Source organism: Arachis ipaensis, chromosome B9, assembly GCF_059453495.1.
Source record: "Arachis ipaensis isolate K30076 ecotype BB chromosome B9, ASM5945349v1, whole genome shotgun sequence".
In the NCBI taxonomy this organism is placed as follows: Eukaryota; Viridiplantae; Streptophyta; class Magnoliopsida; order Fabales; family Fabaceae; genus Arachis; species Arachis ipaensis.
The window spans coordinates 136,766,636-136,838,724 of record NC_142444.1 but is presented as its reverse complement, the minus strand read 5'-3'; the positions used below and the strand labels follow the sequence as shown (position 1 = coordinate 136,838,724).

At 34.3% G+C, this 72,089-nt stretch overlaps 4 protein-coding genes, 1 non-coding gene and 1 pseudogene across 5 annotated transcripts; 1 reads left to right on the top strand and 5 right to left on the bottom strand.

Annotated features, from left to right (window-relative positions):
- Positions 1 to 16,718: 16,718 nt before the first annotated feature.
- Positions 16,719 to 16,826, bottom strand: LOC148546487 (small nucleolar RNA R71). Its single transcript, XR_015901567.1, has one exon. It is a non-coding gene; the product is annotated as a small nucleolar RNA R71 (small nucleolar RNA).
- A 21,389-nt stretch (positions 16,827 to 38,215) lies between these two features.
- LOC148546486 (uncharacterized) lies at positions 38,216 to 39,099 on the bottom strand. The gene is made up of 2 exons (XM_088499224.1): positions 38,949 to 39,099; positions 38,216 to 38,703 (listed from the first exon to the last, which is right to left on the bottom strand). The coding sequence occupies exons 1-2, from the start codon at positions 39,097 to 39,099 to the stop codon at positions 38,216 to 38,218; spliced, it is 639 nt and encodes a 212-aa protein (XP_088355350.1).
- A 33-nt stretch (positions 39,100 to 39,132) lies between these two features.
- LOC107619777 (uncharacterized) lies at positions 39,133 to 40,660 on the bottom strand. Its single transcript, XM_088499223.1, has 5 exons — positions 40,613 to 40,660; positions 40,339 to 40,520; positions 40,198 to 40,255; positions 39,758 to 40,040; positions 39,133 to 39,521 (listed from the first exon to the last, which is right to left on the bottom strand). The coding sequence occupies exons 1-5, from the start codon at positions 40,658 to 40,660 to the stop codon at positions 39,133 to 39,135; spliced, it is 960 nt and encodes a 319-aa protein (XP_088355349.1).
- Positions 40,661 to 55,564: 14,904 nt separating this feature from the next.
- On the bottom strand, positions 55,565 to 56,320 carry LOC148546485 (uncharacterized). The gene is made up of 4 exons (XM_088498353.1): positions 56,270 to 56,320; positions 56,047 to 56,143; positions 55,840 to 55,926; positions 55,565 to 55,734 (listed from the first exon to the last, which is right to left on the bottom strand). Exons 1-4 carry the CDS (start codon positions 56,318 to 56,320, stop codon positions 55,565 to 55,567), a joined length of 405 nt encoding a protein of 134 aa, XP_088354479.1.
- Positions 56,321 to 56,406: 86 nt separating this feature from the next.
- On the bottom strand, positions 56,407 to 58,094 carry LOC148546484 (replication protein A 70 kDa DNA-binding subunit C-like). Its single transcript, XM_088498126.1, has 8 exons — positions 57,908 to 58,094; positions 57,725 to 57,821; positions 57,507 to 57,628; positions 57,333 to 57,417; positions 57,105 to 57,237; positions 56,815 to 56,969; positions 56,567 to 56,696; positions 56,407 to 56,475 (listed from the first exon to the last, which is right to left on the bottom strand). Exons 1-8 carry the CDS (start codon positions 58,092 to 58,094, stop codon positions 56,407 to 56,409), a joined length of 978 nt encoding a protein of 325 aa, XP_088354252.1.
- Positions 58,095 to 72,072: 13,978 nt separating this feature from the next.
- Positions 72,073 to 72,089, top strand: part of LOC107616066 (3-ketoacyl-CoA synthase 20 pseudogene) — a 3,256-nt pseudogene continuing 3,239 nt past the window's right edge.

Below are 72,089 nucleotides of genomic sequence, written 5' to 3'. Positions count from 1 at the left end.
GAGTCATAATTTTTGTATAAATAATAAAATAATACCATCGGGGAGCGGGGCCATCCTTTTTTCTTCACCATACCTAATTACCTACCCAGCACAGTGACCTAACTAGCTACCAACTCTTAGTAACTAGTAAATATAATAAGAACAACAACGAATAGTATTTAGTTTAATTTGTTAGGTTATTCATTATTTTTGTTAATTATTGACAGTAATGTTTTAATTAGACTTTGGTATTTAATTAATTTTTTGAAAAAAAAGGGACAAATTGGTTAAAAGTAGGAATGAAATTATAAAAATAGAGTTAATTATTAGAAAAGAACTAGAGGTACATTAGGTAAATTTGTCTATGTGTGTCTCTAATTTTATTTAATTTTTAATTTTGTCAACCACTTTGATAATATATCTACTTTATAATTGCAAATAAATAATATATATGAGTCATTGTTGGGTCATAACTTATGCATTTAAAATATATAGTATTTTTTTCTTTACTTAGAGATCTCGAGTTCAAATTTCATTCTTAACTTTAAAAATAAAAACTTTATACACAATGACCTTGATGTTAAAGAAGGTAAGAGACGAAAGGCCTAAAATTTTTTTTTTTTTGCAGGCAAAAATATTGGTCCCAAGTCCTAATCCCACCATTCCCAATTCTATTATTCCATGCCAAATGAGTCGACCATACATGTAATTCCTTACTATTATATGTTCTATCAATGTGCCTTCTTTTTAGATATCTTTGCTTCAACAGTGGAGCAACCACAATTGTATAAAAATTTAAGCAAAGAATAATAATACTTGACCAAAAAAAAAAAAGCAAAGAATAATAATAAAATGTATAATAAAAATATTACATATTTTCAAAAAATCAGTAATTAAATTAAGTATCATCTATTTTGTATATGAATATTAAATTATTTAATTAATTTTTAATTTATATTTTATAGTTTAAAATATATTTTATATGAATAATTAATTTAATAACTAATTTTTACGTATACCTGACATAATTAAAATAATAATATGTAAAAAGATAATATGGTTTATCATTTTAATTAAGTTGACAAGAAAGGAAAAATGTTTATTAGTAGCACTATATGTTCTTTGATGGTTCTTACACTTTTTTCGTACACGGTAATTATGTGTGGAAAAATGTTTTTGTCAAATGAGTGGTGAGTTTGATACTTTGATCTTTGATCATATCATAAAAAAGATAAGTTTCGATGCTTTTCTGTTTCAGTTGTCTCTATTACTACTATAATCTATCAAATATTTAATCATCCTGGTTAAGATCAAATTGTCTGAAAATAAAATTTAATGATCAATTATAAGCTATACTTTCACATTAAATAAGCCAATTATCTTAACTTTGTCGTGTAATTTGCGATGAAAAATAAATATTACCATATAGGCATATATAACTATGTTAAGTTAATTTTAAAATTAACTACTAGTATAAAATATATATTAAAATATTAAATAAATAAATACACATTAAAAATAAGTTAAATATCACGTATATTTATATATAAATAGATATATAATGACTGATTTAATTTAGTGATTAATTTTTATATACATAAAAGTACTCTTTTCATTTTATTGTATCTTTTGATTCCAGATTTATTTAATAATAAAATTAATTTTTGGAATAAATTACATGTTTTTCGTATTTTTTTGACTTTTTTATAATTCAAATAATAGTTGATTGTAATTAGCTAGTACTCTAATTAATTATCTAACAGAATTGAATTAGAATAAACAGTTTAAATAGCAATCCACTCACACCATCCACGAAAGAATTTGATTAATGTTAGAAGAAAATAAAGGTAAATATCAACAGGAAGCAAATTAAGAATTTAAAATGACATTCATAAAATTAAAAAGAGAAACTAACACAAAAAGACGAAAAAAGATATAATAGTAATATAGAAATTGAGGACAAATTAGTTTAAGAGGGCATGAATTTGTAAAAATTTAATCTCATCAGATGTTTATTCTGATTTAAAAATTGAGATTTACATTCTGACTTGTCACTTAATAAAAGTATTCTCATTAGATTATTCTTTTTCATCCGCACAACACACTCCATCGATAAAGTCATTGTTGGTGGTCATCTATCCCTTTTTGTCGCTCAACTCGCACATTTTTTTCCAAAACTAAAATAACTAGTTTTTACTCTATCCACTTTACTCTATTTTTTATTAATATTTAAATTCCTACTAAAATAACTAGCTTTTACAAAATATAACATACATAATTTTGATTACAAACAAAAATTAAGAGTTTACCATATTTTCTATTAATTTTTAAATAAATTTTTAAGCTCATTACAAACATATTTGTAAGTTAAAAATATTATGTACATGCAAAAAAAATTAAATATTAAGATAATTACTATGTATTAAAATAATACGTAACAACAGAATTATGTTATATTTTGGCGAAGACTAAAAATTAATTTTATAAAAAAAGAATTAAATAAAAATTTATACATAATTTGTTAAAAAAATTAAGAGGGGAATTACAGATTTTTTATTTATATAAATTAAATAAATATTTTATTTACTGAAATAAATAATTTTTAAAATTATTACAAAAATACGTCACCTACTTCTATCTCGTTTACAATAATAATATTTTTAAAATTGTTTATTTTTTTATTGTATAAAATTGTCTATCTTTTTTATTATTTAAAATATTTCATTTCTAATAGTTTGTTCCAATTTAAATTATTAATATTTTTTATTATTTTTAAAGAAATATATTTTTATATTTACAAATATATATATATCCCATTTCTGTAAAGGAGATATATAAAAATTAAAAAATATACATATCTCGTTTACAGTATAAACAAGAACATTAAAAATTATTACTGTAAACGAAATAAAAGTAGACGACATATTTCATAATAATTTTTAAAATTATTTATTTCAGTAAATAAAATATTTATTTAATTTATATAAATAAAAAATCCAGGGCATTGCCCTTCTTCCCTTACACAAAATTTTGTCTTTGTTTATACATATTAATTTATATATTTTTAATTAAATATTTAAACTTAATATAATAGAATAATTAAATATGTAATAAACAAATAATTTAATTATTTTATAGTAGTATAATAAAAATTTTTATGAAAATCAAATAATATTTTTATATACAATAACTAATTTTTTTTTATATACATTGCATTATTATTGTTGTGAGACTGTTCAAACAAAAGAGAAAAAAAATAACTAGACTTTGTCACTTTAATTATCAAATATGAGAAATTATAATATATTTTTGTTTAGAAATCAATGGACTTGATTATTATATTAGCATTGTGTAAAGTTAACCAATTAAGCTATTAGGTCTCTATGTGTATTCCATTATTCTCTAAATACACACACTTATTAACTAGCATTGTGTAAAGTTAACCAATTAAATTGTTAGATCTCTATCTGTGTTCCATTATTTCTTAAATACACACACCTACTAGTTTTATAGAGACATATATATGTTGTATATTATTATGAATATGATAAAAAAAATTAGCTGGCTAAGATAGCAGTGAGTTGGTGCGGATAACTAAATTAAAGCATACGTAATTTGATTCTACTTTAATTTGCTTAAATATTTCTACTTCTAAGAGCAACATACATATATTTCTACTTTCTAGTTAAAGTGGTTTGTACACTCTCATTATTATTATTATTATTATTATTATTATTATTATTATTATTATTATTATTATTATTATAGTGAAAACAACATGGTAGATAGTGAGATAGAAATAAAATTGATAAATAATAAAATTAAAGTATGAATGACTATACACCCATCTATATATCTTTTGAGATAGAATAAATTATATGTTTTTGGTATTTTCTCGACTTTTTTATAATCCAACTAATAGTGGGTTGTATGTTGATACCTAATTAATTATCTAACAAAATTGAATTAGAATAAACGATTTAGATATATTTAATATTTTAAAAATTAAAGTGTTTTATTTGTCTTTATCTCTTTCACTTAACTGGAAATTCATCTCCTCTTTCCTCTAGATAGCAATCCACTCACACCACCCACGAGAGAATTTGATTAATGTTAGAGGCAAAGATAAACATCAACAGGAAACAAATTAAGAATTTAAAATGACATTTATGAAATTAAAAAGAGAAACTAACATAAAAAGACGAAAGAAGATATGATAGTAGTATAGAAATTGAGGAAAAATTAGTTTAAAAGGGCACAAATTTTTAAAAATTTAATCTCATCAGCTGTTTAATGGTTGAGATTTGCATTCTGACTTGTCACTTAATAAAAGCATTCTCATTAGATTATCCTTTTTCACCCGTAGAACACACTCCACCGATGAGGTCATTGTTGGTGGTCATATATCCCTTTTTGTCACTCAACTCACACTCTTTCAAAACAGAACTCCGATCCATGCATCAACGTCCCTGTGTTAATTGTAACACCCTACTACGCAGAGTTTTACGCTTAAGTCGTAGAACAAAGGTAGTGTGGTGTTACGGACCTCTAAGCAGTAAAATAAATACATAATAGAGAGGAGGATAACATACTAGGAGTCTTGAAACAAAATGGATAAGCAAAAATCGCAAAATGAAAAGCGCAACGCTCAACGAAACGGATTAATTGCATGCTAAGAAACCTAATAGGAATAAAATAAAGATAAGCAAAACAATAAAGGAAAGTCAAGGAAATAGCATAACTAGCCCCTGACTCAGCCTGCAAAGCTAAAGCTGACCGGAGGATATATATACATATAAACATACATAAGTATCCCCAAAATACACCAAAATACCAAGTAAACTCCTATCTCTCCCTTAACCTCTAAGAGGAGCAGCATACACAAGTTACTTGGAGAGTAAGCTAGATACATATGTACATATATACAAATAGAAAACCAAAATACACCCAATTGGCTACTTCGCATCCCATGATCCAGACGCCTAGCGAGGAGCCTCTCGACCTGCATCTAAAAAACAACAATACAATATGGAATGAGAACCGGAGGTTCTCAGCATGGTAAAAGTACCACGCGTATAATAAATAAGGTCCTGAGAATGCCATAGGCAATCTTAGAACTCCGTTATTCAATTAACCAACTTAAGTACTAAACAAAAGCCATAAACAAGGGTAAGTATTCTAAATCTACCTAACTTTATATGGGGCCCATCTGTCTGTTATCCAGCCAACTCGACAAGTCCAAAAACCTTAGACTGTCCTCTGTCGCGCATCCCCAAGAGTCTATGCATAGAGTTCACATTTAATCATCATATAATCACTCCATGGGGGATATCCATACCCGGAAATTTATACGTGCCCGGTCACCCTTACGACGTAGGGTCAACAGAGTATCGAGATTCAACTTGGAACACGTGGTGGCGAGCCACGATTTTTTCCCAGAAAAACTCGTATCTCAGATATCATTATTCATAAGCCAGTTCATATTCATAATCATTCTTTAATTAGTCATTAAAGACATTGCAGTTCAACCTCATTCATTAACAACTCCCTTTTTACACTTCTCCTTATTTTTACCATTTTCTTCACTCTCAAGTTACCTCAAACTCCCTAACTCTTGCTATTTACTAACTTACTAGTAGGGTCTAGGATTAACAAGGCAAAAATAGGGGATTTTAGAGTTTAAAACCATGTTTAGAATAGAAAAATAAAGGTGCTGAAAAACAGGGCGTGTGCGTACGCACACACCTCGAAAAAGAAAGCAAGACGTGTGCGTACGCACGTATGCGTGCGGGCGCCACCAACAGAAGACTCCCCCTGGCGTGTGCGTGCGCACAAGAGTGTGCGTACGCACACTTTATGAAAAATTCTAGGTGTGCGGGTGCACAGAGCATGTGTACGCACAGGTAGATTTTTGCTTCTATTGGGTGCGCGCGCACAGCTCTGTGTGTGGGCACACATCAGGAAATCTGGTTCTGTTGCAATCTTTAAAATTTCAGTTTTTCGCACCAACTTTCTGGCATCCATAACTTCCTCTACAAAATTTGGTTTTTCGCAAACTTTATATCAATTTCAAGCTTATAAAACACTCTTTAATTTTAAACAAACCTCATCATTATTCAAAATTTGTAGAGCAAGAAATGGACTACCAAAGTTCATCAAAATTCATATTTTACCAAAAATACCCTAAACCCCATTTTTACCAATTCTCATTTTCTACTCACAAAACCTGCAAATTTACAATACCACAAGTATTATTCCATCATCATCAACTACTAGCTCATTAATGTCCACACCATTCCATAACATCTACACAATAATCCCAACATATCAACATATATCACAACCCATTATAAGCAAGTCCAAAAGCATGACATTAATAAGCTCAATACCTCATAATTCTAATTTAAGCTCATCAACTATTTATTCCAACAATATTACAAACTACTCATTAAGTACAATTAACAATTCAACTTATCCTGTGGTTCCTCTAATCTAAGTTTTCATAACACCGTAAATATTAAACGTGTGAAACTTAAACCATACCTTGGTCGATCACTTAGTTCACCCAAGGCAGCCTCACAACACAAATCACAGCCCCTCCAAGCTTAATTAAAACAGCCCCAAACCAAGCCTTGATCACTAATAAGTCTTGAAGTACTCCCAACTCAATTCCAATGCATATATATGACTCAATTCACCCCTAATTCACATATATATCCAAATTCATATTTTTCATAAATAAATCAAAAATTGGCTAGGGTTTTAGGTTGTTCTTATCGTACCCATTGATGATTGGAGTGCAACCCAACAAGTATCCAATTTTAGTTTGCACCTAAACTACCAAAATTATCAAAATCACACAGAACCTCAATAATTTTCGTGTAGAAAAAAGGTACAGAGAACTCGGAATGAATTGGTGAGAAACATACCACTTTGTTCATATAGAATTGAAGAGGACTCCGAGACGAATGCGTGGCCGCAAACGGCTTGTCAATCGGAGCTCCGGATCGAAAGTTATGATGAATTGAAAATTGATAAGGGTTTAGGTTTTGGTGGCTTTGCTTTCTTCAATCCCTCTTCCCGGCGCTGGAAGGGAAACAAATAATAGGAAAATGGCTGAAATGATGATTATATATATTGGGCCTACGGGCCCGGTTTGACCCAATCTTGGGCCGAATTCTTTGAAATTAGTGTCGAAATTCTCGTTTCGAAGAGCTCTATCTTATTTTGATATTAGTTTTTAAATTTTAGCTTTCCTAATAAAAATTTTATTTATTAACTAATTATTTACCGATTTTAGCGGGGTTTACATCCTACCCACCTAATTAGGAATTTTGCCCTCAAAATTCAGATTCAGTTATCTGAAAAGAGGTGTGGGTAGTCCTTCGGCATATATAGAGTTTCTTGAAACTGACCTCGTCACTCGAAACGTCCACCTCCTTTCATTTAAGCTGGCTTAGCTTGTAAGACATGAATTTGTTTTAGAGGCATGCTTCAGAAGTTATGACATATGGAGTATGTTGAAATAGGTTCGAAAGGTACGACAAAAACTATTTGGCATGCCACTGACCATCAATACTCTTTAAAATTTGAGATGGGCTAACTTGGCGGGATTTAACTTCTTAGTTTTTTATTGCTCTTCCGCTTCTAGTTCGTTGAAGTAATATTCAGAGATAGGTATCTTCTTCCTTCCAACTTGAGAAGTCTTCTTCTTAGATCTGCCTATCTCTTTTGTTGGCTTCCACAATGAGAATCTTTACTCAAATTTTCGTAACTTTTCCTTTGTTGTCTCGGCTATCAAATTCAGGAATCAAGACGTTCGATGTTCCAGTTTCCAATTAATTCAAGGGTGTTTAGCATACTGTAGAGCCTCACCTTCTCCCTGATGTATAGTCTCGTTGATATTCCTAATAAGTAGTTTGCTTCGATGGGCAAAACGGACTTGATCATTTGATCCACGAGTTCCTAATAGTATCACTTTTTGTCCTAGACCTTGGCAATCTATTACGAAATCGATAGCTATTCCCTTTTACCTTTAGTTATACCCTTGATATCCAATTTAAAGTTCCAACTTACCTAGCCTTCCTTCCTCCGAAATTTATATCCAAGCATTTCCCCAGAATCTTTTCACTCATGCCGTCCATTACCATTTCACGATGTTGTATTTATACGTATCCTAAACCCTTCTGGTAATGTATCACACTAATTTTGAGTTGTTAAATAAGTTCGAGTATCCTGATTACTGGAATTGGGGTTAATCCTTCTCTGAGTTCGAAAGCTCTCTTCATATTTGAGTTTCCATATAACTGGTGTATTTCTAGTGCGGTAAACTAATCATAGGCTTTGTGGTCGGCAAGAATTTAAAGCTCTAAAACTCTTTTTAACGGCACACACTTACATGCTTCATCTTTCTTGTCCAAAAGTCTTGCTCTTAAGGAATCAACATCTCAACAGTTGCAGCTATAATCTATACATGATACTAATATAGGCTCGAGTTAATTTTCAAAAGGATATTAAGCTCGAAAATGAATGAGCAATACAATGGTGTTCGTAATAAATCAGAAAGAAAATCTTGTATATGGTTAATCAGGATTATACCGAAATGATGAATTGCACAAGGAAAGGAACCTAGGTGCATCTCATTGCATTCATTTAGTCATGAGCGATACGATCGGCGAGGATTAAGGCTCTAGATTTCCTAGGAATATCACTGATTCATTTTCATGTTCCAAAGTCTTGCTCTAAAGGATTGACACTCTAATAATTGCATCTAAGAGTTATGTGTGACGCAAAATCCAATACGAGTTTATTTTTCAAGGAAAAGTTATGTTCAAAGGAACGAACGAGTAGCACGAACGGTGTTCACAAGAATTCAAAAGAAAGTCTTACATACAGTTAACCGGAGTTGTACAGAACTAATGGGATGCACAAGAAGAGAAACCTAGTCGCATTTCAGGAAAGAAGTTCGAATCAAAGCTTAAATAGAAAGAATAAGGCATGTCGGATTGTATAGGTTCTAGCTGGCTTGAAAGGAATGCGAGTTCCCACAAGGGAGCAATTTCACGCACCGCAGATCACCAGAACTCAAGAATTATGTGATTATATTAGGATGAGTTCAGGCTGAATTCAAAAGAGACAAGCTTTGTACGAGTAAGGAACAAGATCGGAAGAACATTGAGTTGGGCTTTTACAGAAGAAGGTTCAGGATAGGACTTTCAATGTAGGCTATAAGAGAAAGGTTAGATTGAGTCGTCAAGATTAGTTGGCATGCTCTCGCAAAGAAACACTTAGTTGGATGATCCTCTCTTCCAGTACTCTCTTTAACTCGGTCTTGAACTCTACTGATTCTAATAATGTCTTCACTTGTGGTGTAATCAACACTGATCCGATTTTTGACACTACATCTATAGCAAACTCATGCTCTCCCTAAAGTAGAAATTCTGGTACATCTTCAAGAACGGTCTTGGAAACTCTCTCGTATAGAAATTTGGTCTCACCTCTACTTGTCTCTCGATTAATTAACAACTAAAGGTTGAACTCGCTCTATTCCTTTTCCTTGAAATCTTAATGTTACTGGATTTCAAACGGTGACTCCGCATAGCTCTCAACGGTTCCAATTCCTTAGGTATAATTCACCCGACTTCCACTTTGTCATTCTGATTCTTATCTTCCAAGAACCTAGCCACTCATCTAAGTTAGCTAAGTACCGCTCCATCTCAACAACTAGTAGTCTTCGACTAACCATCGACTCGGACTCCACGATCATCAAAACTTATCGTGCTTCACAAATGGATCATACATATATTAATGATACACAAGGTAGTTAAAAACTCAACTGCTAGCTTATGGTTACCTCGGGTATGAAGATCGGATTTGACTGCATTCCGGCGTTTCTTGTGTGGACAATCTCGAGCTATATGCCCCGGCTTCCCGCACTTGTAACACACGCCTAGTCCGGCTCTATACGGCTCATCTAGAGTAGTCTCTCCATAGCCTTCCTATAACATTGCTAACTTCATGGAGTAACGTTCTGCGATTTGACTTTTCATAACCAATACAAGGAAATTCTTTAACCTTTGCGGACTCACGCAGTTGAAGATGTCTCTTCTAAGCCCTTTCTCATACTGTACACACTTCCACGCCTCATAGTCGGCTGGATTTCCCTGACAAACTCTTGAGAGATGACACAAGTTGTCGAATTCACGGGTATAATCAGCAACAGACATATTTTCTTGCTTCAATTGCATTAACTCCAATTCTTTTGCAATGCGAATCGCATGTAAGAAATATTTTTCGTAAAATTTTGTCTTGAATCTACTCCAAGGAATATCTGTTAACTCCATCTGCAAGGCATGATATAACTCCTACCACCATTCCTGAGTATTTCCCCAACATGTAAGTCACTATTTCCACCGACTATACTTCCGGTATGTGCTGAGTGTATAAAAATCTCTCCACATCTCGAAACCACTGATCAGCCTCTAATGCATTGGCATTTCCGTTAAACCGGGGTGGACCACTCTTGAGGAAATCAGTAAGGATCATGGACCTATAATATTGACCTATGTTGCTCGTACCAGCACCCAAGCTTCCATCTCGGGGTCCGCATCGGTTCGGTCCTAGGATTTTCCTTCCAGTTACCTCGCTCGGATCCGTGAGTCAACATTTAGTCCCTGTTCACACCAAATAATTGATATTAAGGTGATCAGCTTTGATATCTCAATTTTAATGCTTAAGAGTCCCAAATGCATGCTCACGAACATTCATGCTACATATATCAGTTAGATATCCTAAATAGCATGTATAGACACCCAAAGTATGCCCAGAAGCATAGACAGCCCGTCCCTCAGGCTCTATAGGAACGAACTGCTCTGATACCATAATGTAACACCCTACTACGCAGAGTTTTACGCTTAAGTCATAGAACAGAGGTAGTGTGGTGTTACGGATCTCTAAGCAGCAAAATAAATACATAATAGAGAGGATGATAATATATTAGGAGCTTTAAATCAAAATGGGTAAGCAAAAATCGTAAAATGAAAAGCGCAGCGCTCAATGGAATGGATTAATTGCGTGCTAAGAAACCTAATAGGAACAAGATAAAGATAAGCAAAAGAATAAAGGAAAGCTAAGGAAACAGCATAACTAGCCCCTGACTCAGCCTGCAAAGCTAAGGCTGGCCGGAGGATATATATATATACATATAAACATACATAAGTATCCCCAAAATACACCAAAATACCAAGTAAACTCCTATCTCTCCCTCAACCTCTAAGAGGAGCAGCATACACAAGTTACTTGGAGAGTAAGCTAGATACATATGTACATATATACAAATAGAAAACCAAAATACACCCAATGGACTACTTCACTTCCCAGGATCCATACGCCTAGCGAGGAGCCTCTCGACCTGCATCTGAAAAGCAACAATACAATATGGAATGAGAACCGGAGGTTCTCAGCATGGTAAAAGTGCCACGCGTATAATAAATAAGGTCTTGAGAATGACATAGGTAATCCTAGAACTCCGTTATTCAATTAACCAACTTAAGTACTAAACAGAAGCCATAAACAAGGGTAGGTATTCTAAATCTACCTAACTTACTCAAGTTCAATCCTAACCTAACACCAAACAGTGTCTCCATTTCCTCCATCATTCATAAAGCAACAGAAACAAGCAACCAAACAAGTTCACGCACATGTAACGAGCAGATAGTACAAGTAGCAGGTATAACAGGTAGCAGATGATATATATATCAATTAAGCAAACTCAGGAAATGCATAGAAATCAATCAAACAAATGCAATATGATGCATGCCTGTCCTATGGCTGATGGGGCCCATCTGTCGGTTATCCAGCCAACCCGACAAGTCCGAAAACCATAGACTGTCCCCCGTCGCGCATCCCCAAGAGTTTATGCATAGAGTTCATATTCAATCATCATATAATCACTCCATGGGGCCTATCCATACCTGGAAATTTATACGTGCCCGGTCACCCTTACGACGTAGGGTTAACAGAGTATCTAGATTCAACCTGGAACACGTGGTGGCGAGCCACGCTTTTTACCCAAGGAAACTCGTATCTCAGATTTCATTATTCATAAGCCAGTTCATATTCATAATCATTCTTTAATCTTTCATTAGATCCATTGCAGTTCAACCTCATTCATTAACAACTCCCTTTTTACACTTTTCCTCATTTTTACCTTTTTCTTCACTCCCAAGTTACCTCAAACTCCCTAACTCTTGCTATTTACTAACTTACTAATAGGGTCTAGGATTAACAAGGCAAAAATAGGGATTTTAGAGTTTAAAACCATGATTAGAATAGAAAAATAAAGGTTTTGAAAAATAGGGCGTGTGCGTATGCACACACCTGTGCGTGCACACAGCTCAAAAAAGAAAGCAGGACGTGTGCGTACGCACGTATGCGTGCGGGCGCACACATCACTTGGTGTGCGAGCGCCCAACCTATGCTGGTGCCACCAACAAAAGACTTGCCCTGGCGTGTGCGTGCACACAAGAGTGTGCGTACGCACACTTTATGAAAAATACCAGGTGTGCAGGTGATGAGCGGATAATTTATACACTTTTTGGCATTATTTTTAGTATGTTTTTAGCAGAATCTAGTTACTTTTAGGGATGTTTTCATTAGTTTTTATGTTAAATTCACATTTTTGGACTTTACTATGAGTTTGTGTATTTTTCTGTGATTTCAGGTATTTTCTGGCTGAAATTGAGGGACTTGAGCAAAAATCAGATTCAGAGGTTGAAGAAGGACTGCTGATGCTGTTGGATTCTGACCTCCTTGCACTCAAAGTGGATTTTCTGAATCTACAGAACTCAAAATGGCGCGATTTCAATTGCGTTGGAAAGTAGACATCCAGGGCTTTCGAGAAATATATAATAGTCTATACTTTGGCCGAGTTTAGATGATGCAAATAGGCGTTGAACGCTAGTTCTACGCTACAGTTTGGAGTTAAACGCCAGAAACACGTCACAAGCCAGAGTTGAACGCCAGAAATACGTTACAAACTGGTGTTCAACTCCAAGAATGACCTCTCCACGTGTAAACTTCAAGCTCAGCCCAAGCACACACCAAGTGGGCCCCGGAAGTGGATTTATGCATCAAATACTTACTTCTGTAAACCCTAGTAACTAGTTTAGTATAAATAGGACTTCTTACTATTGTATTTGACATCCTGGATTGTATTTTTGATCCGGTGATCACGTTTTGGGGGTTGGCCATTTGGCCATGCCTGGACCTTTCACTTATGTATTTTTAACGGTAGAGTTTCTACACTCCATAGATTAAGGTGTGGAGCACTGCTGTTCCTCATGAATTAATGCAAAGTACTACTATTTTTCTATTCAATTCAACTTATTCTGCTTCTAAGATATTCATTCGTACTTCAACATGAATGTGATGAACGTGACAATCATCATCATTCCTTATGAACGCGTGCCTGACAACCCCTTCCGTTCTACCTTAGATTGAATGAGTATCTCTTGGATCTCTTAATCAGAATCTTCGTGGTATAAGCTAGATTGATGGCGGCATTCATGAGAGTCTAGAAAGTCTAAACCTTGTCTGTGGTATTCCGAGTAGGACTCTGGGATTGAATGACTGTGACGAACTTCAAACTCGCGAGTGCTGGGCGTAGTGACAGACGCAAAAGGAGGGTGAATCCTATTCCAGTATGATCGAGAACCTCAGATGATTAGCCGTGCTGTGACAGAGCATTTGGACCATTTTCACAAGAGGATAGGATGCAGCCATTGACCACGGTGATGCCTCCAGACGATTAGCCATGCAGTGACAGCGCATCGGACCATTTTCCAGAGAGGATGAAAAGTAGCCATTGACAATGGTGATGTCCTTACATAAAGCCAGCCATGGAAAGGAGTAGGACTGATTGGATGAAGACAGCAGGAAAGCAGAAGTTCAGAGGAACGAACGAATCTCTATACGCTTATCTGAAATTCCCACTAATGAATTACATAAGTATTTCTATCTTTATCTTCTATTTAATTATTATTCATTTTCGAGAACTCCATAACTATTTGATATCCGCCTGACTGAGATTTACAAGGTGACCATAGCTTGCTTCATACTAACAATCTCCGTGGGATCGACCCTTACTCACGTAAGGTTTTATTACTTGGATGACCCAGTGCACTTGCTGGTTAGTTGTATCGAAGTTGTGAATGAAAAACAATTTATTAAGACGTGCGTACAGAGTTTTTGGCGCCATTGCCTGAGATCACAATTTCATGCACCAAGTTTTTGGTGCCGTTGCCGGGGATTGTTCGAGTTTGGACAACTGACGGTTCATCGTGTTGCTCAGATTAGGTAATTTTCTTCTTATTTTATTTTCAGAAAAATTTTTTTCAAAAAAATCTTTCAAAAATTTCTCATCTGTTTTCGAAAATAAATAAATAAATAAATAAATAAATGTTTTCAAAAAAAATAAAATATATTTTTTCTTCAGAATTTTTAAGAATGAATTCTAGTGTTTCATGAAGCATGTTGAAGCCTGACTGGCTATAAAGCCATGTCTAAATTCATTTGGAATGGGGCTCCCAACCCAATATTATCAAGAGCAAGCTAGTTGTTTCTAATTCACCTGCTGTTGTTCCAGATCCACCTGATTTACATGCTAAAGCTTGACTGGCTATTAAGCCATGTCTAACCCTCAGATTGGAGCTTTAGACTAAGAATGCAAGATTCCTAGAATTCATATTAATAATTTTGGAATCCTTATTTTTCTTTTTCAAATAATTTTCGAAAAATCCAAAAAAAAAATTAAAAAAAATTAATAAAATCATAAAAATCGAAAATATTTTGTGTTTCTTGTTTGAGTCTTGAGTCAGATTTTAAGTTTGGTGTCAATTGCATGTTCATGCATTTTTCAAAAAATTCATGCATTCATAGTGTTCTTCATGATCTTCAAGTTGTTCTTGGTAAATCTTCTTGTTTGATCTTGATGTTTTCTTGTTTTGTGTCTTTTCTTGTTTTTCATATGCATTCTTGCATCCATAGTGTCTGAACATGAAAGATTTCTAAGTTTGGTGTCTTGTATGTTTTCTTTGCATAAAAAATTTTTCAAAAATATGTTCTTGATGTTCATCATGATCTTCAAAGTGTTCTTGGTGTTCATCTTGACATTCATAGCATTCTTGCATACATTCATTGTTTTGATCCATAACTTTCATGCATTGCATTATTTTTCATGTTTTTCTCTCTCATCATTAAAAATTCAAAAATAAAAAAAATATCTTTCCCTTTTTCTCTCTTAAAATTTCAAAAATTTGGATTGACTTTTTCAAAACTTTTTAAAATTTAGTTGTTTCTTATGAGTCAAATCAATTTTTCAATTTAAAAATCTTATCTTTTTCAAAATCTTTTTCAAAAATCAAATCTTTTTCAATTTTCTTATTTATTTTTGAAAATTTTAAAAATATTTTTCAAAAAATCTTTTCCTTATCTTTATCACATAATTTTCGAAAATAACATCATCAATTAATGTTTTGATTCAAAAATTTCAAGTTTGTTACTTGCTTGTTAAGAAAGATTCAAACTTTAAATTCTAGAATCATATCTTGTGATTTCTTGTGAATCAAGTCATTAATTGTGATTTTAAAAATCAAATCTTTTTCAAAACTAATTTCAATCATATCTTTTCAAAAATATCTTTTTATCTTATCTTTTTCAAAATCATATCTTTTTCAAAAATTTGATTTTAAAATATCTTTTCTAACTTCTTATCTTCTTATCTTTTTAAAATTGATTTTCAAATTTGTTTCAACTAACTAACTAACTTTTTGTTTGTTTCTTATCTTTTTCAAAACTACCTAACTAACCCTCTCTCTCTAATTTTCGAAAACATCTCCCTCTTTTTCAAAAATTCTTTTTAATTAACTAATTGTTTCAAAATTCAATTTTAATTTATTTCTTCTCCTAATTTTCGAAAATCACTAACCCCTTTTCAAAAATAATTTTCGAAAATCCTTCTCTCTCATCTCCTTCTATTTATTTATTCATCTACTAACATCTCTCCCTCACTCACCAAAAATACGAACCCCCTCTCTCTCTCTGAGTTCAGATTTTCTCTTCTTCTTTTCTTCTACTCACACAGGGACCTCTATACTGTGGTAAAAAGGATCCCTATTATTATTATTTTTCTGTTCCCTCTTTTTCATATGAGAAGGAGCAAGGACAAGAATATTCTTGTTGAAGCAGATCCAGAACCTGAAAGGACTCTGAAGAGGAAACTAAGAGAAGCTAAATTACAACAATCCAGCAAGCACCTTTCAGAAATTTTCGAACAAGAAGAGGAGATGGCAGCCGAAAATAATAATAATGCAAGGAGGATGCTTGGTGACTTTACTGCACCTAATTCTAATTTACATGGAAGAAGCATCTCCATCCCTACCATTGGAGCAAACAATTTTGAGCTGAAACCTCAATTAGTTTCTCTGATGCAGCAGAACTGCAAGTTCCATGGACTTCCATCTGAAGATCCTTTTCAGTTCTTAACTGAATTTTTGCAGATCTGTGAGACTGTTAAGACTAAGGGAGTAGATCTTGAAGTCTACAGGCTCATGTTTTTCCCTTTTGCTGTAAGAGACAGAGCTAGAGTATGGTCGGACTCTCAACCCAAAGATAGCCGGAACTCTTGGGATAAGCTGGTCACGGCTTTCTTAGCCAAGTTCTTTCCTCCTCAAAAGCTGAGCAAGCTTAGAGTGGATGTTCAAACCTTCAGACAGAAAGAAGGTGAATCTCTCTATGAAGCTTGGGAGAGATACAAGCAACTGACCAAAAAGTGTCCTTCTGACATGCTTTCAGAATGGACCATCCTGGATATATTCTATGATGGTCTGTCTGAATTAGCTAAGATGTCATTGGATACTTCTGCAGGTGGATCCATTCACCTAAAGAAAACGCCTGCAGAAGCTCAAGAACTCATTGACATGGTTGCCAATAACCAGTTCATGTACACTTTTGAGAGGAATCCTGTGAGCAATGGGACGCCTCAGAAGAAGGGAGTTCTTGAAATTCGTACTCTGAATGCCATATTGGCTCAGAAAAAAATATTGACTCAGCAAGTCAATATGATTTCTCAGAGTCTGAATGGAATGCAAGCTGCATCCAACAGTACTCAAGAGGCATCTTCTGAAGAAGAAGCTTATGATCCTGAGAACCCTGCAATAGCAGAGGTAAATTACATGGGTGAACCATATGAAAACACCTATAATCCCTCATGGAGAAATCACCCAAATCTCTCATGGAAGGATCAACAAAAGCCTCAACAAGGCTTTAGTAATGGTGGAAGAAATAGGTTTAACAATAGTAAACCTTTTCCATCATCCACTCAGCAACAGACAGAGAACTCTGAACAGAATACCTCTAATTTAGCAAACTTAGTCTCTGATCTATCTAAGGCCACTGTGAGTTTCATGAATGAAACAAGGTCCTCCATTAGAAATTTGGAAGCACAAGTGGGCCAGCTGAGTAAAAGGATCACTAAAATCCCTTCTAGTACTCTCCCAAGCAATACAGAAGAGAATCCATAAGGAGAGTGCAAGGCCATTGAATTAATTACCATGGCCGAACCTGTAAGGGAGGTTGAGGACGTGAATCCTAGTGAGGAAGACCTCCTGGGACGTCCAGTGATCAATAAGGAGTTTCCCTCTGAGGAACCAGAGGAATCTGAGGCTCATCTAGAGACCATAGAGATTCCATTAAAACTCCTTATGCCATTCATGAGCTCTGATGAGTATTCCTCTTCTGAAGAGAATGAGGATGTTACTAAGGAGCAAGTTACCAAGTACCTTGGTGCAATCATGAAGCTGAATGCCAAATTATTTGGTATTGAGACTTGGGAAGATGAACCTCCCTTGTTCACCAATGAACTAAGTGATCTGGATCAACTGACATTGCCTCAGAAGAAACAGGATCCTGGAAAGTTCTTAATACCTTGTACCATAGGCACCATGATCTTTGAAAAGGCTCTGTGTGACCTTGGTTCAGGGATAAACCTCATGCCCCTCTCTGTAATAGAGAAACTGGGAATCTTTGGGGTGCAAGCTGCTAAAATCTCATTAGAGATAGCAGACAATTCCAGAAAACAGGCTTATGGACAAGTAGAGGACATATTAGTAAAGGTTGAAGGCCTTTACATCCCTATTGATTTCATAGTCCTAGATACTGGGAAGGATGAGGATGAATCCATCATCCTTGGAAGACCCTTCCTAGCCACAGCAAGAGCTGTAATTAATGTTGACAGAGGCGAACTAGTCCTTCAATTGAATGAGGACTCCCTTGTGTTTAAAACTCAAGGTCATCCTTCTGTAAACATGGAAAAGAGGCACAGTAAGCTTCTCTCAAAACAGAGTCAACCAGAGCCTCCACAGTCAAACTCTAAGTTTGGTGTTGGGAGGCCACAACCAAACTCTAAGTTTGGTGTTGGGAAGTCTCAACAATGCTCTGAATATCTGTGAGGCTCCATGAGAGCCCACTGTCAAGCTATTGACATTAAAGAAGCGCTTGTTGGGAGGCAACCCAATTTTTATTTAATTATTATTTTATTAGTTATATGTCTTCGTAGGTTCATGATCATGTGGAATCACAAAAACAACTGAAAAAATTGAAGAAAAAATCAAAAACAACATTAAAAAACAGCACACCCTGGAGGAGGAGTTCACTGGCGTTCAAATTCCAGTAAGGAGCATCTGTCTGGCGTTCAACGCCAGAATAGAGCATGTTTCTGGCGTTGAACGCCAGAAACAAGCAGCATCCTGGCGTCCAGACGCCAGAAATGCACAGTGAAGAAGAGCTGACGCTGAACGCCAGAAACAAGCATTTGGCTGGCGTTCAACGCCAGAAATATGCTGCATCTGGGCGTTGAACGCTCAGAACAAGCATCAATTCGGCGTTTAAACGCCAGAATTGCATGCAAATGCATTTTACATGCCTTATTGGTGCAGGGATGCAATTCCTTGATACCTCAGGATCTGTGAATCTCACAGGATCCCCACCCACCTCACCCTCTCTCTCTCCATTCATGGTCATCCCTTCTGTTTTCCATTCACCACTCACATCCATACACACATCCCTCCATCTCCTCCATATCTTCTTCTTCTTCTTCTATTCTTTCTTCTTTTGCTCGAGGGCGAGCAACATTCTAAGTTTGGTGTGGTAAAAGCATAAGTTTTTTGTTTTTCCATTACCATTGATGGCACCTAAGATCGGAGAAACCTCTAGAAAAGGGGAAGGGAAGACAAAGGCTTCCACCTCCGAGTCATGGGAGATGGAAAGATTCATCTCAAGGGTCTATAGCTCAGTGGTAGAACATGTGGCTGCAAATCAAGTGATCCCTGAGATATCTCAGGGGATACATTTCCCCCCACACAATTATTGGGAGCAACTAAGGATAGGAGCATCAAAGAGCAATGAGGGAGGAGCAACAAAGACAAGGAAGAAACATAGAAGAGCTCAAGGACATCATTGGTTCCTCAAGGAGAAAACGCCACCATCACTAAGGTGGACTCATTCCTTGTTCTTAAATTTTCTATTTTTTGTTTTCTTAAGTTAAATGTTTATCTATGTTTGTGTCTTTATTACATGATCATTAGTGTCTAAGTGTCTATGCCTTAAAGTAGTGAATATGAATCCATCACCTCTCTTAAATGAAAAATGTTTTTAATTCAAAAGAACAAGAAGTACATGAGTTTCGAATTTATCCTTGAACTTAGCCTAATTATATTGATGTGGTGACAATGCTTCTTATTTTCTGAATGAATGCTTGAACAGTGCATATGTCTTTTGAAGTTGTTGTTTAAGAATGTTAAATATGTTGGCTCTTGAAAGAATGATGACAAGGAGACATGTTATTTGATAATCTGAAAAATCATAAAAATGATTCTTGAAGAAAGAAAAAGCAGTAAAAAACAAAGCCTGCAGAAAAAAAAATGGCGAAAAAAAATAAAAAAAAAGAGAGAGAGAAAAAGCAAGCAGAAAAAGCCAAAAGCTCTTAAAACCAAAAGGCAAGAGCAAAAAGCCAATAACCCTTAAAACCAAAAGGTAAGGGTAAATAAAAAGGATCCCAAGGCTTTGAGCATCAGTGGATAGGAGGGCCTAAAGGAATAAAATCCTGGCCTAAGCGGCTAAATCAAGCTGTCCCTAACCATGTGCTTGTGGCGTGAAGGTGTCAAGTGAAAACTTGAGACTGAGCGGTTAAAGTCAAGGTCCAAAGCAAAAGAAGAGTGTGCTTAAGAACCCTGGACGCCTCTAATTGGGGACTTTAGCAAAGCTGAGTCACAATCTGAAAAGGTTCACCCAGTTTTGTGTCTGTGGCATTTATGTATCCGGTGGTAATACTGGAAACAAAGTGCTTAGGGCCACGGCCAAGACTCATAAAGTAGCTGTGTTCAAGAATCAACATACTGAACTAGGAGAATCAATAACACTATCTGAACTCTGAGTTCCTATAGATGCCAATCATTCTGAACTTCAATGGATGAAGTGAGATGCCAAAACTATTCAAAAGGCAAAAAGCTATAAGTCCCGCTCATCTGATTGGAGCTATGTTTCATTGATAGTTTGGAATTTATAGTATATTCTCTTCTTTTTATCCTATTTGATTTTTAGTTGCTTGGGGACAAGCAACAATTTAAGTTTGGTGTTGTGATGAGCGGATAATTTATACGCTTTTTGGCATTGTTTTTAGTATGTTTTTAGCAGAATCTAGTTACTTTTAGGGATGTTTTCATTTTTATGTTAAATTCACATTTTTGGAATTTACTATGAGTTTGTATGTTTTTCTGTGATTTCAGGTATTTTCTGGCTGAAATTGAGGGACTTGAGCAAAAATCAGATTCAGAGGTTGAAGAAGGACTGTTGATGCTGTTGGATTCTGACCTTCCTGTACTCAAAGTGGATTTTCTGGAGCTACAGAACTCAAAATGGCACGATTTCAATTGCGTTGGAAAGTAGACATCCAGGGCTTTCCAGAAATATATAATAGTCTATACTTTGGCCGAGTTTAGATGACGCAAATAGGCGTTGAACGCTAGTTCTATGCTGCAGTTTGGAGTTAAACGCCAGAAATACGTTACAAACTGGTGTTCAACTCCAAGAATGACCTCTCCACGTGTAAACTTCAAGCTCAGCCCAAGCACACACCAAGTGGGCCCCGGAAGTGGATTTATGCATCAAATACTTACTTCTGTAAACCCTAGTAACTAGTTTAGTATAAATAGGACTTCTTACTATTGTATTTGACATCCTGGATTGTATTTTTGATCTGGTGATCACGTTTTGGGGGCTGGCCATTTGGCCATGCCTGGACCTTTCACTTATGTATTTTTAACAGTAGAGTTTCTACACTCCATAGATTAAGGTGTGGAGCTCTGCTGTTCCTCATGAATTAATGCAAAGTACTACTGTTTTTCTATTCAATTCAACTTATTCTGCTTCTAAGATATTCATTCGCACTTCAACATGAATGTGATGAACGTGACAATCATCATCATTCCCTATGAACGTGTGCCTGACAACCCCTTCCATTCTACCTTAGATTGAATGAGTATCTCTTGGATCTCTTAATCAGAATCTTCGTGGTATAAGCTAGATTGATGGCGGCATTCATGAGAATCCAGAAAGTCTAAACCTTGTCTGTGGTATTCCGAGTAGGACTCTGGGATTGAATGACTGTGACGAACTTCAAACTCGCGAGTGCTGGGCGTAGTGACAGACGTAAAAGGAGGGTGAATCCTATTCCAGTATGATCGAGAACCTCAGATGATTAGCCGTGCTGTGACAGAGCATTTGGACCATTTTCACAAGAGGATAGGATGCAGCCATTGACCATGGTGATGCCTCCAGACGATTAGCCATGCAGTGACAGCGCATCGGACCATTTTCCAGAGAGGATGAAAAGTAGCCATTGACAATGGTGATGTCCTTACATAAAGCCAGCCATGGAAAGGAGTAGGACTGATTGGATGAAGACAGCAGGAAAACAGAAGTTCAGAGGAATGAACACATCTCTATACACTTATCTGAAATTCCCACCAATGAATTACGTAAGTATTTCTATCTTTATCTTTTATTTAATTTTTATTCATTTTCGAGAACTCCATAACTATTTGATATCCGCCTGACTGAGATTTACAAGGTGACCATAGCTTGCTTCATACCAACAATCTCCGTGGGATCGACCCTTACTCACGTAAGGTTTTATTACTTGGACGACCCAGTGCACTTGCTGGTTAGTTGTATCGAAGTTGTGAATGAAAAATAATTTATTAAGACGTGCGTACAGAGTTTTTGGCGTCGTTGCCTGAGATCACAATTTCGTGCACCAGCAGGCGCACAGAGGCGTGCGTACGCACAGGTAGATTTTCGCTTCTATTGGGTGCCCGCGCACAGCTGTGTGCATGGGCACACATCAGGAAACCTGGTTCTGCTGCAATCTTTAAAATTTCAATTTTTCGCACCAACTTTTCGGCATCCATAACTTTCTCTACAAAATTCGGTTTTCCGCAAATTTTATATCAATTTCAAGCTTATAAAATACTCTTTAATTTTAAATAAACCTCATCATTATTCAAAATTTGTAGAGCAAGAAATAGACTACCAAAATTTTTCAAAATTCACATTTTACCAAAAATACCCTAAACCCCATTTTTCACCAATTCTCATTTTCTACTCACAAAACCTGCAAGTTTACAACACCACAAGTCTTATTCCATCATCATCAACCACTAGCTCATTAATGTCCACACCATTCCATAACATCCACACAATAATCCCAACATATCAACATATATCACAACCCATTATAAGCAAGTCCAAAAGCATGAAATTAATAACCTCAATACCTCATAATTCCAATTTAAGCTGATCAACAATTTATTCCAATAACATTACAAACTACTCATTAAGTACAATTAATAATTCAACTTATCCTATGGTTCTTCTAACCTAAGTTTTCACAACACCGTAAATATTAAACGTGCGAAACTTAAACCATACCTTGGCCGATCACTTAGTTCACCCAAGGCAGCCTCACAACACAAATCACAGCCCCTCCAAGCTTAATTAAAACAGCCCCAAAATAAGCCTTGATCACCAATAAGCCTCTAAGTACTCCCAACTCAATTCCAATGCATATATATGTGACTCAATTCACCCCTAATTCACATAAATATCCAAATTCATATTTTTCATCAATAAATCAAAAATTGGCTAGGGTTTTAGGTTGTTCTTATCATATCCATTGATGATTGGAGTGCAACCCAACAAGTATCCAATTTTAGTTTGCACCTAAACCACCAAAATTATCAAAATCACTCAAAACCTCAATAATTTTCGTGTAGAGAAAAGGCACAGAGAACTCGGAATGAATTGGTAAGAAACTTACCCCTTTGTTCATATATAATTGAAGAGGACTCCGAGACGAATGTATGGCCGCAAACGGCTTGTCAATCGGAGCTCCGGATCGAAAGTTATGATGAATTGAAAATTGATAAGGGTTTAGGTTTTGGTGGCTTTGCTTTCTTCAATCCCTCTTCCCGGCGCTGGAAGGGAAACAAATAATGGGAAAATGGCTGAAATGATGATTATATATATTGGGCCCATGGGTCCGGTTCAGGGCCGATTTGACCGGTTCGGTCCGTTCGATCCAATCTTGGGCCGAATTCTTTGAAATTAATGTCGAAATTCTCGTTTCGACGAGCTCTATCCTATTTTGATATTAGTTTTTCATTTTTAGCTTTCCTAATAAAAATTCAATTTATTAACTAATTATTTATCGATTTTAGCGGGATTTACATTAATGTCCTCTATCATGAGCGTCCTTTGTCCTTCATGGAGGTTGCCATCAACAACACCTGACCTCAGCCTCGGCTTGGAGGAGATGCGATCAGGAAGAAACCCTTTTTTAAGGAGACTCGTGTGGATTTATTTGATGCTTAATCTATGCATATATATACATGCTTCTTTAGTAGAGAGTGATAGGTTTTTTTTTATAATTAACATGAAATAGTGTTCTCATTATATATATAGAAAAAAGTGATGTGCATATAACATAGTTTTCATTTCCTTTATAGCATATTTTAATAACAATAATAAAACAAATTTGATTTTCTTTCTTTTATCAGCACCAAGAGCTATGGAAAAATTCAAGAACAGAAGCTAGACTATATATAGTAGTTACCAACCACCACCAGTCATGATGATCTGTTCTAATCTTTATTAGGAATGAAATAGCAAGCCGTTGAAATATTATATATATGTTACTATTTCTAGTTATTAATTATGTATTTGTGTATCATTGTGGTTTGTAATATACTATAAATATTTCAAACAAGTGAGATGCCTAAATATGAATTATATGAACAGAAATAGTAATAATTCTAGGTTTAATTACTCTGCAGGTCCCTATAATTTCACCGAATTTTCAATTAGGTCCCTATACTTTTTTTCTTTTCAATTGGATCCTTATACATTATTTTTTTTTCAATTTAGTCCTTGTTAACATTAAACGTTAAAAAAATGTTAGTGAATTGTGAAATTACTTGTATACCCCTAGGGACTTAATTGAAAAGAAAAAAAGTATAGGGACTTAATTGAAAATTTAGAGAAATTATAAATATTCAATGAAAGATATTCCTATAATCCTTATTTAATAATTCTATGACATAAAAAAATATTTCTATAATCCCTTTTATTTTATCACTATCATTTTTTTCTTATTTATATACAAATTGTACCAAAAATACCGTTTCTTTATTTTTTTTACTTTCAAAATATAGATACAAAAAAAATAACGAATAAAATGAAACAGAAAAATAGTAGTAATAAGTATAATATAAAATTTAATTTTCATCACTCAAGTATTTATTATGACCAACATAATGAAAGAACTTACATATGGCATATGGTAACAAGAATCATTGATAGAATAATAACTAAAATTGTTTACAAAAATTGAGTTCTATATAGTTCCTCAAACAAGAGAACCAATTTAGCTCACAAAAACTCAAAAACAAGTATATGGAAGAAATGAATTTTCCTTATGGTTACAAGAACCATCAGAAAGAAATCCCTAAAGGCTGCTTGCTCTAGCATAAACCGATATTCCATCTCCCTTAGATATGATCTTTGCCATTGCAACTGATGCCAAGTGACGCACAGGCCGTCGAACACCAAAAGTGAGCAGGGAATACAATGCATCATCACACCGTCTTTGCCACAACAAAATATTTTTCTAGAAGATATGATAAATTGTGACATCAGAAAACACACTAAGATTTTTAATGAAAACCTAAATCAACAACAACAAATAATATCAAATGAATAGCACCAAATCTTAATTAAAAGCCAATTCTCAAAAGGTATATTTTTCATTCCAATTTTAAGAGTAGTTGGTCCATTGAATGGACAGAAAATCCACATTGCAATGTCTGTGAAAGTTCCACCAAGTGCCGGCTACACATGAACATAAAACCTTGCACTTTGCAAGTCTCCACGTTTGAGAAAGTCCTTTCTAAGAACAAAATTCCTGTACAAAAACCCTTAGGTATTCAACTAATGCCATATTTCTAAAAAATTGACATAGGCATAAACATGTTACATCAAATTTTAATTTAAATCATGTCCTTTTAAATCTTTTTTTTTCTTTTCGATAATGTCAGCATCAAAGCATATCCCTATAAGGATAAGTATCATCTAAAATTAGTTAGGCAAATAGTAACATTTCATTAGTAATACCATATGATGCATCACATGTAAGCAAATATGGTAAAAGCAATATGCTGACCTTACAGGGAACAGAACCAAATATCGAATTACAACTCCAAAGCACCACAAAGGAAATAAATAAATATTCCAATTCCTAGGTTCTGATCGAATTAACTTAAAGCACCTTAAGAATGAATCCTACTAAGCATAAAACTCAATATGTGAACCAAAATTTATTGCTAAACATATTGCTTCATCTCGCATGAATAATATTGAAGCATTACCCTTTTATTTTTTGCACCTTATATTCAATTAGAATTTACATCCAAATGGTTACTACTGCAGAACCCACCTCCACTAAGCAAAGCATCCAATACCTAGCCATCTAAGATGCTTGTGATAAGACAAGTATGTTTGCATATAATGTTAGCTTGTAGGTCATTTATTGAAGGAGTTTGCCATAGTTGAAGGCCTAGATATAAAAGCAAACCAGAGATTATACTTCAGCAGTGATAATCCAATTGAAGATGTTCAAGGTATTAAAACTACTACTATATCTCCCCTTGGAATGGTGAAATTGCAAGCAGTGAGAGTTTATTAGGTCTAACAAAGTAAAATTTTTTTAGTTTTATCCCGACTGATCCCATTCTCAAAATGTTATCATTTTTTCAATAATGTATAGACTACAATAAAAACCATTCCATTATATGATGATAAAAATACAACTAAAGATAAGAGCATTAATCCACATAACACAATGAAAGGGCAATTAAATAGATAAACATAAGCATGGGTTCAGCAGTATATACCTCAACTTCAATGACACTAAATCCGAATCTAAAATCCCCTTCAACTGCAACAATAAGTCAATCTGGACAAGCCACTGCAGTCGAATTGCACCGAGACCAACCCCTATAGTCCCCCAAGTCCCTGCATCCAACCTAGTCCTGGGCTCTATCTAAATCAACAGAGCTCTACCTACATCCATGGTGTTTGCACCCTCGGACACTACTCCCGGAGCCGGGCTTCCAACTCCAAGAATCGCAATCTGTCTCAAGAAATAAAAACAATATAGTAATTGAATTGAGAGAATCACCAGGGTGAGAAACATTTTTGCTTCGAAACACTAGGTACTCAATGTGAATATAACAGAACCACAATGCCTACAATTAATACAGTTACACGGCATAAAAAAAATTTGAGGAAGCCATACTTTAGTGCTCTCATACACATTTGTAACTAGTCTAAAACCTTTCCCATGAATTACGCAATTACAGTGAATAGATTATCAATGCCAAAAAATAAAACACAACTATGAAGACATGAATGACTTGATACCAAACAAATAGCAGCACAAAATTCAAAATCTTATACATTTAACAACCAAAACGAAATAAAAATGAAGAAACTAACTCACCTGTTCTGGCAGATCGAGTGTGCAGGCAGCAAGGCGAGGCAAGGTGCTGCGAGATAAGGCGAGGTGCGTCGAGTGGCGGATAGGGCTTCGACGGATCAATCAGTGCAGATCCTCAGAGACCGACGGAAGCTATGGATGAAGACGACAGATCAACAGCTATGGATGAAGACGATGGACCGATGGAGGAGAACGCACCGCACACGATTTTCAGGGAGCAAATTGGGGGCTGGCTAGGGTTTTTTTTCTTTTGGGACAAAATGTCAAGGATTTTTGGGTATTTTGAAAAAATAGAGATATATTCGGTTAGTATACCTAATCCAAACAGAAGAATATTCATTTTTTAAACAAAATATTCTGTTATCTTAGACGGTATTCTCACGGCAGGGACTTAATTGAAAAAGAAATTAACGTATAGGGACCCAATTGAAAAGATAAAAAATATAGGGATCTAATTAAAAATTCGGTAAAACTATAGGGACCTGCAGAGTACTTAAACCATAATTCTAAAAGGCACTATACAAGTGGGAATCGAATTATGAAAATAAAATTAATTATTAAAAAAGGACTATGAAAGGCACATTATTAGATAACTATGTGTCTCTCCAACTTTATTTAATTTTTAATCTTGTTAACCACTTTGATAATATATTTTATAACTGTAAATAAATGATATATATGAGTTATTGGGACATAACTTTATACACAATAAATGTTGAGAAAACACACTCATGATGTGTTTGTTTGTTTTTATTTTTTTAGAATTACATGTATTTTTGGTGCAAAAAGTATTAAGATTCTAAATTTTTTCTGTGTATCCTTTCAACTAAGAGCCATCCAAATTATGGATGATGCACCCAAAGTCAGTATATTTATTATTAATATTTAAATTAGCATCACAATTTAATCTAAGTGAATTTATAGCAAAACTAAGAAAAAAAGAATAGAGAGAAGGTGAAAATAATCAAATTGAAGTATTAAATTATTTTGTAAGAAGATATCTATTTCTAAACTGATTATTTCTTAACTTAATAAACTCAAATTTATATAATTAATAAAAAAAAGTAAATAATAAATATATGTCATAATAGACATTAACAAAAAAAAGGTTAAGAATCTCAATTCATTTTTAATTATTTTTTAATTTTAAATAAAAAATTGAATCTTTTATCTTTTTATTAAAAACTAACCTTTATATTTAAGTTCTAAATATTAGAATATGAATTACGCCTCTTAATAAGTAATAACCATTACTTCCGAGTCCTAACCAAATAATGAACGAAAGAAACATTGTGGGCCTAATGAGTCAAGTGACACACATGCGTGATGGAACTAGAGCATTTTAAATGTTAAAAGAAGATAAGGAACGAGAGGCCCAAAATTTTATTTTTTTTGTAGGCAAAAATATTGCCCCTAATTGCTTGCTTCCTTGCTTCCCTCCATGCCCAATTCTATTATCGGTAATGATAAAGAGAAAAAAAAACTATTAAAACTTGTTTTATTTAGTATTTATGAATTGTTGCAACAATTAATAAAATATTAAATAAGGTAATTTATAGTTATTTTTGGTTAATTTTTTATTACCAAATATCTCTATTCTATTATACATCCAAATATGTAATTCCTCACTAATTCACTATTATGTTCTATCAATTCACTTTCTTTTCAGATGTCTTAGCTTCAACACCGGAGCAACTACAATATAATTGTACAAATTAACCAAAGAATAATAATAGAATATATAATAAAAATACTATATACTTACAAAAAATAATCATCAAATTAGTTATTATTTATTTATATATAATACATAAATTATTTAGTTAATTTTTAATTTATATTTTATATTTTAAAATATATTTTATACAAATAATTAATTTAATAATTAAATTTTATGTATACCTAACATAATTATAATAATAATAATATATAAGAAGATAGTATGATTTATCATCTTAATTAAGTTGACAAGAAAGGAAGAAAAGTGTTTATTAGTAACACTTAATTAGCACTATATTTTTTTTATGGTTCTTACATTTATTTTCATAAATGGTAATTGTGGAGGAAAAATGCTTTTGTCAAAGGGGTGCTGAGTTTGATAACATCATGAAAAAGCTAAGCCTTGATGCCTTTCTGCATCCTACTTAAGATCAAGTTGTTTGGAAATAAAATTTAATGATAAATTATAAGCTAGACGTTCATATTAAATAAGTCAATTATCTTAACTTTGCCGTGCTTGCGATGAAAAATAAATATATCCATGTATAACTAACCATATGTTACGCGTATTTAAAACTCAATCACTAGTATTAAATATATGTTAAAATATTAAATATATATTAAAAATAAATTAAATAATATACATATTTATATATAATGTAAATATATAGTGATTAATTTAGTGATTAATTTTTTATGTGCAAATTATCTTTTCTATACATAAAAGTATTTTTTTGTTGTATCTTTTGATTCTCAGTATTATTTAATATAATTGTTTTAAGTGAATATATATTAAAATTAGTCAAAAAAAATCAATTATTAAAATATAAAATTTATATTAAAAATAAATTATATATATATATATATATATATATATATATATATATATATATGATATGACTGATTTTAGTATGTGAATAGATGTTTATATTTGATAATATGATAATTAGATTAATATATGTGAAAGAAGATGTGCATGTGTAGCACAAATATAACTAGATCTAAGCATATAGTGGATCTATATATATCTTATATAGCCAAATATGTAATATAATTCATGTAAAATATAATGGGTCTCGCTACTAGCTAGTTAGTATACAACTTAACTCCATATTAAATAAATAATGCATGCAATAAATTAAAGTTGACTCTTATATATATAGCTACTAACTAAACTGTGCCATGCATGTAAACATATATTCATGTGCACAATGATCAAGAGCTTCATTACTGAGCTACACTATAACAATATAGATTATTTTTTAGGGTTATAATGTGTAAAAGAAAATTAAAATTTGTCAAAAAAATAAATTTTGACATTATTTTAACTATAAAAATATGTTAATAAAAATTTTGTCAAAAATAGTATTTTTAACATATAAGTGATTGCGAAAAAAATTTAAATCTTATTTTGATAAATATTGGCTGTCAAAAATAATTTGTTAGAAAATTTTGAGAACATATTTTCTGTGATACTTATTAATTGTCAAAAATATTATTTATTTTGACACTTATTGACTATAAAATATTTTCAACAAAAAATTTTAACAAAGAATGAAATGAGATCTTGAAACTAAAGAATAAATTGAGATTTTGAAGATAAAGAATGAGTAGTATAATCCTAAACTGAGAGCAATGTGATGTCAAAATTAACAGAGCCCAAAGAAGAAGAAAAATAGTGGAGTAAATTGAAAACAAATGAGTATCAAAATTGAGGAGTAATTTTCTACGGTCAAATTATTCATCAAGAAAACATAGAAAATTTGACATTTGTGATATTTGTCAAAAATATATATTAATTTTGACATTTAATTATGATGTTAAAAAATAAAGTGTTAAAATAACTCTATTTTCTTGTAGTGCTACTCAATTCAATCAATTCCATATTTATATTATCTTCTTATTAAATGATTATTACTGAAACTAACTCAAAAGACAATGATTTTAATTCATTACTAAAGATAAAGATAAAGGTAATAAGTTAATGACAATATTATTTGAGTTTAATTTCTCTCAGTAAATTTTATGATGATGCGGACTAAATTGTTGCTCTCTTTTTTAACATATATCTAAGTTTATTATTTTTGCGCATTTGTATTCATCGTATATGTGCAATCACATCAGAGATTAATGTTTTAATTTAGTATAATATAATAATTTAATAATAAATTCAACTAGATAACCAACTATTTTTTTATTATTATCAACAAAATTTTAAATTCTAAATTTTAAATCCTAAATTTAAATGTTAAATCTTAATCATCCAAAACAGTAAAAATTAAAAAATAATTTTAAAATAAAAATATCTAATTAAAATTAATTAATTAATTAAAAGTTAACTTTTTTATACTTAATCTTTACGATACACGTTATAGTTGCTCAGTGTGATGATCTCTTGTTCTTCTTCATTGTTGATTTATTCATTTTTTTTAACTCTCTCCCTCTAAATTGTAATAATGTTAATAATTAATTTAGTGTTAACCACCAAAAATGCCCCTAAATTATTCAAATGCTGACAAAAATACATCCGAATTTTACTATCAATAAAAATGCCTTCAAATAATTTAAAAACACAATAAAAATACCCAACAGTAAATATATATTTTCAAAAAATGCCTTAGAGATTGAATTTTGATTCAGTTTTTTGCAAGCATGATTATAAAATTGAGATATTATTATTCTTAAAATTTGGTGATTTTTCGTTAAGTATATAATTTTTTTGTTAACAACCAATAATACTTTTAAAAAATTACAAAAAAATATATACTTAACAAAAATCACCAAATTTTAAGAACAATAATATCTCATTTGTTTAATCATGCTTGCAAAATATCGCACCAAAATTCAATCTCTAATATATTTTTTGAGAAATACATATTTAATGTTAGTTTTTTTCAAGATTATCTAACATTAAATATGTATTTCTCAAAAAATATATTAGAGATTGAATTTTAATGCGATTTTCAGCAAGCATGATTAGAAAAATGAGATATTATTATCTTTAAAATTTGGTAATTTTTTGTTAAGTATGTAATTTTTTGTTAACAATCAATAATACTTTTAAAAATCACAAAAAATACATACTCAGCAAAAAAATTACCGAATTTTAAGAATAATAATATCTCATTTTTATAATCATGCTTACAAAAAATTACGTCAAAATTCAATCTCTAAGATAATTTTTGAAAATACATACTTACTGTTAGATATTTTTTATGCATTTTTAAATTATTTAAAGGTATTTTTGTCGATAGTAAAATTTGGGTGCATTTTTGTCAGCGTTTGAATAATTTGGGGGTGTTTTTGGTAGTTAACCCTTAAATTTAAGATACATATATAATACAAATGAAAAAAATGAAAAGATTTAGAGAATAATGTGGGGTGCCCTAAGGGCGCATATGGAATAGGGTTAGAGAGTTATATAAAAATCATATTTATCAGATAAATATTTTTGGAGTGCCCTAATAACTTGCTATTATAAAAAAAAATGCAATGGAATCATTTTTGAAATTGGAGTAGTATATGAACTTAAATTTATTGCTATATTAATTAATAAAAAAAATTGGTCAAAGATGATGTCCGTCAACTTTCTTGACCCATCGACGATGACATTTATCTATTATATATCTCCACGTATTGATAACATTTTTCTTTAATTAGTATAGAAAGGGATAAGTTTTTTTTTCATAATTAACATGAAATAATGTTTTCATTATATATATAGAAAAAAGTGACGTGCATATAACATAGTTTTAGTTTCCTTTATCTCAAATAACCTTACCACCAGGATGCTGTTTGTGAAATCATGCAAGCGTAAGAGGCTATTGGTCTTGGTTAGTATATATCTTCTTTATATTACTATTTACATGTGATATACTAATTAATTAATTAATATGTAATTATTTAATTTCTTTCAAGTATAATTAGATATAGTCTAATCACAGTGCATGCTATATATATGTTCATATCTGACCCAACACTAAAGCCCAGGTCTAAATAAAAGGCCCAATCCAAGAATTAGTCATCACTTGACACCGACCTTCTCATACGAAGTCGGTTCCTATATAGACTTGCTCCAAAGAAGTCGGATTGAAGATTAGTTGGCAGATAAACTTTATTCCAATAAATAACTGCCCGTAAAATCTCTCAACCCACTTCCAGCAGCCATATCTCAACTTTCCTAAGATAAAGGGATGGTTATCCACCTAAGTAGGTGGAACTACTCCAACGGTGGTTATTGGTTCACCATTATAAATACAATGACACTCCTCAGGTATCTCTAAGTTCCAATACTTTCTAAACCTGCTAAACCATTTGCTGATTTAGGCATCGGAGTGTCTTTGCAGGTACCACCCCCTATTCTTTCACATACTCAAGTCGGGCGGCAGCTCCCAGACGCGAGCCTAGTCGGAGATTACCTCCACCCAATGCATGGGCCATTTTCACAAGCCTGATCCACTAACTTCAGGTTACCCACGTAACATTGGCGCCGTTGCCGGGGACCTGGAGATTAACTAAGGATGGCAGATGAATTCAACGAAGATAAAAATACGGCATTCGATTCTGAGCAAGAGAATCAGGATACTAGTAACAACGACATAGCGATAGTCACCCACTAAGGGGCGACCAACCAGAATAAAGAAGGCATCTCGGGAGTAAAGGATCAAAAGGGAAACTCCTCTGAGGGACGCGAATCTGGAAAGGAAGGGCAGCCCCATGCAGCTGACTTCATGGGACTGTTCCATGGCCACCAAGGGCGCCTGGAGCAGTTGGAGCAAGAGCGACAATGAGAAGCGGAGATAAATCTGAGGAACGAGATCGAGCGACGAAAGGAGCTTGAAGAAAAGCTCCTAAGGTTAGAATCCACCCTCAAAGGGCGAAGCTCCCGCAGTGATCGAGAAGATTCCCTCTTAGGGGGAGAAGATCCGTTCAATGAGGACATTATGAGGACAAAAGTTCCAAGAAACTTTAAAAGCCCTTATATGGACCTCTACGACGGAACCACGGACCCTAAGCATCATTTAAGCAGTTTTAAAAGTCGGATGTACCTAGCCGACGCTTCTGATGCTACTCGCTGCAAAGCCTTTCCAACAACCCTTACTAAAGCAGCGATGAAGTGGTTTGATAGCCTCCCCCAAGGTCGGTCACTAGTTTCGATGACCTCTCGTGAAAGTTCTTCATGCGATTCTCAATCCAAAAGGATAAAGTCAAGCACGCACTGAGCCTCCTGGGAGTAAAACAAGAGGTCGGGGAGCCTTTATGGGACTACATGGAAAGGTTCAACAAAGCGTGCTTGGAGATCCAAGACCTACCCATGGAGGCAGTGATTATGGGCCTAGTAAATGGACTCCGAGAAGGCCCTTTCTCCTAGTCCATCTTGAAAAGACACCCGACCTCCCTGAGTGATGTACAAGAGAGAGCTGAGAAGTACATCAACATGGAGGAAAATGCCAGGCTTCGAGAGCCAAGTTGGCGACCTGGGCACTCTCACTCATCAAAAGAGAAAGAGAGAGAGCCCAAGAAAAAAGAGGAAGTCAGCCCTGAGAGGCCTAGGAGATACCACTCCTACACCCCTCTGCAAGTTTTCCTAGTAGATGTATACAGGGAAATCTGCCACACTGAACGACTACCTCCCCCTAGGCCCATCAAAAATAAAAAGGGGGGAAGTCGTGGCGACTACTGTGAGTACCATAAGTTGTACGGTCACTCAACAAATGATTGTTACGACCTTAAAAATGTGATAGAAAAATTGTCCAGGGAAGGTCGGCTGGACAGATATCTTATAGAAAGGTCGGACCATCATGACAAAAGGAAGCGAGATGACGAGGATCGAAGAGATACACCACTGCAAACCCCAGAAAGACATATTCACATGATCTCGGAAGGATTTGGCGGAGGGGGTCTCACCAAGTCATCTCACAAGAGGCACTTGTAGGAAGTCTACCAGGTCAGTAGCGAAGCTCCTGACCTACCCACTATTTCTTTCACTAAGAAAGATGGGCAAGGTATCATTCCCGGACATGCTGATCTAGTTGTGATAACCATGATCCTTGCCAATGCCAATCTCCCCAGAACCCTGGTGGATCAGGGAAGCTCAGCCGACATCCTTTTTAAACCAGCATTTGATAAGCTGGGACTAGATGAAAAGGAATTAAGAGCTTACCCGATACCCTATATGGACTGGGGGACACACCAATAAAGCCACTAGGATTCATACCCCTCCACACAACTTTTGGAAAAGAGAAAAAATCCAAAACTCTGAGTATCGACTTCATAGTCGTCGATGTGGGTTCAGCCTACAATGCCCTAATAGGCAAAACTATCTTAAATCATCTTGGAGCAGTGGTGTCCACCCCCCACCTTTGCATGAAATTCCCAAAACCAGAGGGAATATCAACCATTAGGGGACACCAGAAATTGGCGAGAAAATGCTACAATGAAAGCCTGAACCTGAGGGAAAGGGCAAGGAGGTGCACACCATTGAGCTAGGAGGAGTCTGAGCTAAAGAAAAGTTGCGACCGCAACCCGACGGAAGAACTGAAAAGGTACAGGTCAGAGAAGAGGAAGGAAAAAAAACCAATATAGGAGCCAATCTGGAAGAAGATCTGAAACAAAAGCTCATAAGGCTCCTACGAGAGAATTCTGACCTCTTTGCCTGGAAAGCCTCTGACATGCCAGGGATAGATCCCGAGCTCATGTCACATAAGCTTTCAGTATACCCCGGATCGCGACCTGTTCAGCAAAGAAGACGGAAGCTCAAATCTGAAAGGGCTCAAGTAGTGGAAGACCAAGTACAAGCCCTCCTAGAGGCCGGCTTCAATAAAGAGGTCAAGTATCCAGCATGGCTGGCGAATGTGGTGCTGGTCAAAAAACAAAACGACAAGTGGAGGATATGCGTCGATTACACAGACTTAAATAAGGCATGTCCCAAAGACCCATATCCACTTCCTAACATTGATACCTTAGTAGACTCCAGCTCGGAGTATCAATACTTGTCGTTTATGGATGCATACTCGGGATATAATCAAATTTCGATGTACAAGCCGGATTAAGAAAAGACATATTTCATCACGCCAAGAGCAAACTATTGTTATGTGGTCATGCCTTTCGGATTGAAAAATTCAGGGGCCACATATCAAAGACTTATGAATAAGGTGTTTACCCCTCACCTTGGGAGCTTAATGGAAGTCTATGTAGACGATATGCTGGTAAAAACCAAGGAGGGGGGCGACCTCTTGACCAATCCCAAGCAAGTCTTCGACACCATCAGGATGCATGGGATGAGATTGAATCCCACAAAATGCACCTTCGCGGTGGAGGATGGAAAATTTCTGGGATTTATGCTTACACAAAGGGGATTGAAGCCAACCCCGACAAGTGCAGGGCAGTCCTGGAAATGAAAAGCCCGACTTGTGTGATGGAGGTCCAGCAATTGAATGGCCGACTTGCAGCTCTCTCCAGGTTCTTAGAAGGATCAGCACTAAGATCCTTACAACTCTTCTCCCTACTAAGAAAAGGATGCCAGTTCAAATGGACTCCTGAATGCGAAGAAGCATTCCAGGAGTTCAAAAGGTTTTTAAGCCAACCTTTTATTCCGACCCGACCTAAAGTTGTGGAGGAACTCGTCCTGTATTTGTCTGTAGCATACAAAGCTGTAGCATCAGCTCTAATACGGGAAGATGAGGTCGGGAAGCATCCTGTATACTTCACCAGCAAGGTTCTACAAGACCCTGAATTAAGGTATCAAAAACTCCAGAAGTTTGTGTATGCCTTAATAGTAGCCTCTCGAAGGCTACGTCCTTATTTTCAAACTCACACAATAAGAGTTTGAACAAACCAACCCATGAAACAAATCTTCCAGAAGACGGATATTGCGGGTAGAATGGTTCAATGGGCCATAGAGCTATCTGAGTTTGACTTAAAGTACGAAACTCGGACAACAATTAAAGCCCAATGCCTCACCAACTTTATGGCTGAATATGCAGGAGATCAAGAGGAAGCCTCCACTACATGGGAGCTATATGTAGATGGATCCTCTAACAAAATCGGAAGCGGTGCAGGCATAATACCAGTCAACCAAGAGGGAACTCAAGTGGAAGTCTCCTTCAAATTTGAATTTTCAGCTTCTAACAATCAGGCAAAATATGAAGCCTTGATTGCAGGATTAAAACTGGCAGAAGAAGTCGGTGCAACCAAAGTAGTCGTCTTCAGTGACTCTCAAGTGGTGACCTCCCAAATAAACAGAGAGTATCAAGCTAAAGACCCCAACATGAAGAGGTATTTAGACAAAGACCCCAAATAAACGGAGAGTATCAGGCTAACGACCGCTTATGCTCAAAAGAACCGAAAAAATGTAAGAAAGGATAAAAATCAAAATAGGAGAAGGGAAATCAAGATCCAAATCACAGTGAAAAGTATAGCACCTCACCGGGCGAAACTTCTCAAAATCGTCACTTTTGACCAGACAGCTACAGAGGAGAAGCCTGGTAAGTGTTGAACCAGTATTCTCCATAACCGTCACCATTCATCGGTCCAAACCCGTCGCCGGGGCCGACTGGGTTGAAACCTACAGTCCTATTGGGAGAGCGACGTGGCGGGCTTTGGAAGCCCCGGTCGCCAGAGCAAAAGTGCATGGGGTTCAGACAAGAGTTGTGGTACATCATTGGAGAATCAGAGAAGCGAGAATGAGGCTTCGAAGAGTGACAGTGGCCATGAGAAATATAATTTAATAATGTAAAATAATGTAAAATAATTTAATTATTTCCAAATAATATAAAATAATTTATGAAAAATATTTTTATATGTATTGATATGTTTTATATTCATTTTAAAGTAAAAGATTATACTTGCCATTTTTAAAATATTATGTATTAAAATGGTGTTAATGTATATATATACTAATATATTCTATATTTATAAAGCGTATGAATACTCTTCTTTCATAACATCCTTTAATTTTCATTTAATAGAATCTAATGGTTCATAAAAAATGGTGCATCTAGTGCACACAAAATGGTTGAGACGATTCTAGACATACCCCAAAGAAGATGTCCCTCTCTAAAGAAAACGTAGACCAAAACAAAAATATAAATTACACAGATAAGATTGAAAAATATAACAAAAAACTACATTATATCTTATAAAAAACTTCCTTAAATACAACGTTTTCAGTCCTGGTAGGATCAACTAATCCTTCATCACAAAGTAAAATCTTAAGACCATTTCTATTCCTAACTCGGGAAAGAGCTACATAAGACAAAACACAGGACGACACAAGAACAAACCGACTGTTGATAATGTCTGACCCTGGATTTTGTTGATTGTCATCGCAAATGACAAAGAAACTGGGAATTAACGGCGTTGGAATTTAAACGGTATAACCGTATCACTGGGAATCAAATTCATTCTGGTGATAAAAACTTTATCCCTAACATTGCTACCAGAAACAATATCCGCACCGATCACATTTGTCTCTAGATCTCGCACAACAAGTCGAGTCCCATTACACAAACCCCCAGCTGGATCAATATTCCTCAACAAAATAATAGCCACGCCTATTTTCAACTTCAACGAATGATTAGGTAGACCAGAACACCTAATCTGATTCAAGAATTCAACATTTATCCAATCAATATCAACATCAGAATAGGCATCACTACCACATATCGAATCAGCACTGAGATAATTTTTCTCCTCACTAGACAACAAGTCAACTATATAATTGTTTATCTCTTCAACATTCTCGACAGTCGGAGCCAATATTGCCCTATCCTGGAAAAAGCTTGGAACACGAAAATTATGAACCAAATTCGGATAGATTGTATTTACAATATCTTCCACTGAATTTTCCAAAATAGGAATGATTAGATCAGAAGAAATATCAACAAAAATTTATCATTGACCAGAGTTCCACATCGACCTTCACCAATTTGAAGTATCCAATCTAAAAACGACCTTAACTCCTGAGCAGTTGATTGTTCCAATCTACTTGCTAACCTCATATTTTTTTTCAGTCGCAAAACTTTGCAGTATTTCTAGAGGACAGAAGAATTTATGGAAGCCATCACAATCTCAGCACGAGAACCTTTTGGAATAACTGGCAAGACCTGCCTGAAATCACCACCAAGAACGACCACCTTCCCACCAAAAGGTAAATCTTTATTCCTATCAGAGACTGAAACCATTATATCACACAACATCCTATCTAGCGCTTGAAATGCTAATTTGTTAGTCATCGGTGCCTCATCCCAAATAATCAAATCGGCCAATCAGAATACCTCAGCTTTTGGACTATCTTTCTTAATCCGACAAACAGTGTCTTCAGTCAGCTCAACAGGAATATTGAACATAGAATGCGCCGTCTTACCACCAGGTAACAACAGAGAAGCAATACCACTAGAAGCAACGTTTATAACAATGTTTTTCTCAGATCGCAATCTAGCTGACAAAACTCTATATAAAAGAGTTTTTCCAGTGCCACCAAACCCGTACACAAAAAAGAATCCGTGCCTCTTATTCGAAACACAATCAATAATTTTATTGTAGACCACCCTCTGTTCTTCATTTAACTTTAAGATATTTGCATCGTGCTCATGAGTCAAAGAAACAATATCATACTGCAACTCATGCAACAGCTTCAAATTGCTAAATTGAGAGACTAAAGAGTTATTAGGAACCGGTATGCCAGCATAATTTCTCAATGATTTTCCATTACTCTACAATAGTTTCTCAATCTCCAACAAACAAAATGTTTGCAACTCGTCCTGACTCATTGTTAGATCTACGTTTAACGATAATTAATAAATATTAGCACCATAATATCATTTATATACTGTGTGCGTGCGTGTGTGCTTGCCTGTCATATAATAAATTCATCATGAACAAAATTCTTACCAGGATATTGCAGCTCATGTTTTTTGTGATAAAGAATATCATCAGACAAATAAGCCCAAGTTTGTTCCCAAACTGACAGAGGTCTTCCCATGGAACAAGATAGCAACAGCATCACAAAAAGCCTCCTTAGCTGTGCAGCTGACGCTAACTCAGTGACTTCCTTAATAGCAGAAACATACTCCTTATCATCTATCAAAAATCCCATGGCGGAACATGCCTCTTGAAATGTATCATAAGTAACACCATTCACGGTTCTTATACTTCGAAAACTGTTACAACCTCTCTGCACATTCAAAAGCATCCACATGCAGAAAAGTTCACCAGATGAGGGATAAGCGAAACTCAATCTTCCAATTGAGAATTCCCTCTGTCTTGGCTTCCACTCTCTGCTATTCAAACAATAGACAAATTTGCTTGGATATTCAACATATGTTAAAGACCGCCCCTCCGGGAACCGCCTGTTGGCCATCATCCAACTCGTAAACATCGTCAGCAAATCTTTATTGCGCAAATAAACATGAATAGTGATATCAACATCATCAAATACAACATGTTGCTAGTTCGGCAAGTGAAAAGTCAACCTCTGTACCGACGGCCATCTATGATGAATATCATAAGCAAAAATTCTCCACATGGATTCAGACGGTGATAAATAACGACAATCGTAATACTGTTTGATCTCATCAACCACTTGAGAAGATTCACCAACATCATATGTTTCTCCAACAGTTGCAATCACCCGATCCAGACCCGTATTGACATACTTAAAAAGATACTTAAAGACGTTTGACTTGTTACAGAACTCAAGATGTGAGCTTGATATTTCATTAACAGTAGTGGATTATAGGGCACAACAAATCTGTTATCAATATCAACATCGTTGATCTTCACTGTCATACCCATATTACGACGTCTATATATTGGATAGTGATGTGTGAAAAACGATCCAACACAAAACTCACCGGAAAGTGTACCGGGTCGCATCAAGTAATAATAACTCACGTGAGTGAGGTCGATCCCACAGGGATTGAAGGATTAAGCCATTTTAGTTTAGTGGTTGATTTAGTCAAGCGAACAGGAGTTGATTTGAGTGATTTGTAATTGACAGAAGCTAAATTACATGAAATTAAAGGGAGAGGGATAATTGACAAGAATTTAAAGTGCAGAAGAATTAAAAGAGCTGAATCTTAAAGTGCAAGTAATATAAATTACAGAAACTTAGATTGCAAGAAATATAAATGACTGAAGCTTAAAATGCAAGAAATGTAAATTGCTTGAATTCTAAAAGGAATTGGGAATTGGTGTTGCAGAAATTAAACAAGAGAAAGTAAAATGGCATTAAACAGAGAAGTAAAGGATGAATTAAAATTCAACAGAGCTAAACAAGAGAAGAATAATTGCTTGAGAAGACGAACAGAAAGTGAATTGTAGCTTAATTGCAATAACTAAAACAAAGTTGAAGATCTTAGGGTTGGAGGAGACTAGAAAACAAGTCTAGATCTCAAGTCCTTCCTTGATCCAACCAAGAATAATAGCAAAAAAGAAATAAAAGAGTGAATTGCAAGAAACGTAGAAGATGAAAGCAGTAAATGGAATTTGAATTCAAATCACTAAATCTTGAATTATGCAGAGAAAGGAACAAAGAGATCTCAAGGTGAGATTGAGATAGAATTTCCTCAATTCTCAACACCCAAGATTCAAATAAAGCTTTGCAGAATAGGAAACAAGAAAACCCAGAGGAAGAAAACTCAATTCTCCTCCCAATTCTCCAAGATCCAAAATCAAAGTTACAGAATGAAAAATTCTAAAAGAGGTAAAAACGTTCAAAGTAAAAGTTCCGGTCCCGATCTAAATCAAACTAACTTCTATTTATACACTTTCTTCTAATGATCTTGAAGCCTTGAATTTGGGCCCTTGTCCTTGATGGAATTGGATTGAAGATAGCCTCAGTTGATTGCTCTTGGACTTGAGAAGAAATCCGTTTGCAATTTGGATTTGGAGCATTCACGTTTGAGTCAACGTTTGAGGCAAACGTTGACTCAAACATTTGCGTGTTAACATTATGCAGAACGGTGTTTTTCTGTCACTCACGTTTGAGTTCACGTTTGAAGTCAAACGTGAGCTCAAACGTGCTCCCTCCAAGGCCATTTTGCAGCCAACGTTTGACCTCAAGTTTGAAGCAAACGTTGGCGCAAACGTTAAGTCCCCCTAGTGTAGTTTTGAGCCAACGTTTGACCTCAAGTTTGAGGCAAAAACGTTGGCGCAAACGTTAAGTCCCCCCTGTTGTAGTTTTGAGCCAATGTTTGACCTCAAGTTTGAGGCAAACGATGGCATAAACGTTGGCTTCCCCAGGGTGTATTTTTGAACCAACGTTTGACCTCAAGTTTGAGGCAAACGTTGGCACAAACGTTGGCTTCTCCAGGGCTTGTCTTTGAACCAACGTTTGACCTCAAGTTTGAGGCAAACGTTGGCACAAACGTGAGCTTTTCCCAGGGTGGCTTTGATGCCTTCATTTCAATTGCTTCCATCCCCTTTCTTCAACCTTCCTCTAAGCCTTTTGGTCACCTGTCATCAATCAACAAATGCATCAAAGCTATGCTAAAATCATGAGACTTCTTATCATCCTTGACATATAAGCAATTATAGCATAAAACCTCATGAAAATGCATCAATTTACTCATGGTTGATTGAATCCAAATACACATGAATTTCTACCCAAATGGCTTACTTGTAACTCAAGAAAGTGTATATAACCTATTAAAAACAAAGGAAAAAGACTAGTAAAACTAGGCTAAGATGCCTTGGCATCACAACACCAAACTTAAATCTTGCTTGTCCCCAAGCAAGCATCAAACATAAGAGAGAATGAAATGAAACAGAGAAGTGTGTATATCCTTATTGAGTATATAGTTGAATTCAGTCCATGGGATTTTTATGCAGACAATGGTGGTTCATTTATTGTTTGCTGTTACATAAGAGATGTTTCCTTAAAGGTTTACTAAGTTTGCTGCTATAAGGCTTTACTTTTGCTTGTTCCCTTGCTAACTTTTCCTTCTTTGTTTTGCTCAGAGAGCTTATTATTCTTTGAAGGCTTGGTGGCAAATGTTGCAGTAGCCTTTGGCTTAATTTTTGCTCAACATTCCTTCACCACAGACACATGGCTCACCCTTTTCTTCCTAGGATCATTGATGCCCGGCATCTCTTTGGATAACTAAGTATTTTGTAGCTAGGTTGCTCTTTATTGTGGACTTTCAGTTGGCAATCCCAAATCAGTTGATCTAAGTGGCCAAGTTTTGAAATACTCCTCAGAACTTACTTGTCCAAGCATATCCTAATACAAAAACACCACAGGCATGTGTCCTAGGGTCCAAGCTATTGGTGCCTAGCCTTATTGTTTATTTTCTTTGCCACTTTTGGCTTTTTCTCTTCCTTTTTCTTTTTGTTATTTCCTTCTCAAGAGATCTTTTAATGATACAAGCCTTCATAACAACAAACCAGTTCACACTTCAAAGAACATATCATTATGCAGCATTTATTTTATGAACCATGCATTAAATCAACAAATACCACCACTGACTTTCATTCTCACTTTTGCAACATTGGATATTTACTTCCTAATTCAAACATTTCTCTTTTATTGAATTAAAAAGGCATAAGGGACAAAGCATGCATTTAGTTAGGTGAAAGTGAATAAACACAAGAACATACTTAGGCTAGCCTATTTATTGCAAAGTTAAACAGACAGGATGCAAAAACTAATAAAATGACTATCAACTAAATAAGCATGCTCTTTCTTTATTGAATGTGATAAGCAAGGAGCAATTCCACCTTTCAATTGTCTTTCTTTTTCTTCTCACTTGCTTGTTTGCTGGTTTCTCCCTTGTCCTTACCTGTTAGCTTTTGCCAGAATCCAGCTTTCTTCATTGTCTCTTTTACTCTGTCTTCAAGGAATAATGCTTTTTCTACTTCTCTTTCATTCCTCCCCTTGAAGTATTCATCATAAGTAGGAAATGCTGGTTCCATATTGTGTAGATGATCCACAATGTAGCTCAACTTTATTTGGCCATTTATGTTATAGTCAGCTTGAACTCCGTACTTTGCATCCTGAAGGGTTGTGAATTCTTTGAAAGCTCTCATGTTCTCAACTTGCAGTTGAGTCAACTGGTCAAATGATTCATGAAATTGGAAAGCTTGTTCCTGTTGCATCACTAAGGATCTTGACTCATAATCCCTTTGTTGACTTATCATCCTCAACTAAAACTCCTCTCGTCTTTATTGAGACCTTGTGTACTGTGAATGGAATTCTTCCTGCTTCTCTTGAATCTCCATGTATTGTTGTGACAACCTCTTAATTGCCTCTTGCATCTGAACCATGTCCATATTGTTCTGTGGTTGGTACTGTTGCTGTTCCTCCTATTCTCCTTGTGGTTCTTCTTGTGGTTCTTCTCTTCTTCTCCCTTTTTGTGGCCTTCGACTATGTTGTGCCTCTGTGACAATCATCATCCTCTCGAAGGTTACAGATAGGCTTGGATTCAACCATGTGGGGTTTACATCCTCCATTGGCACTTTGGCTTTTCTGCATAGCCGCATAATGGTACTTGGATAGTGTAGCCAAGCTTTAGCTGAACTCTTCTCTGCAATCCTTTGAATATCACTTGCAATGAACTCGTGAACCTTCACTTCTCCTCCCATTATTATACAGTATAACATGATAGCTCTTTTTTTTGTGACCTCTGAAGTGTTCACTGTGCCTAAGATCGATCTCTTTATTAGCTCATACCACCCTTTTGCTTCAGGAGTGAGATCTCCTCTTCTCAAGTATTTGTACTTGTTGTCAACATCTCCTACCCACTCCGTGTTCACCACACAGATTTCACTAGCAATTTCATCATAACCAGGGTCTTCATTTATTCTTTGGTGGTACCCTGGCTCATCAAAATGGACTATTTTTAGTCCTAAGACTTTCATGATAGTCTTTGAACTGAAATTCACTTCCATTCCCCGTACATAACTCTTGTAAATTGGGGGCTTCATTCATGTCAAGCCTTGGGGTATTAGCATAAAATTCCCTTATGATGTTTGCATTGATCCTAGTGATTGGTGAGGTGAGCTCTTCCCATCTCCTCTTTTTAATCTTGGCTTTCATTTCCTGGCATCCTTCATCCGGTAATAAAATTGGGACTTCCGGATATATAATGTTTACCATTCATCCATTCCAGTTGCAATTGATGGTACCATGATTTGAACTTCCATCGATCATATTCGGGTTCACTTTCTTCAACCATGGGTTCCTTTCCTCTTCTTCGTTTGGCTCTTGAAAAAGAAGCCATGCTCCCTTGATTGGTTCATATTGTTGAGGTTACGGGTGTGTGGAGAAGGTTGGATATTTTTATGCGCTCCTGGAGGAAAAGTGTTTGAGGCTAAGGTAGTATGGGAGATGATGATGAACCAAGGTGTTAGGGATTTGGTAATGAAGAACACAAAGTTTGAATGGTTGGACTCCAAGATGTCTGCAGCTTCTTCGTTCATGTGCATGGCTTAAGGGAGGCTTTTTATAGTCACTTTAATGAGGGATGGATGGTTAAGATTCATTTGGATAATTTACAAATCAAGGGAGTGCATGCAAAGTTGAATGAGGACAAAGTTTTGCCTCTTCATGAAGTGCATCTTCGGTCATCAAAGCACTTCTCCAGGGTTGTACAGATTCTTCCTTCAAGCCATGTGATCCACTTTTGTCCTTATGCTAACTTGCCTTTCTTTGTCTAGTCCCCTCCATTGAATAGTTCTCTAACCACCTAACCATCACAACAAGACAAAAGGACAAGTATTATCAAACGGTAGCAAGAGAGCATCTTCTATCTAAATCTATAAAATGACTATCATTCCTTATGTGAGTTCAGCCGTGACTCCCTTTTGCATAGTCTTGGAGGATACCAAACTTAATTAGTGTTTGATCATGTAGTCCAAGATGTTACTTCCTCCAACTATTACCTTTGAAATTTCAGCATCACTTTTGGTTAAACCTTCATAAGAAATGCTTTGTTTTATTTCAAAACTTTTTTTCTAACAACTATAAGCATCGTTGTACTTCCATGAGTTTCAAAACTCGAAGAGACCCTTGACTTTCATGACTTGTTCTTGTAACATATACAACACTCAGCTTGAATGTTTGGCTACATATTCCAAGGAACATATATAGGCACACCAAACTTAGAATTCGATCATATGCCCTCCAATGTCATTAATAGTTGTCAATTTTTCTCTAAAAAGAATTGAATTCATGCTAGTGCAACAATTATTGTTCATGTTGAAATATTAGAGACAAGAAAACTAAATCATGGGTTGCCTCCCATGGAGCGTTCGTTTATTGTCACTAGCTTGACATTGGCCCATTAGGGGTGGTTGACGACTACAGTGTCTCAGCTTGTCTCCCCTCACTGTGAGCTTCCTTTTTGTTCCTTGATGCTCAATTTCAGCATGCTCAAGTGAGAGTATTTTGCAAACTGTGTAGTAGTCTTTGGCTTGTTGGCTTGTTCCTAACTGTTGATAGATCAACTGTACTTCATCACCCTTGGAGAACCCCTCAGTTGGGATCTTCTTGTTCTTCCACCCCTTCTGAGTCTTTTTCTTGCTTTTCTTTCTCCTTTTGTTGATCTTTCTTCTTTGACAGTGGACTTTGTTTTGGGACTTTCCTTATTAGTGGTCAACACTTCAATTTCTTTTTGAGTTCCTTCATCACTCTGCATCGTCTCATTCTCTTTTCTTCTTGCTGTGTTGTCTGTTTCTTGCTTTGGAAGGTGATTACTGGTTGTCTTGTTGCTTCCTTCCTTCCATTGCAAGTCTTCCTTGTCAGTTTCCATGCAATTCTTCTTTTCATCAATGAGCTGTGTTTCTGGAAATACATTCAGAGTGATGCTTTCATCATGCATTCTGAGGGTTAGCTCTCCTTGCTCCACATCTATAATGGCCCTAGCTGTGGCCAAGAATGGTCTTCCAAGTATGATAGAATCACCTTCATCCTCATCTGAGTCTAAGACCACAAAGTTTGTAGGGAATATGAATTTGTCCACCTTAACTAGAAGGTTTTCAATCACACCCCTGGGACATATCACTGACTTGTCCACTAATTCTAGAGACATTTGTATTGGCTTCACTTCCTCTATGCACAGCTTTCTCACCAGAGAAGAGGGCATCAGATTGATACTAGCCCCTAAGTCACACATTGCCTTGTTGATGCTCAATCTTCCAATGGTACAAGGCAGAAAGAAACTTCCAGGGTCTTCAAGTTTGGGTGGAAGCCCTTTTTGAATTAATGCCCTGCATTCTTCAGTGAGCAATATAGTTTCTTTCTCGTGCCAACTTCTCTTCTTATTGATGAGATTTTTCAGGAATTTCGCATATAGAGGCATTTGCTCTAATGCTTCAGCCAAAGGGATGTTTATCTCCAGCCTCTTAAAAACCTCGAGAAATTTGTGGAAGTGTTGATCCTTGGTTTCTTTGTTGAATCTTTGGGGATATGGCAGTGGAGGTGTAAAGCTTTTCTCTGCTTGCTGTTGTCCTTGGTTTTGTTCCTCCTTTTCTCCCCTTAAATTGTGTGGTTGGTTATCCTTCTCTTTGAGCTTCTCTAGGACATTTTTTCTTGTTGTCATGTCCCTGTTGCTAGCTTCCTCTTTCTCTATTAGCTCTTTATCGCTTTCCTTAGGCTTCTTGGTTTCTTCTTTGTTGTCCACCAATGTCTTCTCACTCCTTAGCTGTATAGCTTTGCACTCCTCTTTTGGATTAGGAATGGTGTCACTCGGTAATGAGCTTGATAGTCTCTCAATAGCAATTTGCTTGGAAAGCTATCCAATCTACCTCTCCATATTCTTCATGGAAGCTTCCTGGTTCTTTGTTGTCATCTCTTGGTGCTTCATCATTTTCTCCATTAAGAGCTCCAAATTGGTGATCCTCTGAGAGTCTTGTGAGATTGGTTGGTTGTGGGGTGTTGAGGGTTAATGGTAAGTGTTTTAGTTGGAGGTTTGATTATTGGATGGATGATGGTTAGAGTTGGGGTAAGTGTTTTGGGGTTTTCTGTATGTATTTTGGTTGTTATTCTGTTGGTTGTTGTGGTTTGTGTTTTTTCAACTGTTTTGGGTTGAATTCCTTCGCCATGGCTGTTGAGTCTGAGTGTGATTGTCTCCCCATTTGAGGTTGGGGTGGTTCTTCCAGAATGGGTTATAAGTGTCACCATAAACCTCATTGTGTCCAAAGCCTTGATTGTGCATGTAGTTCACTTGTTCTTGCTGCTGATCTTCACAAGCTTCTTCACCTTGCCCCCATGTGGTTGATGGCTGACTTGTATTTACTACTGTAACTTGGAGGCTATCAATTCTCTTGTCCATTTGCTCAAATTATTGCTGAATCTGTTTCTGCATCATTTTGTTTTGAGCTAGGATTGAGTCTACTCCTTCCAACTCCATCACTCCTTTCCTTTGTGATGGTTAGCATTGCCTTTGGTGAGCAAAGAAATATTGGTTGTTAGCCACCATATCAATGACATTTTGGGCCTCCTCTGCAGTTTTCATGAGTTGCAAAGAGCCTCCAGCTGAATGATCCAAAGCCTCCTGAGACTTCAATGTCAAGCCTTCATAAAAATTCTACAATATGTCCCATTCATTGAACATTTCAGGCGGGCACTTCCTAATTAGAGCCTTGTATCTCTCCCATGCCTCATAGATGGGTTCAGTATCCATTTGTGTGAATATTTGTACTTCAGTCTTCAATCTAATAATCCTCTGAGGCGGGTAAAATTTGGCAAGGAACTTGCTCACTAGATCTTCCCAATTGTTGATGCTATCTCTCGGGAATGATTCCAACCATTGAGTAGCTTTATCTCTGAGGGAAAATGGAAATAATAGCAGCTTGTAAATATCTGGATGTACACCATTGATTTTTACAGTATCACAAATCCTCATAAAGGTGGACAAGTGTTGGTTTGGGTCTTCAAGTGGTCCTCCTCCATAGGAGCAGTTGTTTTGAACCAATGTGATGAGTTGTGGCTTTAGTTCAAAGTTATTTGCATTGACATTTGGGGTAAGAATGCTACTCCTACAATGTCTAGGATTTACAAATGTGTAGGAAGCCAAAACTCTTCTCTGTGGTGGATTGTTGTTGTTGTTGGTTGCTCTTGCTGGTGGATTTGTTGGGTTTGTTGAGTGTTCCTCCATATCTTGGAATTCTTCTTCTGAATCCTCTTCTCCAACAATGCCTTTCCCTCTTTCTGCTCTTCTTAACCTCCTGAGGGTTCTTTCGTCTTGTTCACAAAAAGTGGGTATAGCTTCCCTTGTTCCTGACATACAACTAAAACATAAAAATCACACAAAACCAGAGAAACAGTAACACTTCAATCCATTGCTAGAGTGAAGTTTTGGTTAGCTTAGGCAAAAATTCAAACAGTTTATGTGTTAGTCAAAAATAAAGAAAAAAATTGCTTAATCTAGATCACCACCTTACTTAATCATTGTCAACCTAATCAATCCCCGATAACGGCACCAAAAACTTGATGTGAGGAAAATGATCCAACACAAAACTCACCGGCAAGTGTACCGGGTCGCATCAAGTAATAATAACTCACGTGAGTGAGGTCGATCCCACAGGGATTGAAGGATTGAGCAATTTTAGTTTAGTGGTTGATTTAGTCAAGCGAACAGGAGTTGATTTGAGTGATTTGTAATTGACAGAAGCTAAATTGCATGAAATTAAAGGGAGAGGGATAATTGACAATAATTTAAAGTGCAAAAGAATTAAAAGAGCTGAATCTTAAAGTGCAAGTAATGTAAATTGCAGAAACTTAGATTGCAAGAAATGTAAATGACTAAAGCTTAAAGTGCAAGAAATGTAAATTACTTGAATTCTAAAAGGAATTGGGAATTGGTGTTGCAGAAATTAAACAAGAGAAAGTAAAATGGCATTAAACAGAGAAGTAAAGGATGAATTAAAATTCAACAGATCTAAACAAGAGAAGAATAATTGCTTGAGAAGACGAACAGAAAGTGAATTGTAGCTTAATTGCAATAACTAAAAGAAAGTTGAAGATCTCAGGGGTGGAGGAGACTAGAAAACAAGTCTAGATCTCAAGTCCTTCCTTGATCTAACCAAGAATAATAGCAAAAAAGAAATAAAAGAGTGAATTGCAAGAAACGTAGAAGATGAAAGCAGTAAATGGAATTTGAATTCAAATCACTAAATCTTGAATTATGCAGAGAAAGGAACAAAGAGATCTCAAGGTGAGATTGAGACAGAATTTCCTCAATTCTCAACACCCAAGATTCAAATAAAGCTTTGCAGAATAGGAAACAAGAAAACCCAGAGGAAGAAAACTCAATTCTCCTCCCAATTCTCCAAGATCCAAAATCAAAGTTACAGAATGAAAAATTCTAAAAGAGGTAAAAACGTTCAAAGTAAAAGTTCCGGTCCCGATCTAAATCAAACTAACTTCTATTTATACACTTTCTTCTAATGATCTTGAAGCCTTGAATTTGGGCCGTTGGCCTTGATGGAATTGGATTGAAGATAGCCTCAGTTGATTGCTCTTGGACTTGAGAAGAAATTCGTTTGCAATTTGGACTTTGGAGCATTCACGTTTGAGTCAACGTTTGAGGCAAACGTTGACTCAAACGTTTGCGTGTTAACATTATGCAGAATGGTGCTTTTCTGTCACTCACGTTTGAGTTCACGTTTGAGGTCAAACGTGAGCTCAAACGTGCTCCCTCCAAGACCATTTTGCAGCCAACGTTTGACCTCAAGTTTGAGGCAAACTTTGGCGCAAACGTTAAGTCCCCCTAGTGTAGTTTTGAGCCAACGTTTGATCTCAAGTTTGAGGTAAACGTTGGCGCAAACGTTAACTCCCCCTGGTGTAGTTTTGAGCCAACGTTTGACCTCAAGTTTGAGGTAAACATTGGCGCAAACGTTGGCTTCCCCCAGGGTGTATTTTTGAACCAACGTTTGACCTCAAGTTTAAGGTAAACGTTGGCGCAAACGTTGGCTTCTCCAGGGCTTGTTTTTGAACCAACGTTTGACCTCAAGTTTGAGGCAAACGTTGGCACAAATGTGAGCTTTTCCCAGGGTGGCTTTGCTGCCTTCATTTCAATTGTTGCCATCCCCTTTCTTCAACCTTCTTCCAAGCCTTTTGGTCACCTGTCATCAATCAACAAATGCATCAAAGCTATGCTAAAATCATGAGACTTCTTATCATCCTTGACATATAAGAAATTATAGCACAAAACCTCATGAAAATGCATCAATTTACTCATGGTTGATTGAATCCAAATACACATGAATTTCTACCCAAATGGCTTACTTGTAACTCAAGAAAGTGTATAAAACCTATTAAAAACAAAGGAAAAAGACTAGTAAAACTAGGCTAAGATGCCTTGGCATCAGATAGCCATCTTCATCAAAGCTCGTTTGGTCAATGAATCTTTTCGGATAAAATTTTGAGCACTTACCATCTTTCATGCAAGGAGAACTCGGTCTAAGTTGACCGCAGGGACCATGGATCATGTACTTGGTGACGACATTATAAAGAGATAGAAATTTATGGGGATTGGGTAGCTCGGCACAGATGAATTCATCAACAATTTCAACACTTTGTAAGTTGCTTTTCCCGTTAAGCCAAAGTAATATGTGTGCATGCGGTAGACCTCTTTTTTGGAACTCAATAGTATACATACCTAAAAAATACAAAAAACATCCTAAAGAAGCCAGACAACTACATGTCCGATGATGACAGACAGAAATTGAAATGCTAAGCGAGAAAAGAACATACCTGCATTAACTGGACCAAAAAACACACCTTCCTTGAGATCGCTAAGCAGGCACTTCAACTTGGCATGAAACACACGACAAGAGATATCAGGACGATCAGCGATGGGAATTCGCTCTCGCTCTGTGAATCGCTGAAATTCAGGCCAATTTGAATTACACGTAATTGTGAGGAATAAATCTGGATAGCCAAAATGTTTACAAATTGCCATGGCATCCTGACAACGGTTAAACATATAACGTCTACCATCAGTGAATGAAGAAGGCAAAATGATTCGTGTCCCAATTGAAGAAGCTTCATCATCGCCACGACACATAGCCTCCTTTATTCCTTGAAGGACTTCTCCTCTAATTGTACTTTGCTTCATTCTAATCTCATACAACCTCTGGGACTCAATCATGGTGAAACAATCAACAATAAATTGTTGAAATAACCGCCTACACTTGTGAATAATTCCATCTTCGTGTTCCCTAATCTGGAGACAAAAACATATGAATTCTCTAAGGGAAATCCTTGTTCTCCTTCCAGGAACATATCCAGGCTATTCACCTCAATAACCAATGTTCAGCTGGTAACCATCCTCGCCATATGGAAACAACAGAGGATACTGTAAGGGCCAATACAGAGCATGAGTTTCATAAATACGTTGCAACCGACCACCAGTAGATCGAACAATAATGTCACGACCATGATCCGACGAATCAAAATCTCTAACAATCAAAGCAGCAACTTCATCGCAAGAGGGAGCATTGTAAATTCTTCGATCAACCTTCCTTTGCGAATATAACTTCAAAGAGAAAATCTCAGATGGATGACACTGATAGAATTCTCTGACTCTTCGAAATGACTGTGCTATAACATTATGAGTATCGATCATTTGCAACAACTCAGTTATCAATTCTTTATCTATCTCAGATGTTTGCCTAAAATAAATATACATTAACCACAAAAATATATTTAAAAACCACACAGAATACAATTGTAATATATTTTGATATATCATTATTAGCAAAAAATGACTAATAACACATTATAACTGGAACAAAACACAGTATAACTATCAAATCACAGCTATAAACATGTTTTCCAATACAAAAAATACTAAAACATCAGGAAAATACAATAAAAAGACTGAAAAATAAAATTTCAAACACACATACCCAAAGATTCGCTGCCTATGCATTATCTCTTGCTGAGTGTCGTATATATATATAACTGCGCAAATTTAGGCATCATCGATAACAGATTTACGGAGCTTGACTTAACCATAACATCATCGATATACACCTCCATAAATTTTTCAATAAACTCATGAAAAATAGTATTCATGGCACGTTGATATGTTGCGCCAACATTCTTTAGACTGAATGGCATAACTACTCATTCATATGTTTCCAATGCTCTAAGGCATTGAAAAGATAATCAATAACAGAACCAACTTGACTGAATAAATTTATCGAAGGATCATATATTTCTGATTGGTCTATATCATCCATTTTGATTTAAAATAACACAAACTTATGTAAATATATATTCGACAACCAAATATAAAAAAATTAATGATGAAATAAGAAATTAATTAATTATCTAATAATCAGCATGCAAACTGAACACTAAAAATGTAATAAACTATGAAAACCAATTAAAATTAAACATTGATTTATCAGCTAATTAAATATGAATAAAGCTAAATGCACATTCAAGAATAGTTTGATTTTTGTTAACATTAGAATAGACTTTGTTTCATTATTTTAATCACTCATACTAACTATCAAGGTTCAAATTAAATAATCTAAATTACTATTAGAATCATTTTGTATTTTTTTAGAGGTTAATGATTTAATTGATCCTTAGAATTTTGTAAAATTTTTAACCAAGTGCGTATATTTTTTTTAACTTTAATTGAGTCATTGCACAATATTTTTTCTTAATTGGCTGCCAAGACTTTCTTTTTCTTTTAATTGAATCCATGCACCATATTCTTTGTTGTAAACATCTCCTTATACAATTGACCGAATCACTATCAAGAGAGGCATAATTGAAAAAACTAAAAAAAAAATTTGATGAACAGAACTAAAAGAAAAAATATTTATATGAAACTAATAGAAGATTTCCAAAAATTAGAGGAACAGACAGAATAATTGACTTTTTTTTTAATATACAACTATTGATTATGACATCAAATTAAGAAAATTTCAACAAATACCCCTCGTCTATTATTTAGCTAGAAAAGTTAATTAATTAACTAATTACATGAATCCAATCACATAACCAAAAAACTTTTCATATTGTCCAAGACAAGAATAAACACTAATTAAACAATTTAATAACATCTAGTACTTGTGTATGTTTGAAAAAACTATATAAATTAAACCTATCTACTGATCTAAATGATTCCATAAAGAATTTTATAATGGCATTAATTATTTCAACCACATGCGACAACTGGTCAGGCTTACGCTAGCTAATTTAATTACCTTCAGTAACTGTGCGCTTTGAATCAATTATTAACTATTTTAATCACTTTCAGCCATGTAAACAACAACAACTAAACAATTTCACGATTATGTTAGCTAATTTAATAACAACTTATCACAATTTAGGATTATTATAATTATTTTAAATGATATTTAGAATTATTATATCATGTTTGATTTTACAAATATTAATTGAGTTGTCAAATTAAAAGGAGACCAAATACAAAAGTCTGGTCATATGTTTAATTAGGAATTCTCTACGTTACTAATAGTTAAAGTAAACTTTTTAGGTGTAACAGCGTAAAAAAACAATAATAAATCAATAAACCAATCTGTTATTTGATATAAATCAAAAGAACTTAAAATATAATTTAACAAAAACAAAATTGGACAGGGATAAAATACTTAAAGATATTATTATACCTGACAAAATAAGATTTGAACTCTGATTAACATTCTGGGACACCTCAACTAAATTTTCTAAAAAAAAAAAAAAAAACAGAAACATTGAAAACATATAAAATAAACAGATAAATTATTAGAAACACAAAGATTAACTACAAAAATATAGGTAGAGAAATAAAAATTACCCATATAATCATTCAAAGAGAGAGCAGGCATCGAAGAATCGAGGACCTCTAAAACATTACAAAACGAAAATAAATTACAACGACTCCGATAGATATCAAATCACTGAAAATTAGAGTATAAAACACTAAAAATATCACGAAGGTCAATTCAGTATTGACCTCTTGCATTTCGATGGTGACTTTCTGTTCGCTTTCTTTTCAAAGAATTTTGCCTATATTCTCTAGCACGAACAGAATTATGAGACATCTTTGTTACTCATACTAAACAAACAAGAGGTTGAAACATAAATCGCAAGAACTACCCCTAATTCATTGCCAAAAAGACATCCACATTGTTAAGTTCCTATAAACAATAGGTGAAAAAAAAGGGGGTGGCTGGGAGCAGAACTTGTGAAACACACCAACAAAGAACTTATATAACCATGCACACCTTTGATAACGCAGAAAATGAAAAAAATAAAGTATTATAATCAACACCAATAATTAATTGATATGAAAAGATAAAGTTGTACAACAATAAACAAATACAAATAAGAATTGCTGCATTTCATTAAAATATTAATAGTGATATACACAATTATATATGGCTATCTCTCCTATGATAAGGAGGATTCCAACAACTGACTACATATCCTAGTATGTAACCTAAATAGGCTACAACATTGAAAATGTGTCCAATTCCTAGCAAAATCACTATTACAAAAGGAGTTGAGAATAAACCTAGTTGGCATATGACCCGAGCCAACACAAAAGGAAAACCCCTATATCGGATAATCCTATTTGTTGGACACAATCCAAAAAAATCAAATCAAAATAGCATCCAACCAGCATGATTACATTTCCATCTATTTGGAATCACAAGCCTTCCTAAATACTTATAGATATACTATATAAAACACCTACACCTAGACACAGCAGCTCAATTCCACACCTTAAATCAAACTCCATTAACCTTGGCAATCTTGAACCTACGCCCATCTGCATCAGCAGCCGCCTCTTCAAATTGGGGATTCAAATTTCTCTTGCCATTCGAGGTGACAACATGATTTTCATGAATAAGCTTCTCTCCATATTGGGAAGGTGCATCAAGAACGTGGACAACACCTCCTATGACAAAGAAATTAACAAAAGTTATAAAACTCACTCAAGAATGCAAAATCCATTTAGAAACAGCACACATATGAAGGAGAAAAAAATATTATATAATAGTACCTGAGGTTTTTTCCGGTGAGCTAAGCAATATATCCAGTTCAGCAGAAAGATCATCACTAACAGTATCATTGCTGGGTGTTTTCTCATCTTTTACATCTTCACCATTAATTAAGGCAGCAAACTCAGTCCCTTCGGAAATAGCAGGCTGTTTTTCAGCCAAAAAATCTATAAGAACTGGGAATTTAGATAAAATCCCAGAACACTCACCAGCAACTTTGTCACTTTTGATAAAAGTCTTTGATGACTCCTTCTTAATACCAATATCCCCTTTTTCACAGGGAACAGATTTGTCTAAATCAGGCTCCTATTCATATGCCAAAAGAGTTTAAAAATAGATAAGACCATAACAAAAATTCACCACAGCACAATAAAAAAAAAGAAATGAATCATGAATTTACACAATCTAAAAATAATTATATGTATATGTAACCTTTTTTGGAGTAGACTCGTCATCAGCATCATAATTGGGAAGTTCAAACATGGCAATAATGTTGGGATCATCACATATTCTCCTAACTCGGAAAGTGCCATAAAATGTATCATGTGCGGCACCTTTGGTATCAACCTTCAGCAGTAACTTCTTTCCAATGAGCCCTTGAAATATGGGAGGATAAGTATCCTCACATATAAGCTATTTTTAAAGTAATACATAAGAAATACACAGTTTGAATAAAACATATCACATCCCATAAAGTGAACAACACACAAAATAAAACTAAGAACATACACTTGCATCTCTTTGAACCTTAGTAAACAAGTCAGCACATAATTTCTTAAGCAAATAAGATGCCTCATGATCAAAGAGAAGGAAAATATTCTCCCCACTATGATCTTCAAGTGTTATTTTAATTTTAAATCTGCGGAGAGAAAAAAAAAAGGAACACAATAATTCGGAATAAATAATACCAAGAAACATTATTTTTATAAACAATGCACAAGACAAAATGAAAAGATATTTTGAGCAAAATTTCTGACCTTGGAGTCACATTAGTTATGTGCTTCAAACAAAAATCACAGTAATATGCACCATTTTGAGGATAGATACCCTTTTCACACACACACGCAGAATACCACCAACCTCCATCCTCAACAATACCTTGGATTGTACCAAAAATGATAAAAGAACCCTCCTATGCAATGGGCATTTCAAAATTTGTTAACAATATAAATGAAAAAACAGATCTAGAAATTGTTCTTTGATTTTCTTTTTCAGTTCATTTGTGTATAAAATAAACATAAACACAACTAACTCAAAAGAAGACAACCTCATTGTTATCTTGAAGCTCTTCAATAGTGCATTTTCTAGTTAAACGCATGAAATCATCTTTCAAGGAGACAACTTTACCCTCATTTGCAATAAACAATGGCTGGGTACCATTGACACCTTGCTCAATCATACTAAAAAAGAATGATGGTAGACACTTGTACTTGTTACTCCAGATTTGTTGTAAATAAAGAATATAATAAAAATCAACAAAATAAACCATGCTAACCTCTGCCTGAATTCAAAAACTTCAGGAAGATCAGGATTAAATAACATTTGAGTGGCATACAGCACATTTTGAAGACCTACTTGACCTACACAGCAATACAGAAAGAGTTTAGCAAAGTTTATTAGAGACAACACCTAGAGTAGCAATGAGATGTATAGAAAACAAACAATGTACCCCTAAAGAACTTGACTTTTGCAAGTTGAATGACAACAACAGGCTGCTCCACATAGCCAGAGGTAAAGAAATAATTTACTTGATTAACATAGTCCCCAAACAATGCACATCGCACTGTAAGACTGAAACTCAAAACATGACAAAGAATGAAATAGAAAATAAGGAAAAAATGATTAAAAGATAAAGAGAAACCACGAGAAATGACTCAATGAACATACTCTTTTGAAGTTAATTCCAGCACAATTATTTTCACAATTTTTCCCTCTTTTGCATATTCTTTCTCTTCTCCCACTGAAGTTAAAAGACCAATGACATTTATTCCAAATAAACACAACCTATTAAATATTCAAAAGATTTGTTAAAAAAACTTGAATAACAAAATAGCAAGAAGAGATACACACCAACTAAAAAATCATAATCTTGGGTCATGTTCAACAGCTTAGAAAAAGAAAACATGTTGAAACAAGTCTTAGGGATAACATCTTCATCAACAGCTACAACAGTGGTTCGGTGAAGGAAAACCAATTTGAATTCATGAGAAGTTGCTCTATAACTACCATGATTTGACACAACAATAAAGTATGCCATTCTATAAACTTGACCTTCGACTATATGATCCCTAAACCTATTAAGAAGTGGTTTCTTAACTGTAGCTTGAATTTTTTCACACTGGAAATCCAACAAAAAAACAAAATCAGATTAGTGAAACACATAATTTAAAGTTAAAAACTTAAAAAACAACAACTAACACCAAATTTAAAAGAGAAGCTAATAGGGGCTAACATGCTCATCAAAGAGAATCATCTCCATTGAGTTAGGAACCTCATGGTTACCAAATGAGGATACAACTCAAAGCCTTAGAACCCTAACTTTCAGCCTCCAAGCCTCTCTAGGAGGATGCATTTTAGAAATCATATCAAATGGAGGAGGCATTGTAGAAAAAAGAAAGGAGATAAACAGAGTTGATGAAATAGATCAAAATGTAAACAAAAAAATTCTGAAATAGATAGAGCTTAGGAAGAAATAGAACACAGCAGAATATTTGTGCATTGAATGTGATTCACCAACCATCCTTTTATAGAAAAAATCTAGGACACAAGGCTCACCTTTTTTAATTCAAATTGAGGATGGAAATGGAGGAAAAACAAAATCTCAGTCCATATGCATCTCCATTCAATGGCATAAAGACAACTAATCATAGGAGCAAAACCTGAACCAACACAAAAATAGGAAAAACAGGTGAAACTTTCAAGAAATCAAAAAATAAGGACCAAAAATTGAGATATCACACTATACCTACTACAATGCACCTACATGTCATTAGACCATAGGGAAGGCAGCCATCAACTACCCCAAACAATGATTCTACTCATGGCAATGAGAGTTGGTAAATGTGTTAGGTAGGGATACATTCAAAACAGCAGATGAATGGGAAAAAAAAGTATAGACAAACATCAATAAAAATCTGTCAATCACATCAACATTCATAAAACGGATGAGATTGAAACCTCATACCTTGATAATGATTCCTAAATTTTCAATGAAGAATATATAGCACAACCTTATTATGTGTCCAGAACACATTTTCATGGGAAGACCAGTTGCTGGATAGATTTTTCTTTGGATAAAAAGATGTGCTAGTTAGACAAACAATACCATGAAGCCATTTTACTGGCACAAGGCCATTCTTTTCTCAATGAACCTCTTAAGTTCAGGGCGAAGAGCTGTATGTCCATCCAACAGCTGAAATATAAAATAATTTTTCTACAAACAAAAAAAATGTAATGCAATTCAGTTGAACTTAAAAAATAAATAAATGACCAACAGGCTATACATCAATTTTTGTCAATCACATCACCACTGATAGAATAGATTAGGTACAAAACCCATTCCATGATAATGATTCACACAACCCACGTACAACCAGCAATTCACTTTAGGTAAACTTAATGGATTTGTTGAACATACCTAAAAAAAAGATTCATCAATGGGATTATTGAATCAGAACTGAAATCAGAATGCAAGACTTGAATAGGAGCGAATGGAATTGGGAATGCAAAACTTGAATGGGAGTGGCACAAGCATATTCCTTTATCAAAGAAGTAAACAAATTCATGACAATCAGCTCTACTTCATTGCAAGAGGTGAAATATACAGCAATTTTTGCATAACCAATAAAGGATTGAAATGCAACTGAGTTGACTAACAAAAGGTTTCATCAAAATGCAAATAAATCACCAATAAGCTATCAATCAATTCCTATCAATTACATCACCACTCATTAAATAGATTAGATAGAAGAGAATTCCCTAGTAACACAAACAGTGGAGTGATGTCATCTTATTGTGAGAAAGCCACTTCCTTTCTGAATGACATCTTAAATTTAGGACAAAGACTCCCATGTCTTTTCAAGAGCTGAAATATAAAATAGTTTTTACATAAATAATAAAAAAAATGAGAACGCAATTGATTTGAATAACCAAATATTTCATTTAATGACCAAGAAGCTATGAATCAATTCCTATCAATCACATCACCACGTGTCGCGCCTCGGCTTGTCCACTCGCGCTTCATCTGCTCCGACCCACCAGACCCGCGCTTGGACCCGACCCGATCCATTGGTTGATCCGTCTGTCTAGTCAGTGCTGACGTGGTTCCTTCCCCCTTCAGGCGTCGCCCCGTGGCACCGATCTGCTAACATGGTTGTTGACGTCGCGTTGATGTGGCGCTAACGTGGCAGACAGTGGGACCCTCCCTAAGATTTTTTGGTGAGATCTTTTCGATTCTTCCCTCCGATTTCTCATGTTCTGCTCCAATATTGTAGTTTTCTCTCCTCTCTTTGATCTGTGTGTCTACTATTTTGGAAACATCAGATGTTTTTGCTGCCACAGACAGAAAGGTCAATTCTGTCGAAACTGTAACCGCTCTGGACACCTCTTCTCCAACTGTCCTTCTGTTGAATATCGTACATGCCACCAAAAAGGTCACATTAGCTACCATTGTTCACAGTTGTTCTGGCATTATTGCAAGCTCTTGGGACATTTGATTACTACCTGTCTTATTCGCGCACCATGTCCTAATCATCACAAGTACCCTTTTCATCCCAAGCATGGGTCTGCTTCTGCTGTTGCTAGTATTGAATCTCCCACCTCTGCTCCTCTCCATCCGCCTCCTATATCTCTATCCAATATTGCGTCTCTTCTTAAGCATCTTCTTTCCCTTCCTGGTAATACTCCTACTGCTTTCTCGACTCCTCCAGGTAATTCTAAATGGTATTTTGATTCTGGTTGCTTTAGTCACATGTCTCCTAGTAATCTTTTTTCGTCTTTGGCTACCACTACAAATGCACCTTCTGTCAATACTGTTAATGGTTCCCTCTTGCACGTGACACACAATGGTTCTATTTTCCAGCCAACTCTTAATCTTCCTGATACTTATTATATTCCCAAATTGAACTTTAATCTTATTTATGTTGGTCAACTTGTTGATCTCGGTTTTGATGTCACTTTTTCCATTTCTGGTTGTCGTGTACAGGATCATCAGACGGGACAAATCATCGGGACTGAACGTAAGGTCGGAAGGTTGTTTGAACTCGAGAAACTTCATATTCCTCCTATGCCAAATCTCTGTGCTGCTTCTTCTCCTTCTACTTTTCACTTATGGCATCAACGTCTTGCCCACACCTCCTTGGGAAAGATGCATCCTCTTATGTCTCAGGGTGTTTTGGGTTAGGTTAATCATGAGTCTTTTGATTGCATTTCTTGTCAAACTGCTAAACAACTCACTTTATCTTTTCACGATAATTCTTCTCTTGCTTGCTCTCCTTTTGATCTTATCCACTCTGATGTTTGGGGTCCCGCTCCCACCACTTCTATGGGAGGAGCTTGATACTTTGTCATTTTCATTGATGATTATTCACGCTTTACTTGGGTTTATTTGATGACCAATCGCCATGAGTTACCTCAGATTTATATTAACTTTGCCACTATGATTAAAACTCAGTTTTCCAAGGTCATTAAGGTTTTTTGCCGTGATAATGCTATGGAATACCGTGATTCTAAATTCTTAACCTTTCTTGCAGAACAGGGTACCTTGTCTGAGTTTTTTTGCCCTGGTACGTCTCAACAAAATGGCCGATTTGAACGCAAATACCGTCACATTCTTGACTCTGTTCGTGCAATGCTTCTTTCTTCTTCATGTCCTGAGCGTACTTGGGGTGAAGTTGTTCTTACTGCTGTTCATGTTATCAAATAGACTCCTTTCTTCTGTTTTTGGTAATGTTTCTCCCTCTGAGCATCTTTATCATACCTCCCCAGATTATAGTTCTCTTTGAGTTTTCGGTTGTGTCTGTTTTGTTCTTCTTCAGCCTTATGAACATAGTAAACTTGAACGCCGGGCTCGTATGTGTTGTTTCCTTGGTTTTGACACTGAACACAAGGGTTATCGTTGTTGGGATCCTCTTTCTAACCGTATTCATATATCTCGTCATGTTGTCTTCTGAGAGCATCGCATGTTTTCTCGTTTCTCCTCCTTTGAGTCCATTCCTCCTACTCAGTCACCTTTTTTCACTAACCCTAATGTTGATCTTTTTCCTAGTGATGATTCTATAGGTTCTATCTCGAGTCACCCTCCACAACCTCATGTTCTTCCACCTTCTACATCTCCCGATGATTCCGGACCAGATGATGTTCCTGCTCCTACCGTCATGCCTCCTCCTTCCACTTGTTTTTCCAGGGTAAGAAATCCACATCCTCATCTTTTTTTATTATCATTGTTTTTCTACTATTCTTCATCAACATGAACCTAAGTCATTCAGAAAAGCCTCCACAAATTCAAATTGGCAACAAGCAATACAAGAAGAAATACAGGCACTTGAAAAAGCACACACTTGGGATTTGGTTGATCCTCCTTCTAATCAGGAAGTTGTGGGAAGCAGATGGGTATACAAGATCAAGACTCACTCTGATGGTTCTATTGATCGTTATAAGGCACGATTGGTTACTCAGGGTTGTACGCAAGAGTATGATATTGACTATGAAGAGACTTTTGCTCCTATTGCTCGTCTCACATCTATTCGAGCTCTTCTTGCCATTGCTGCGATCAAAAAATGGTCTCTCAGTCAGATGGATGTGAAGAATGGATTTCTTAATGGAGATTTGAAAAAGAAGGTCTATATGAAACCCCCCTCCGGGTTATCCTTGTCCTTCTAGCAAAGTTTGTCTCCTTCGCAAAGCACTCTATGGACTTAAGCAAGTTCCTCGTAAATAGTTTGACAAGTTCAGCACTACCATATGCAGTCTTGCTTTCACTTGCAGCCCTCATGAGAATGCTCTCTTCATTCGTAAAAGTTAACGTGGAGTTGTTCTTCTACTTCTGTATGTTGATGACATGATCATTACTGGAGATGATGTTGATGGTATCTCTGATCTCAAGGCATCCCTTCAGCGTACATTTGAGATGAAAGATCTTGATTCTCTCAGCTATTTTCTTGGTCTAGAAGTCATATCCACCGATGATTGCATCTATCTCTCTCAAGCTAAATATGCTTCAAATCTTCTTGCTCAGGCTGGGATTACAGATAGTCGCACTGAGTTTACTCCTCTTGAGCCTAATGTTCGATTTACTCCTATGGATGACACTGTTTTGGATAATCTTACTCTTTATCGACAGCTAGTTGGAGGACTCGTCTACTTAACTGTCACCCGACCAAACATCGCCTATTCGGTTCATGTTCTTAGCCAGTTCTTGTCAGCTCCTCGTACTACTCACTATGCTGTAGTTCTTCGCATTCTTCGCTACATCAAAGGCACCCTATTCCATGGCCTTTATTTTTCTGCCCATTCATCTTTATCCCTTCACGCGTACTCAGAAGCTGATTGGGCTGGTGATCCCACTGATCATCATTCCACTACTGGTTATTGTTTGTTTCTTGGCGACTCTCTCATTTCCTGGCGAGCTAAGAAGCAAACATTCACTGCTCGATCAAGCACAGAAGCTTAATACCGTGCTCTCGCTGACACCACTACTGAAGTTATCTCGACTCGTTGGCTTCTCGAAGACTTGGGTGCTCCTCAGTCATCCCCAACTGATATTTTTTGTGACAACCGCCGTGCTATTCAAATTTTCCATAATGATGTGTTTCATGAATGCACCAAACACATTGAGAATGATTGTCACTTTGTTCGGCAACGTATCCTTATTGGTGCTATTCATCTCATCGCTGTTGGAACACTGGATCAGACTACTGATATCTTCACGAAGGCTCATCATCCGACTCGTTTCTGAACTTTGTTATCCAAACTCAAGATGGTATCCTTAGCTCCCACTTGAGTTTGAGGGGGGGGTGTTAAGAGAATCATTAGAATCGAATTAGATCAATTAGTATCATTTGTATTTATATAGCGTATTTGTATATTAATTGTAGGATTCTATACTTTTATTACTTTAATTCTATTAACAGCTATATATACCCTTTGTACATTGTATTTTTTCTCAAACTGAATAATATACTATTTCAAATTACTTTCTTATTCTTAACACTAATTATTTTAATTTAATCATCTAACAATATATTTTTAATTCATATGTTTTAATTTTAATAATTAATTATTAAACAAAAATAATAAAATTTATTAGTTATCTAATTTTTTTCATTTTATATTTCTATATACTTATTTTACGGCTAATTTTTTTTGGTATGGAAAAAATATTGGTGTTTTTGTTGAAAATGGGAGTATTTGGTGTAATTACAGATGAGTGATTTTTTGGGTGGGGGGCGTGTTGCAACACGTGGGGGGCGTGATGGACACGTGTCAGCATTCTGGCCAACACGTGGAAGGCGTGTTGGACACGTAGCAGCTTCTTAGCCAACACGTGGGGGGCGTGTTGCAACACGTAGGGGGCGTGTTGAATAATTTCCATACTACTGTAATACACTTCAAATATCAATATTCAACTAAAACACCATCTCTCTTTCCATATTAAAAATAATTTCTGTTATTTTACTGCCCCGTGTTTTTCAACAAACATAACCATATAGACGGAGAAAGTAAATAGAGTTACAGACTGACAGTACAAATGAATTTTTAAACCTGCGTGCTATCGTACATACAAAAAAGGAAAGTAATAATTACCAGAAATAATAATAAACAAGCTACTCACTCTTTAACCGCCCACAAAATCTGACGCACTCAAAAGTTTCCTTATTGGTGATTTGGTGTAATTATCGTTTACCTTCCTTATTGGTCCAAGTATCGTTTATTCCGGGTTTGGTTTATGACAACTATTTAAATAAAGATGCTAAAATTATTTTTTTTATAAAAATTTTTGTATTAAAAATATATTTTATTTGTTTAATCACATTTTAAAAAAAATAACATTTTTATAATATATCAAAATTACATCATACATTTCATTATCTAATAATAAAAATAAATATCTTCATATAAAGACAATAACAAAATCTTTATGGTAATATCCACCTTGATTTATTGCATATGTTTGAGTACTCTCAATTAACCTCGATTTGATAGATTTCACCTTTTAGTTTCAAGGCACGATCCAACATATATAACATGCAAATGTTTATATTAATTATTAAAAAAACATACAATTTTTATTAGATACATGCTCACATATACAATAATAAAAAAATAATAATAATAAAGGTCAGCTACTACTGTTTTAGTTTATATTGAGCAGCATTTTTTTAATCAAAAATCTTATATTTTTAATCTAATAGTTTAGTATTATAATTTTAGCTAATATTTCTAAATATTAATAATTAATTATTGACAAAAAATTATATTAATCTTATTGTTGGAAAAGTTATACAAAGCTAAAAAAAAAAAAGAGAAAATGACATATGTGGACCCTTTTTCTTTTCTGTTTTTAAAATAAAGCATGCCTCTGGTCCAAAACAAAAAAGCATGCCTTTGTATGCTATGAATAATTATAATATCAATTATATTAGACGATGTATATTAAAATTAATCATTAAAATTAGTTATTATTAATATAAAATTATACTAAAATATATATTAAAAAATAAGTTAAATAATTTATATATTTATATATATATAAATATAATAGCTAATTTTAATAGTTGATTTTAACTTACAAATAATTTTTTTGTTATAATATATATATGTGAGTCCCCTCCTTTTTTATTATACTTCTGATATCATATAGACATATAGTACACTAGATTACAAGCCAGTTGAAGTAAAAATTGAAGGCCTTTACATACTTGTGATATATCATATAGTACACTATGAGATTGAGAACCGATCAACCTAGTTTGAAATAACTTTCATTAATTACCGTGAAATATCCACCTGCTTCTGGGTGCTGCCTTCATAACTGTCCACACATGGTTCGTACTAGCATGAAGCTGCAATACCCTAGCTAGCCCTCTTCTCCATCAAATTTATTTCTTATTAATTTTGTAGTAATAAGTAGCTAGCTAGGTCCATGCATGTAGCAGCCTTCAATTCTTTTATGATTTACTCTATCGTCACTGTTACTTTTTCTTTTTAACAAAAAAGGAAAGGAAAAAAAAAAAAACACTATAAATTATGGATTTAGATCTTCTAAAATTTGAATTTTATTTTAGAGAGTAAAGTGTGATCTCTCACCATTGATTTTATAGGTAGAACTAATAATAAATATAAAAGAGAAATTATTCAAAGATAGAAGATCATACTTTACTCTCTAAAATAAAATTTAAACTTTAGAGGATCTAAATCCATGGATCATAATATAACCACTTAGTTAAGGGATCTAATAAGATAATCATTAAACCATAGATCTTCAGTTATATTCTACATGTATGGAAATAAAGCAGGCGGGTCAGTTTATTGGGATCAAGATCCTTTAAAGATAGAAAGTTGATAAACTGATAAATTAAGAAGTTTATTATTATTAAATTAAGATAGTCTGACACATAATTCATAGAAGTCACATAATCAATGATGATTAACTATTTACTTTATCATTTTACTAATTTTTTACTTTAAAAGATCTAAATTCATTTACTGCAACTTTCGGATAATGCTTTTATTTAGTTTCTGGGTACTGTGTTCCTTCGTCTATATCCAAGAGTAAACTATGAAAGAATTCTTCAAAATATTTAAAAGTAACAATATTCTTAAAAGATGAAAATAAAAAAGAATATTCTTAAATAATTTAAAATGTGAAAAAAATAATTTATAAAAATATTTCTTTTATAAATAATAAATGACTTTTGAATTTGATGATAAGAAACTTGTATATTTGATCCTAATTTTTAATTTAGGAACTAATAACAAATTTTTTAAAAGATATTATCGACAAAATAGCTCCTACATGATTTAAAAATGTGATAAAAATATATAGTAAATATTATATTTTTTATAAGTGACAAAGAACTTTTGTATTTAGCAAACAATTTATTTATTTGATCCAAATTTTTGTGATAGTATTTGAATAAATATTTAGAAGGTGCAAAAAAAATTGAAACAAAATTTAATCTTTAAATTTTTCTTTTTATTTTTTAAAAAAATTTAATCATTCACAATAAAAAATTTAAAAATTCACTTGATATAAAATTATCAAATTTTGAAGATAGAAATATCTTATTTTTCTAATGATACTTGCAAAAACTTCGTCAAAACATAATATCTAAATTTTTTTTTAGAATATATATTTAATATCTAGTTCTTTTGTCACATTTTTTAATTTTTCAATGACTTATTTGTTGTTAGTATTTTTTATAGTTATTTTTCTCAGCAATATAAATTTTCGTATACCATTTTGATAATTATTATTTTTAATTTGTGAGAGCATTTAGATAACTATATATATATATATATATATATATATATATATATATATATATATTTCAAATTTTTTTATTTTTTAAAAAAATTTGGTCATTCACAAAAGAAAATCACAAAAAATTCAATTTGTGTAAAATCTACAAATTTTAATGATGAATTAATTAGGCTTGCAAAAAAAATCGATTTTCAATTTTTCTTTTGAGAATATATATGTGTGTATGTGTATAATATTTGATTATTTCATTAGTTTAAAAATTTCGGATCGCTTTTAATGTTTTAACATTCAGATATTTAAAGAATATTTTTGTTAACAAATGAGTCTTTCGAAAATATTTTTTATGGTTATCTTTCTATCTATTTGTATATGATTGACATCAATTATGTTATGTATTATAAACAATTAGCCATATTAATAAATCATCAATCCGTATAGAATATATATTAAAAATTTAAAATATAAAATAAATATTAAAAATATATATACACGTATGTATATATATAAGATGAGTAAATAACTAAAATTGTCTCCGAAAGATACTTCAATCTCCATTTTGATTCTCGAAAGATAAAGATAATCGAAATTGTCCGCGAAAGATATACGATTGGTCACGTTAGTCCTTCCGTCAGTTGGAGGATGACGTGTCACGTTAAGTGCCACGTGGCATATGATGACGTGGGGGCTAATGCCACGTGTCATAAGATGATTGGTTGACGTGTCAGTTCAGTGACACCTGGCATGCCACGTGTCAGGTCATTGACACGTGAAAAGTTATTTATAATCAAAATAGTCCTTAAAAGTTCAGACGTAAGTCATTTTCATCCCTGAAATTTTAAAAATTAATCAAATTAGTTCATATATAATTTTTTTATTTTTTCTTGATAATATTAAATTTAAAATATTTTTTGATACTACTAATTTTAATAGAAATGTAATTGACAATCTCTCTCCTTTAATTCTTGTCAAAATCTCTCTTATTCTTTTCTATTCTAAAACATTTTTCTTACATTATTACATTTTGCTGTAATATATATATATACTCAAAATTGAAATGTATCTATTTGTTAACCTAAACAAAGTTATATGCTCAAAATCAAAATTTATGTAAGTTAACTTAAAGTTAATAAAAATTTATACATCTTTTTTTTTTCATTACGGTATTATTTTCATTTAGGTTAACATACATAAATTTTGATTTTGAACATATAACTTTATTTAGGTTAACAAATACCTACATTTCAATTTTGAGTATATATATATATATATTCCAGCAAAATGTAATAATGTAAGAAAAAGGTTTTAGAATAGAAAAGAATAAGAGAGATTTTGACAAGAATTAAAGGAGAGAGATAATTTTATTGAAAAAATTTTTAAAAAGAAAAGATACAATTACTAATTTTTTGATTGTCAATTACATTTCTATTAAAATTAATAGTATCAAAAAATATTTTAAATTTAATATTATCAAGAAAAAATAAAAAAATTATATAAGGACTAATTTGATTAATTTTTAAAATTTCAGGGATGAAAATGACTTACGTCTGAATTTTCAAGTACTATTTTGATTATAAATAACTTTTTTACATGTTAAGTGCCATGTGGTATGTCACGTGTCACTGACCTGACATATGGCATGCCAGGTGTCACTGAACTGACACATCAACCAATCATCTTGTGACACGTGGCATTAGCCCCCACGTCATCATCCAACTGACGGAAGGACTAACGTGACCAATTGTATATCTTTCGGGAACGATTTTGATTAACTTTATTTTTCGAGAACCAAAATAAAGATCGAAATATCTTTTAGGGACGATTTTGGCTATTTACTCTATATAAGATAGCTAACTAATTTTTTAGTTACATGTAACACTTTTTAAATAGTACATAGGACATTTTTTGAATTACAAGAACATAAAGGGTAAAAGCAAAGTACCACAAGAAACCTGCAGTACACAGCATATTCGAACGAGGGTCACTATCCAAAAAAAAAACCAACAGACCCACCTTGTACTTCACCTTAGTTCATTAATCACTGATCTGAAATGCGAGTTTAAATAAAAAAAAAAAAAAAAGGGAAAAACTTTGTCAGAGATCTCTACCCTTTTCTTAGAATTTACAGCCAAGTCAAGCCAGATTTGTCGGGTTTCTAGCTGGATTAAGTTAAATTTTTTTATTTAAAAAAAATTAATAAATAAAAATTATTTTATATTTAAATAATTTCTTCTAAAAAATTTGTGAATATTAAAAATGTCTTTTTGTTTCTATTTATTTTAAAATAAGGTATTTTTTCTCTAAAAAAATTATTTTTTAATAAAAATATTTTTTTAAAAAAATATATCCAAATATATTTAAAACTTAATAAAAATCTTTTTTAATAAAAAAAAATACTTTTTTTCACCTAAATAAACCAATCGAAACCAACACTAAATCTAAATGTCTAATAATAGGACTCAAATATCGGTGGTTCAATCAAACAAAAATTAGTCACTTGCAAGTATCATTTCTAATAAATCCAACACAAGGGAAGAAATAATAAACAATTTGAGTATTCTAATTTTTTAACATTATTAATATCAACAAGTTGATTTAGTGGTTAAATTCATTAATTTTGTTTAACTAAGTATTAAGGGTTTAAATTTCGTCTTGTGTATATAATAATTCATTAGCCAACAACAAACTTTTAAATAGAGTTAAGATCCATGACGGATTAATTCATAATTTATTGAGTTAGAAAATACTATAAAAAAAATATTATTATCATCTAATTATGTGTTGTGACAGTTCATTTTTAATATCAATGTTTTCTCCTATTTTTTGAGTAAGAATTTTCTCTTGTACTATTTAAAAAATCATTCGAATTCTTAAATATAATTAATTAATAATATAAAATAATTGTATACTATCATTAAACTCAAAACAATATATTCATGTTGGACGACCAAGCTAAGTCACCACTCACCAATGATATATAGAAAAGTATAGGAAATTAAGTGTCTAACCAACCAAAAAGTGAACAACTCAATTAATTGTAATTATTAATAATTAATTTTAAATTTTTTAAATTCAAAAATTAAAAAATTTAAAATTGATTAAGTAAACCTAATTAAAGTATATAAAAATCTTTCTTTTTTCTCTCACATTAATCTACCCACCTCCATCAACCACACAAAAATTCCTTTCTCTCATCGTCGGGTCCTCTTTACCCTTGTCCCACCCAAGACTTTGCAACTTCTCAGATTTGAGAGCATCTTGACTAAAAAATCTTCTACATTTATCAGTATCCTATAAATACTCCACCATTTATTCTTCAATGGTACCACGTATTGTCAAGATTTCCACATGAATAGGACGAGAAGTACTCATGCGATGGGCATGGCTAATTACTTGCTCCTCCATACTTCTGTCCCAAATTGGCTCCATCAAAAATACATGGTAACGAAACTCAGGTCAAGCCCCAATGCAGTGCTTCCATTCATCACAAGTGCCATACAACTTGAATCATGCTGGAATGTGGCTAATGACTTTTTCTTGCTGCTTGAATGTATTGGGCTATACATTCCAGCATATTTGATACCAGCAATGGTCAACTGCTGTTCAATGACATGTATATGCTTCAGAAATTGGGAAAGTATCAAAATTTTGTCAGATTTCATATTGGTCATAGTGCTTCTATCACAGGTCTTTGAATTTGTCAAATCGTGATTCCATCACATCCAATCTTCTTTCGAATCGGTCAAATTACGATTCTATCACATCTAATCGGTCTCTACCTTACACTTGGTTCAACTTCAGAAATTGTTTAAGGAAGGAGTGGTGGAGCACAAATTGTTCTTGAACAATTACAGAAATATAAAAAAACATTCATTTAATATGAAAAAAAAATCTTAATGCTTAACAAAAGAAATATCCAGTTATATTTTGACAAACATAATTAGATATCTATAAAATTAAAAAAAAAATTATAAAATTTTTAAAGAAATAGAGACATTTACATTTGTAATAAAAAAATTCAAAAAAAATATATAAAAACATCCATTTAGTATGAAAAAGAAACATTTTGATCTTTAGCAGAAGAAACATCCATATATATTAACTTATTTTTATTAAGATGAGTTTTGAGGTCCAGCCCATTAAAAAGTTAGCAACATGAATCACGGAAACTGATTCAATTAGCTTCCGTCTCTTCACCCTCCTTCCATCTCCAAATGCCTAAAACATGATGAATCAGGAAATAGATTCAGAACCATCTAATTTACAAAGAAAAGAAACATCATAATGCCTAGCATAAACACCATTCACGTAAAGATTTTGAATTTATCCAGAGACATTTGAGCTGGTTTTTGCCTGGTACACTCTTGATTCCCTAGCATTATTGATAATATATACTCACAATAACTTTCTTAACTAGATCGAGCCCGGTAATTCCAAGCCCAAACATAGCCCGGTTTAATTATTAGGTCAATAGTTCTATTTGGTTTCAGGTCGAACCGAGCCGGGTTTATCGACCTCTAATATACTCAACAACTTAGGCACAAACCGGCTTCTATAAATTGAAAAGCTTTGTGTGAGAGTTATGTATATCCCACATATATATCAAAAGTTCATCGTGATGAATATCTTTCTTGTGCCATTTTTATTTGCCTTGTTAGTTCTTTTTATTATGTTTTCAAACTCCCCCACCACTCTCATTCAAGAAACCTCTCATCATAATATTTCACTTTCATTGTGGTGGCTAACCACATTTCACCTTATTATTATTATTAT

Coding starts and splice junctions, on each gene's coding strand:
- LOC148546485 (XM_088498353.1), bottom strand. CDS start 56,320: ATGTTTGAACTTCCCAATTATGATGCTGATGACGAGTCTACTCCAAAA. Junction 55,927..56,046: donor CAAAAGTGACAAAGTTGCTG/GTGAGTGTTCTG, acceptor AAGATGTAAAAG/ATGAGAAAACACCCAGCAAT. Junction 55,735..55,839: donor CTCACCGGAAAAAACCTCAG/GTACTATTATAT, acceptor TCTTTGTCATAG/GAGGTGTTGTCCACGTTCTT.
- LOC148546484 (XM_088498126.1), bottom strand. CDS start 58,094: ATGGCATACTTTATTGTTGTGTCAAATCATGGTAGTTATAGAGCAACT. Junction 57,822..57,907: donor AGATTATGATTTTTTAGTTG/GTGTGTATCTCT, acceptor TATTTGGAATAA/ATGTCATTGGTCTTTTAACT. Junction 56,476..56,566: donor AGGTTCAAAGAGATGCAAGT/GTATGTTCTTAG, acceptor TATTACTTTAAA/AATAGCTTATATGTGAGGAT.
- LOC107619777 (XM_088499223.1), bottom strand. CDS start 40,660: ATGGGTATGACAGTGAAGATCAACGATGTTGATATTGATAACAGATTT. Junction 40,521..40,612: donor TTGATATTGATAACAGATTT/GTTGTGCCCTAT, acceptor TATCTTTTTAAG/TATGTCAATACGGGTCTGGA. Junction 39,522..39,757: donor ACATGAGCTGCAATATCCTG/GTAAGAATTTTG, acceptor ATAACTCTTTAG/TCTCTCAATTTAGCAATTTG.
- LOC148546486 (XM_088499224.1), bottom strand. CDS start 39,099: ATGACTAACAAATTAGCATTTCAAGCGCTAGATAGGATGTTGTGTGAT. Junction 38,704..38,948: donor CTTGCCAGTTATTCCAAAAG/GTTCTCGTGCTG, acceptor TGGAAAATTCAG/TGGAAGATATTGTAAATACA.